Source organism: Papaver somniferum, chromosome 2 (assembly GCF_003573695.1).
Source record: "Papaver somniferum cultivar HN1 chromosome 2, ASM357369v1, whole genome shotgun sequence".
Taxonomy (NCBI): Eukaryota; Viridiplantae; Streptophyta; class Magnoliopsida; order Ranunculales; family Papaveraceae; genus Papaver; species Papaver somniferum.
In genome coordinates, this window is record NC_039359.1 from 135,343,878 (window position 1) to 135,415,966 (window position 72,089).

At 37.0% G+C, this 72,089-nt stretch overlaps 3 protein-coding genes and 1 long non-coding RNA gene across 19 annotated transcripts; 1 reads left to right on the top strand and 3 right to left on the bottom strand.

The window, feature by feature from the left end:
• Positions 1-6,349: 6,349 nt before the first annotated feature.
• Positions 6,350-15,715, top strand: LOC113349194 (probable RNA-dependent RNA polymerase 5). Its single transcript, XM_026593126.1, has 19 exons — positions 6,350-6,734; positions 6,848-7,061; positions 7,160-7,295; positions 7,909-7,983; positions 8,158-8,332; positions 9,403-9,586; positions 9,671-9,758; positions 9,903-10,046; positions 10,257-10,331; positions 10,431-10,502; positions 11,111-11,217; positions 12,581-12,729; positions 12,917-13,139; positions 13,440-13,665; positions 13,948-14,093; positions 14,362-14,524; positions 14,741-14,888; positions 14,980-15,146; positions 15,249-15,715. The coding sequence occupies exons 2-19, from the start codon at positions 6,868-6,870 to the stop codon at positions 15,480-15,482; spliced, it is 2,706 nt and encodes a 901-aa protein (XP_026448911.1). The 5' UTR covers positions 6,350-6,734; positions 6,848-6,867; the 3' UTR covers positions 15,483-15,715.
• Positions 15,716-15,775: 60 nt separating this feature from the next.
• LOC113349195 (gibberellin 2-beta-dioxygenase 3-like) lies at positions 15,776-17,608 on the bottom strand. The gene is made up of 3 exons (XM_026593127.1): positions 16,905-17,608; positions 16,373-16,754; positions 15,776-16,187 (listed from the first exon to the last, which is right to left on the bottom strand). Exons 1-3 carry the CDS (start codon positions 17,543-17,545, stop codon positions 15,867-15,869), a joined length of 1,344 nt encoding a protein of 447 aa, XP_026448912.1. The 5' UTR covers positions 17,546-17,608; the 3' UTR covers positions 15,776-15,866.
• Positions 17,609-28,260: 10,652 nt separating this feature from the next.
• Positions 28,261-33,591, bottom strand: LOC113349196. 16 transcript variants are annotated; one of them, XR_003360004.1, is made up of 14 exons: positions 33,303-33,590; positions 33,064-33,116; positions 32,821-32,921; positions 31,860-32,429; positions 31,675-31,760; positions 31,080-31,576; positions 30,737-30,902; positions 30,440-30,505; positions 30,239-30,315; positions 29,917-29,982; positions 29,746-29,822; positions 29,576-29,652; positions 29,433-29,493; positions 28,261-28,520 (listed from the first exon to the last, which is right to left on the bottom strand). It is a non-coding gene; the product is annotated as an uncharacterized LOC113349196 (long non-coding RNA). The 16 variants fall into 16 exon arrangements; XR_003360003.1 differs by having other exon boundaries at positions 28,300-28,520; positions 30,466-30,505; XR_003360000.1 differs by having other exon boundaries at positions 28,300-28,520; positions 30,440-30,509.
• Positions 33,592-33,801: 210 nt separating this feature from the next.
• Positions 33,802-34,539, bottom strand: LOC113352019. The gene has a single exon (XM_026595903.1). It carries the CDS (start codon positions 34,537-34,539, stop codon positions 33,802-33,804), a length of 738 nt encoding a protein of 245 aa, XP_026451688.1.
• Positions 34,540-72,089: the final 37,550 nt, after the last annotated feature.

The following is a 72,089-nucleotide window of genomic DNA, read 5'->3' on the forward strand; positions in this document are numbered from 1 at the left end:
TGGTGGCGGTGGCGGCGCTGAAGCGTAGAGAGAAATTTATTGTATTTTGAAAAAAAATAATACTAATATTATATGAGTGAGGATATTAAGATAATCTATATTTAAATTGAGGTTTTTAAATGATTGAGATATATTATTGTTATATAAGGATATATTTGTTGGACATCAAAATTTGGAAATGCTATTCCACGCCCCATTCTCCTCGGTCCTCCCTACTCTCCTCCCTATCCAATGTGGCAAGCTGAGGTGCACAAAATCATACCGACTTTTCTCACTTCTTACCGTAACTTCCTCCTCTTTCTTCTTTCTTTTTTCCCCTCTTGGATGGTTAATGGTGATAAAATTTCTCACCACAGCATGAAATTGTTAATCGGTCAAATATATATGTATATGTATATGTATTTAAATTGATACAATCTCCATTGTAAACTTCATGATTTTTATTATCGGCCTACTTTCATGCTATGTGATTCCTCTTTCCATCCCATTAGAGATGTAAAATTTCAGAGCCAACAAGTTAAACTTGATTGAAACAAGATCCAGCACCAAAATCAAATTATTGATCAAATTTTTAAAAACCAATATCATTATGAACTGATGACCAAATTACCATAATATGATCTTATTAAGCCTATCCATGATCTTGATTCTCAATTTTCAACATCAAATGAATTTGTATTGTACTTGTTATATTGTTACCTTGTTTACATCAACCCAAAATCCCTATATGATATTCTCTAATCATATCAGTCAAATAGAACTTGGATAATCTTAATTTCTATTGAATCCATCAAGTTTGGTTTTCAGATCTATTATTTTTTATGCTGAAATAAAGTAGAGCTATGACCTAAATTGATTAAGAATTAAAACTTGCATCAATATTTTTTTTTTTTGACTATAACCAAGTTTAGTGTATTTATAGTAGAATCAATTATTTTTTTTTGGTAAGCTCATTGTTACAGGTGGAGAGAATAGGGAGAAATGAGAAAGAGGAAAGATACAACAACATTAGTTGCAGAGGAAAAAAAGTACTAGGACGAATAGAGAGATAAATTGAGTGAAGTAGTCCTTTACCCTCTTGTCTCTTCCCTGTTTTTATTATTTTCTTTCCATCTCAGCTTCCCACGTTGGATAGGGAGAAAAGCGGTAACCGAATAGCACTGCCGATCAAAATTAGGTATATGTAATATACTTTCTTTAATCACCGATAATGTTAACATGACTACCGATAGAAAGTGATTAGTTTGTTTTGACTGACAGTGTAATGGGTAAAAATTACTGACAACAGGTTTAATGATTAGGTTATCTGTTTGATGGTTAAAAAAATTTACTGATAGGAGAGTGACCGACTCAAAAATCAAAATATTGTTTGCTAAGGGATATGAATTATTTCCCCAACCAATAGTGTTTGTTAAGGGGTGTTTTTGGGGGGCAAAAATACTAAAATACCCTTCCTTCAAAATAAAAATCAAAAAACAAAATCATATCCCCATTTCCATCTTCACCTCTTATTAATCTCTTTTAGGGTTAGGGCTTTGAAACCTAAATATTCCCCACTCCCTTTCAAATTCTAAATTTTCTCCACTTCCTTTCAAATTGTCTTCTCCTTCTCTGCCGGCTCCTCAATTTGAAATCGATTCTTTTTTTTTTACATTCGAAAGTGATGAAGACCATGCCGGAAGTGATGAAAACCATGCCGGAAGTGATGAATACCATGCCGAAAGTGATGAAGACCATGCCGGAAGTGATGAAGACCATGCCGGTAGTGATGAAGACCATGCCGGAAAATGGTGCCGGCATGCTTTGTAACTAACATTCAATGCCGTAACTAAGTGCCGGCATGCTCGATAGAAATCTATCAATGCCGGTACTTAAGTGAATTTTTTTTTCAAGTTTCTGGATACTTTGCATCATGTGTCGCCAAAGAAATTCAAGCAACATACCATGCTGGTAGCTGTACCGGCATGCTCGAGAATTAACTAACTGTGCCGGCAGTGGACTGAAAACCAGAAAAAAATTTCAAAACGGACTGAAATCCAATTTTCTCGTAGAATTTTTTTTCTACGAGACGCTGTCTCGCACTCTGCTAGGGGGCGTTGCCCCCTAGACCCCCACGACATTTATGAAAATTCTGCGTAGAGACAAACATTTATGAAAATTTCCAACATATGCCGGCATGGTATTCATACTTCTTCTATGCCGGCACCGAGCTTTTTCAGAGAAAAAAGTGGAAAATTCAAAGAAAAAACTTTTTTTTTAAGTTGAGCTAAAGATTCTTTAGCAAATTCTCTTTTCACTATCATCCACCATTTTCATCAAAAAAAACTTCCCTCTCAAATTTTTTTCCTTCCTTCAACTCTCACCTCACCCAAAACTAAATAATACACTAATCATTTATCAAATAATCTTATGATTTTCCTAAGTATAATTAAACACTAAACCTGATTAGTGAGGGGTAGATTAGGAATTAAAAAAATAATTAGAGTTTGGATCCAGTTTTTTTCCTTTTCCTCTATCCCCCAATTAGTTTCTTTTTTTTTTCTTTTGTTTTTTAATAATCAAAGACCTTCAAAAAGGAAGACAGCCAAACAGGAGAACAAGACTGGTACAGATAGGCATGCCAAAGGGAAGGAAGAACATAATAAAATATAAAAGACGACAAAGGAAAATTAAAAGAAAGATACTACTACTCCAGATGACTACTAAGCAAAAGAGAACATCATAAAAGGATAAAGGGGCTTCATCCACGACCAAACTAGTTGTCAGCACTACAAACCAACTGTAGGAGAACAAATCAAACCACGCGATAATTCTATCAAGATAGGTAAATGTCGGGCCGACTTGAGGATAACAAGAACTTGCACACCACAGAGGAAACGACGCACAACATACCGCTCCCAATCCCTCCGAAGAGTTTTGGCTTAAAGGAATAGTGTCACGCTTCTCAGCAGAAGAATGATATAAATAATGCTGTAAATCCGAAGAATTGGAGCTAAGAACATAAACATCGGCAACATAATCAGCCCCAAGAGAAATTAATGATAGAACCACAACATTGCAATTAGCACCGAACAGGTATCTAAGTAAGAAACCACGAAGATCTTCAAACACATACTCATTCCTCATCCAAGCAATCCCCTTGTGACCATCAACAGAATGAATCTACACTTATACCAGATATATGTACTTACTTCCCAAGCCTTCGCCGACAGAGTAAAATGGCTTAAAGGTCTAACGTCGAGGTATATCAAATAGAAGTGCAAACTGAAATCTTGTAAACAATCACAAGTATTTAAGATACCAGACTGATTGTAGGGGAAGAACATAGCTAAAAAATCCTCCAAATCCTGCCAAGTCACGAAAAGAATCCACATAGACATCCAACCAGGCTAACTGGACCTAATAATAGAAATCTCCTTATACCCTTGCCATATATAGGAATTTCCATTCCAAGTCCCCAAAGGTGTAGAATGACCACAGCTCCTAGAAAAACTATAATCACCCATGGAAAACAGGTCCCAACAAGCAAACTCATCTTCAAATGATGCCAAACAATCAGTTTCACGCTCGAGAAGAACAAGGGAAGTTAAACCATTCAAATCCCGAGAGAACAAATATAAATCTAGTTTGATCTGCCTTGAAGTATTAACCTTTATGATTTCTAGTTCGTGGAAAGCCCTGAAAGTACACATAATTTGATCCATGCAATAACAATCTACACCATGTTGCTCATTTACTTTATCTTTCCCACAGGGGCGCACACCATATCTATACCCAAAAGGCATAACTAGCCAGTAGTAAAGTTCGTTCAAGCATCTGAATAAGGAGTCACGAAGAGAGAACCATAAACTAACTTCACCCTCCAATGTAACAATGATGCAAATTTTATCATTCATTCTAAGAGCCAGACTGCTAAAGCACTTCCATTCTCGATAGAACTGGTAGAAATCGAGTTTAATTTGTCTATAGATAACCTCATTTTTGTCAGGAGATTGAGTGTTCAAACCCTTATCACGCGGTTCAATCAAGAAAGAAACAAGTTGAGATTGTGTAGTTTTCGAAGCAATAGACTTCCCAACAATCCAGTAATAATTATCCACCTCATAAAAATATGTTATGCACCTAGGCTTCAATAACATTATCCCCAACAATTGACAAATCCTCTCCATAGCATCAAGCACAAATAAATAGAAGTCTAGTTGAACTTGTCTCAGAGTTGTACACACAGAAGTCACGACATAACTACTATGAGTGCTACCTTTATGATAAAGTAGGGAGAGCATACAGGATATCACGAGCAAGTACCATAAGATGACAAATGCAATTATATAATTTATCTCAACAACAGACCAGATAATGACGTGAGAAAGAGAAAAATTTTGCTGGAGGAAAAAGAGATAATAATCCAATAAAATCTTCATTTGTGTAGAAGACCAAGCCACATTAAAGATCTCGTGAAGAAAACAACAAACATAAGTGACTATTTTGTCAGATGAGATTCCAAAAAACATGTGATAGTTCTGCAAAGGGTTGCTGGAATACCTTAGTTGAATACTTCCGTCAAGCTCGTAGGACAGATAGATATTCCGATCATCAGATATTAACTCACTCTCCCCAAGGACCTTTCTAGTCGGAATACCGCTCCGAGAATTGAAAAGAGTAGTGAAACCTATCCATTGGCTTTGACCAGGATAGATAATGGCTTGACCCAACCTTCGATTCTGAACAAAATTCGTGTTGACCCGTGAAGACTCGTTGCCGACTTCTCCCAAAATTAGGTGATCGAGATCATTGATACCAGTTTCCGGAAGATGATTATAACTTTCTATGTTTTAAGAAGCATATGTTGACAGACTGCTGCAATGAGTAATCGAAGCAATTTTTGGATGTTCATAGGAGATATTGCAACCCTCCAAGTTATCACAGAGAGATCCAAAGTCTTCATCAACCAAATTATCAACTCCTTGATTCAGATTACATGGGGGTATACATCGTTCAGCTTGATCACAAAAAGAAATAACAGATGGGTTTTGACGATTAGCATCCAAATCCAGGCGATTTGACATTTGACTAAACAACCCTACCTCCAAAAAACAGAAGAGGAAAAAAGCTTGGACAAATAGGTAGATTTCAAACAGAGCGTACTGGAGAGTGTTTACGCTTCCGACTATTGACTTGAACCAACCCTTCACCTTTCCAGCCCAATACTTGACTTGATTCTTCTCATCGGCACAATTAAGATTAATCGGGTATGTCTGATGTAAATTGTAAGTAGGTTTGATTTCAGTCACCGAAAAAGTGTTACAACTCTCTGAATCTTCAACAACACAGGTAAAGAGAGAAACATGACTTTCTTCGACAAGGTTATTTAATTCATGAATCGTTGTACTTGAGGTCACAAATCCTTTTGCATGATCACAAATAGCGTTGATTTTGAGAAGGTGATTGACAAAGGGTTCTCGAGAACTAAGATTTTTCTCTAGTTGATTAAGCAACTGGCACATCAACTCTTCCTCCATGAGAAATCAAAAGGGTTTTCACTGAGATAGAGATGATAAATCAAACGATCAAAAAAACAGAGACTTTTCACATGGATAAAGATGAGAAATCTTACAGAGACACAAAACTTGGAGAAAGTAGAAACGAAAGTAAAGAGATTAAAGGAAGAGAGTAGAAAAAATACGAGAAATCAAGAGAAAAAGATGATCTGATAAGAAAAAGTTGGGAGGATTAATGGTGATATTCTATGAGATTTAGTGGTTTTGACCAATAAAAGCGGTTTTGACGGATGAATTATGGGGTTGAAAGGATGTGTACGACTCAGTCTCTTTCATGATGAAAGAGAGTCTTTAATTATAAGCTTCAATCCCAATTAGTTTTGATATACCCAATCGTGCGTTCATATTTTTACTCCCAATTAGTTTTGATATCCCAATCACGCGTTCATATTTTTACCCTACGTTTTATTTTCCCTCTCTTTATTCTCTTACTCAAATGAGAACAAAGATTATATAATATTCCTAAATTACCCCTAGGCTTCTTTTATACGCTAACTAACCCGAACTGTCACTTCCTCCCGTACAATTGTACACCAATTTGGAAACCTTTCAAAAACAGTTCTTTCTGTACGTTCTGCATTAGCTCGCGCATCCCTTTTCTCGGTCACTTACAAAACACGTGGCACCACCATTTTCAAAATTTCAAAATTTGTTGCATATCACTAATTTATGCCGAAGGCGCAATATGCACCCCCTGTATTATTATCAAAGTCTAACGGTAGTAGATACAAAGAGCGGGAACATAAGTCTCTTGACTTTCAGAGTCTTCAACGAAGAAAATGGAGAATGCTGGCTCTTCTTCTTCTTCCTTCAAGCAAATTTCTTCTTCTCATCATCATAATCGTGAAAATGTAGAAGAAATTCTAAAGAAATTCTGTAAACAACATTTGGTATTTGATCAATCATTTCCAGTTGAAGAATTGATCAAAAGTTTCTGTAAAGATCAATCGTTATCATTAAATGATAATAAACAAGCTGGAAAAACTGGTCTCGCTTTGATCGAAGAAGTAGATGAAGAAGAAGAATCTTCGAAATTACTTCGGAGGAAAAATCCAACTCTTACCTCTTCTATAAATCACAAATTGCTCACTCAAAGTGATGAATCTGTGAATCAAGAGGGTGTTGATTGTAGTGAGTTGAAGAAATTTGATTGTTCAGTTTCTAATTCTCCAAGAGGTGATTGATTTATTAAACCCTAATTTTTGAGTACAGTGCTTTCTGGTTCAATTTTTCCCTAATTTTGTCTGAATGCTGAAGTTAGTTTTGGTTTGGTTTGATTTTATTGGTAGATGATGCTGTAACTCAACGTATGAGCTTGGAGGATCCAGATAAAGAGAAAAACAAGAGGATGATGAATGTTGATCAGCCGAGTAATCAAATGATTAACTCGGAATATTCAAGTACTGGGAAGATGAAGAGATTGACATGTAATGATCCACATCTATTAGCTTTGGGGGAACTGGAGTTTAAGAAGATGTTTTTGATTCTAAGTTGTTGTGGAAAGTAAGTAGATCTTTGATGGTACTGTTTCATATGAAGTTTTGTTGTTGTTGTTGTGTGTGTGTGTTTTGGTAACATTTTAGGGGTTCATTCTTCTGCAGGGAATATAAATTGGAGGATTTCATTAGTGTGGATGAAATTCGGAGGATGAAAAGCTTACATATGGGTCATTTTGAAACCAGGCTTAGGACAATTTTGGGGGATGATCAATATGTTAAGCAAACAGATAGAACAAAGGTACTTTCGTCTTTAATCATTTGTCAAATGTTTGATCTCAATAGCAGCATTTAATGAGTTTTCTTAGTCTTGCATAGTTAGTAGTTATATCTGAATCTTGCCAAAATGACTTCATTTTTCCTACTTATGAAAAAGTCTGCTAATTTCAGCTGCAAGTTGAGTTGTGATAAAGTTTGTGTGCTTAATAATTTATCTTAAGAGTTGACTTGTCAGTTATCTCTGACAGCAATTATGTTGCTTTTAAATCGATGAATCTGAGGGTTCAGAGTTATCTCTGCCCCTTCCTGAAAATCCGAAACCATGCAATTCTGGAGATCTTCTGTTTTATCTAATCACTGCCAGTTCTTGGGAATTGAAACCGGTCAATTTTAGAGATCTTTCTGTTCCATATTATAGTGTTGGACCTTCCACCCTAGAAAACTTCCTGAACCATCACCTCCTACAATTTTTGGCTTCATGTATCTTAAGCCAGCGCATGAATAGTCAAATTTATATTTGCCATAAGCAAACTTTAGTTTTTGCCTACTAAATGCAGATGTCATAGAGATAGATTCATGTTTGTTATTGTGTTATGTTTTTGAGGCGATTCTATTTGGCTTGAACTGTTTTGCAGAAACTTGATTGGGATTCTGAGAAAACTTTTGTGTACCATTGTTATGTGGAACCTGATGGGAGTTACACGTTTAAGGTTTGTAATTCTTCTCTAAGATATAAGCTTGTGTTTATTTTCCTATGTTCTCTTGTATTCCATCCTTTGTCCTTGTAAAAGTCACTAAGTTTTTTGAGCTAGCAAATGTGTTTCTTCTGTTCAATTTTGCTTCTGGGTTTGCATCTTATACATGTGATTTTTGTTAATGCTCAGGGTCCTTATCTTCAAAGAGACGCGACCCATCTACACAGGGTATTAGGGGACGATAATGTATTGCTGGTGAAGTTTTCTGGAAATGAGGGGGATCGAGATTGTAGTTCAAGTCCTGTGTATCACAGGATAGGAAAAGAGGGAATTCTTGTGGGTTTGCGCCGCTTCCAGTTTTTTGGTGAGTTAACTCTTAATGCATCTGATCTGTGGTAGAATTGGTCTTGCTTTTTCCTCTCCTCCTCTATTCTTCTTGAAAGGGATGCATCCCAAAATGGATCTATAGGTTCTATGAAGCTTTTCGAGCTCTGGAATGTGGATATATCTGACCATGTGTGAGTGTAGTCAACGTGCATTACATTATAATATAAGCTCTATTTCCACATGCCACAGTAAATGTGATGTACAACTACTGGAATCCTAATAAATAAACATAGAAGAGGATTTAAGATTTGGGGTATTACCAGTAATGTATAACAGAACCTATAAGATTGACTCTCTTTTCCTCTCTACTTGATGGCATCACTTAGATGAGTGAACTATCATCCAGTCATCGCATATGTACTATGAAAGCTTTGTAGTAGATTCCAACAACAACAGTTGGAATGAACTCATCAATAGTTAAATTGACGAATTCTAAGAAATCTATGTTTGTCAGTTCTCCAGTAATCTCTGCCTGTTCCTGAGTGCATCATCCCCAGTAACCTCTGCATGTTGTTTGACATCTCTTCTAGCCATTGTTTCAATGATCTTTGCCGTATATGGTTTTCATCTCATTTCTTTAACAATTTAAATTCTGCACTATTGATCTTTGGATGATTGAAATGGAAGGCTTTGTTTTGTTCCAACTCCTGTTAAGTAGATAGAGTTAAGATGAATGAAATGCACTAGTAACAGTTTAAAATAAACCTTAGGATCAAGATCTGAGTATTCTATTAGATCCATAGAACTTTTAGCATGTACCCATACTGATCAATGTTGGCAGCAAAAACAGAAAGAGGTAGCACAGAATGAGTCCGCTCCTTGTTATTAGACCCACGAACTCTTGCCAGACATACCCTCTCAAAAACTTCAAACTTTTAGAGGAAGTAGTCTGTTTACAACCCTGGGGGTGCCGTTTGTTCTTTTCTCATACGTTTTCCAGTAATTATGTTATAACACTTATGTTTGTGTTGCTTTGCCGCTCTTGTCTGATTTTAACAATGAAAAAATGATCTAATATTCCTTTTGCTTCATGGATTCTTGTATCAGTTTTTAAAGATGGGGGCAAAGAGCAAAAGAAGAAACAAACGCAAACAAGTTCCTTTGCTTCATCTGTCAAGTGTTACTTTGTCTGCTTGGAGTCTAGTGGCTTACACGATAAATCTGTTTCTGAAGCACGGTCTCATTTTATGCATATACACAATATTTCCAGCATGCCTAAGTATATGCCCAGGTTGGATAGTCGTTGCAATTCATCATCACAATTCGACGTAATTAACAATCTGTTTTGAAACTAACCTTAAAGTGCATAATGCAGGTTATCTCTCATTTTGTCTAAGACCACCAAGATACAACTGGATTTTGCATCTGTTAATATTGAAATAATTAAAGATCAACCTTGCTTGGTAGGTAACTTCTGCTTATTATTGTTTGAGTAGGAAACAGTCATTGTCAGTCTTGATATATTCCTACACCCACCTTAGAATGATATATTATGTTGCCCATCTCTTAAGGCCTTAACATCATACCATCTTATTTTTGAATTATAGGACCAGAATGGTAATACCGTGCGCAATCAAGATGGGGACATTTTGATCCACACGGACGGGACAGGGTTTATCTCTGAAGATTTGGCTTTACTATGTCAGAGGAATGTTAGAAAAGGGAAGTACACTAGTCTTGATGGCGATAAGGTATGTTAATCAACCTAACAATTTCAGTTGTAAAATTTCATTTTGTTATGGCTGGGGGGTTGCGTATGAAACCTCAAGGTAAAGATTACTCTCAGATATTTGTGTTTTCTGTGAGTCTGGTATCGCTAAAGCTCCATAATGCATGAATATCTTGTATTTAATCTTTCGCATGATAAAATGATGCTCATAGTTGAATGTTTTACCCTCTAGAGAGTTCTAGATCGAAATGCAGCAGAGGAAAAACCTTCAGATGACAAGTCAATAAGGTCTTACACTGGGGATCCGGTACAGTTGTTTCTGCTTTCCGCTCTCTTTTTTATTCTTACCCTTTTAGTCTCTGGTTAAAAAATTTGTTCTAATTTTATTTTTCATTTTCATGTCTAGCCTTTGCTTACCCAGTGCCGGTTATTCTATGATGGTGCTGCGGCCAAGGGAACCTTGCTCGTCAACAAGAAGGTACTTAATGTGTTTGGGTTATATTCTGTTCTTTGCTTTTTTTTTTTTTTTTTGATGAATGGGGTTATGGGTACATTTTGCTTCTTCCAGTAGGATTCAGGATCGTCTAGTCATTCCCCAATCCCAACCCTTGGGGCTTTAGTTGTCAGGGTTGGGGTTCAAACCTATAAAATGAACCATCTTTTCTCCTCTAATTGATGCATCACTTAGAGGAGTGAACTCTCATCCAGCCATCTCTGAGAAAGTACTATGAAAGCTTTGTAAGTAGACTCCAAATTGTTAAACGGAAAATTCAAAGAAATTGGTGGTTTACCACTCTTGAGTGCATTTTCTCCAGTAATCTCTGCAAGTTCTTTGACATCTCTTCTAGCCATTGTTACATTAATCTCTGCCGGTCTATGATACAGTGTAATAAGGCAGTCAAAACCAACAGAAACTCACTGATAGGTCACCCTAAAAAATTTCCTGGGTTGAATAGAACCATTCTTCTTAAAACCCTTAAATACCTCTCAAAACCTCCCAAACTTTCTTAATAAAATACCGTCAGATTTTTTTTTTGTCAGTGGAAGTCCAACAGAGTCATTAATGTTTCCTGTTCATATTTGCAGCTGCCATTCGATACAATACAAATAAGACCGTCGATGATAAAAGTTGAAAGTGACCCAAAACTTGTAAATGCTGTGAGTGCTAATTCTTTGGAGATCGTAACGACAAGGTATAACCTGGTTCTAGCTTTTTAATTAAGGTAAATGTAGTGGTTTTGTGATAATGTTTTTGTTTGCGGTAGCTATTTATAACCGAAGGTTAAGTCTGTTGACGTTTACCTGCAGTGTAGAACAGTAGAAATTAGGATATAATCGTCATTATCAGAACTGAAGTAGTTGATAGAAAATAAGAAGAAGAAAGAGTAAGTTAGTTCTTTGTACCTTATAAGTCAAAGAAAAGCAAACAAACAAAACTTCAAGGCTACTTATATGAAAAATAACATGGATAAGCTTTTGTCCTTGACCAATATTTAGTTATTACTTATTACAGTTTGTGCCCATGCCATTCTCCAATTGCCTCTGTTCGATTAAATTTATCGTATCAAAACTTCAAGGTGATTGTACTTGAACTGATCACTGATTTATCCACCGATGGCTATGGTGTATGCCGGGTTTTTTAGTGATTTTCCTCAGCCTTTATATCTGAGCTATGCCACTGCAGGAACAAATCTGTGTTTGAGAACAAATAATGAACAGTGAATTGGTTGAGGTGTATTGCGTATGCCTTGATTTCAAATAATATCTATGTGAGCTCACGTAGGTTGAAGGGAACAATGAACATGGTGCAGGTTGATCTAAGGGTGTTGACTTCTCTGGGAGGAGATGGTGTTATTGGACAAACCGACGTGGGAGGTCATTGAAAGTAGTCAATAATAGATGAGGATCTGCACCAATTTTGTTATCTAGGCTAGAGATAGTAGTTCAAGAGGTTACCTAATTACGGTCCGCAGAGAGTTTAACTGGTCTCAGATTTGGGGATGCTCTACTTAGCAGTTCAACCGTGTAGTTTACAAAAGCTGTTGTTGATGATGGGAGCTTAGACCGAGGGCCTTAATGACAAGTTCTTTTCAGTTGACTATGTACATGTATTGTGCGAAGAGAACATCTGAGCTGCATTTCTTGCTAAAAGAGGTTCCATCTTGGAAGGCTTTTCTAGTCATTTAAACTTTTCATCTGGATTGAATATCCAAGCAGGGCCTTCTTTTGGTGAGCACTGCTTGTGTTATCTCTATGACTTTGGTCAATTTGGTGATGCCTCACCCTGTATAATGGGATGGTTTACCAATAGTTTTTAAATTGCTTACTCTTTGTCTAGGCCTTTCTTTTATTTTCTGGTCTTAGGAGGCTCCAGCAGTGCCTTTTTTTTGCACTAGCATTTTGCTTTGGATAGAGCAAATAAAAGATCTACTGGTGCATTATCTCTTCTCTTAACTTATGTGATAGATAACTTAACTTGCCTGATTCGAACTCATTATGTTTGACACTCGTATTGAAAAGCTGTTCAGTTCTAATATTAACCTTTTTTTTTGCCAGCAATAAACCAAAGAATTCGTGTTTATCGAAGTACTTACTTGCACTTCTTGCTTATGGTGGAGTTCCACAAGAGTACTTTATGAACCTTTTAACAAAAGCACTGGAGGATGCTCAAAATGTTCACTACAACAAGCATGCAGCATTGACAGGTGATAGTTTACTATTGAATTTATTAAGAGTCATCAGATTGCTGTGGGGTTTTTCTCTTATCAAAATTGACTTGAAATGGATTCTGGTCAACAATCCTAGATGTGATTCACATCAATTAGCGATCTCCCACCCCACCTCACCCATTTTTAAGCTGTAGGATTTTCTTGACCCTCAGTGTAATTGCAGTTGCATTGAGGTACAGTGAAATGGACAATTTTCTAGTACCGAGGATGATTTTGTCGGGAATTCCTATTGATGAACCATATTTGCAAGATCGTTTGAGAGTCCTAATGAATGAGGAAAAAAAGAGTCTCATGGGTGGAAAGCTTCCTGTAAGTGAATGCTACTATCTTATGGGGACAGTAGATCCAACTGGGATTCTAAACAGAGATGAAGTTTGTGTGATTCTGTAAGTATTTCTGTTATTATTATGTTGTCATATAAATCCTGAGGCACTCTCACTTATTGAGTAGTAGTAAAAGCTTAAAAAACTTTATTTGCTGTAATCACTGTATGCAACCAGTTCTATTCCAGTTGATCAACCCAACCAGTTACAACATATTGTGGATTATAATGCCATTTGGCAGAACAGCAGTGTGGGAAGTCTCTTCGCATACCAAGCAGAAACCTGATTTGATATTTGAAGTGCAAACAATGCTAAAATGTCTTTCCGTATTGTAATTTATTTGATTTGCCGAATGATTTTCAGTGAAGATGGCCAACTGTCTGGGAATGTGTTAGTATACAAGAATCCTGGACTACATTTTGGGGATGTCCATGTGATGAAGGCTACATATATTGAAGAGTTGGTGAACTTTGTTGGGAATGCAAAATATGCCATATTTTTTCCTACAAAAGGGCCGCGATCCGTGGCTGATGAAATAGCAAATAGCGACTTCGACGGTGACATGTATTGGGTTTCTAGAAATCCACAGGTCGGTTTGCATACTCATAATTTACGTACATTTCATGATTAGTAGTTTCATTCGTTCAAAGGAGAGACATGAAAAGAATTTAGGGAAAAACATAACGTAAAAATAAGGAAGTATATGTCGAGCCTTGTTAAAAGGAGTGGAGATATGTTGCAGTTACTCTTGCCCAACTTTTTAAGAGTTGTGAGTCTTAGTGAAAACATAGAGAGAAGGCTGTGAACTAATTTGTAGGTTCGTCTATGTGTATTAGTCTTATCCTGTGCTAACTTATGTTAGTTTCTGCAGTTACTAGAGTCTTTCAAACCAAGCAGCCCATGGGAACAAAAATACACAGCAAAGAGTGTACGCCATCGGAAGCCAACTGATTTTTCTCCTGGGGAACTAGAAGATGAACTTTTCCAGCAGTTCTTAACAACTAGATTCAATCCAAGGTTTGCACTCTCTGGAAGTTCACTTTTGGTTTAGTTAGTTGACATCGTCTGGTGGAAATTATTGTGGTTCACATAAAGATATGCTTAATTTACTGAACAGGGACTTGGAAGGTGCTGAGCATTTAGATACGCATTACTGCTGAGCTAGATGTTACCTTTTTGAAGTTATCTTCTTTTTTTTTGGTGTATTCCCAAGTTGGTGTTTGTAATAATGTGAAAGGTATCTAAAGTGGTAACGATCAGACTACTGGTGTTTATCTTCTTGCAGTTACAGTATGGGTGTGGCAGCAGACTGTTGGCTGGCTTATATGGATAGATTATTGACCTTGAGTGACGACTGTACTGAGGAGAAGAAATGCATGAAAGAAAAGATGCTTCAGCTTACTGACATATATTACGACGCACTAGATGCTCCAAAGACGGGAAAAAAGGTTAGCTTATTTCTTCACTTTTTAATTTCCGTAGAATCATATTAACTCTTCTCCATATTTAGTGAAATCTGTTTGTGCTTTAGAATTCAATTCTATAAGGTTACTTAGAGTAACTAAATTTGACGATTGTTCTGAGGAGCAGTTAATGTTAGTTGCACCAAGTTACCTTATTCAATGTCAATTCTGTATACTTTCTACTGCTTCTCTACTTTACAGGTTGAAGTTCCGAGCAATTTAAGAGTCGGTAAATATCCACATTACTTGGAAAAGTCGAACTTGGGTTCATACCAATCAAGATCTATTCTGGGACTAATTTTTGATAAGGTGGCCTCTTTTAAAACAACTCAGAGGCTGGAGGCAAATGGTGAGAATTTTTTTTCGAAATTTCTATGTTCCACTGGTTTTAGAGTTACTGACAGGTGATATGTACTTCTTTTATGAAATGTGGTATGCAGAAGTAAGGAAATTACCAGCTTTTGATGGAGGAGAAATTCCAACATCCTGCGTGCGATTATGGGAGGAGCGATATGATCAGTATAGAAGTGAAATGACTGATGCATTGAATCAGGATGACGATGTAAAAGATGATTATGCCGAAGAAGTTAATCAAAAATATAAGCAGGTAATTCTGTCAGAGTTTGCATTTTCTACACCATCTCTGGATAATTTCGACTTTATGAATCTAGGCATTACATTACATCTATCATTATTGCTTGAAATGCAGATGTTATATGAAGCCCCGGAGCTTAATGAAAGTACAAGGATAAGAGAGGAGATATACAACGAAGCACTTGCTATATACAATATCGTTTACGATTATGCAAGGATTAAGGGTGTGGGTAGATGTGGGTTTGCTTGGAAAGTTGCTGGTCAGGCACTCTGCGAATTTTATGCCAAAAAGCTTGACGAAGATCCCATCATTTGCACTAAATCAGTGCTTTCTGAACTTTTCATCTAACTGAGCAAAAAAATGTGCTAAGAATTATAGGATTCAGGGTTCATGGTTCAGGTTCAAGGTTCATAAGTGAAAAAACAATTTGTAAAGGGACCAGTGCTCATGATATTTTGTATGTAAACATGTAATTATGCAATTTCCTTGTGCATTTTCTTTGCTCGGATACTATGTGATCAGTTAGGCAAAAATGGTCCTTTTGGAATTCCATTTTCTGTGCATAATGGCAAGTGGTGACGCTTTAAGCTTTGTGAAACTTCCTTTATGTTATTTTCCATTCCAATGTTGAAATATGATGGTGAAAAACGCTTGCATCAATTACCAAAAAAAAAAAAAAAATCTTGAGCAAATACATTTATGACGGGAACATCCAAAAGAAAAGCAGTAACGTCAGAAATTGCCGAGTATGAAATGGTAGAAAATAGTGAAGAAGATGGCCAGACTGAAATTGCTGAGTGTGAAATGGTAGAAAAGAGTGAAGAAAATACCCAATCTGAAATTGCTGGGTATGAAATGGTAGAAAAGAATGAAGAAGATAGCTAGACGACATTGTTGTCGAAGAGTGATACTATTTATTTCTGTTGATGGGAATTTTTCTGCAGCACTGATGGTTGAAGGGGAGTAATGGAAAGCCATTGATACTCTATTCTCAGCTTTTCGCTGGAAAAGCGGCCTTCCGATTACATGCTTGTACTGCCCAACACTCCATGCCTGAAAAAAGCACAAGAATAATTATCTGGTCAGTGGCTTCACCTGCAATGAAAATTTGTGCACTTTAATATCCAAAATATCTGACACTACAACAGGCATTACACTTGCAAGAATCACTTATCCTAATGAAGTGCCAAGCAAAGTAGTGCAAATTGCAACTAGAAAGAAAAGGTATTGAAATGTACCTGAATTTGATCTCCAACGGTAACAACAAGAGCATTTCTGCTGGGACAAAAAGAAACCCATCCTTTCTTGGAATATAGATTAAAGTCTGACGAAGACGCATCAAAGACATGAACAGACAGCGCATGGGAGTAATCAGATCCTTTTACCAGCATTCGTATGACGTCCGACTTCAGCGAGTTCTCACATAACCGTGCATTTCCAGTATCAAGATTAATGTTTTTGCAGTGCTTATGCATACAACAGATCAAACCATCCTTGTCTGTCAGATTAGTATTTTCCTTGGCCAACTCTCTACGAATGAGTGTATTTGATTCCGATAGTACCCTCAGAATTTTGGTTGCAATCTTCTGTATCTCTGTTGAAAGGTTTTCTAATTTTTGGCTGAAAAATAAATGAGTTTTGCTAGTTAGTAACCTAGCAGTTTATGTAATACTTCCATTGTACTGACTCCGTTTCAGAAAAAGTGATATTTTTCCTAATTTTAAAGGCATATCAGCAAAAAAATGTCAGAGAGAAAAGAAAGAAACACACCTGAAATTTAAATATCCGTCAGACCAGAATACCTCCATTAGCATATTCAATCCGGAATCTCTACACCAAACGAACTCTTCACTCGTTTCCGTCTCCTCATCGCCACCACCGGAGAACTCCTCGAACCCGTATGGTTTTCCCGAATTCCTCGACAAAATCGATTTATACTCTTTAGAAACTCCAAACACTCCCACAGAATCATTCAAAACCGATTGAATCAGATCGTTTGAAATTCCATGGTTAAGTAACTGGAAACAACCGATAACTGAAATTGACTCTAGAACCTTAGAGTCAAACTGAGTTGAAGAAGTCAATGAGTTGTAATCAATTTCTGGTGGCTTTTTTGTAGATAATATTTCTCTAGGAAAGACTCGATTAATGGGTAAAACTAGATCAGGAACTTGAAGTGAACGTTCGAGAAACTCGTTCAGTTCATTTTCGTTTACGAACGTTGATTTCCGATTTGTGTCGTTGTTTCCTATTGGAGATGGTGGTGGTGCTCTAAAATCTGTCTGGTTTTGTTGTGGCAATATGAACGTTGTTGATTTTCGGTTGTTTCCTATTGGAGATGGTGGTGGTGCTCTAAAATCTGCTTGGTTTCGCTGTTTTGGTGGCAGTATGATTTGTAACGACGGCGACATTGATATATTGCGGTCGTGTATAGCCAAGAAAATGCTTGTTGTTTTATGTTCATGATGCTCCCACTGAAATGAAAGTATAGAGAAATAAAAGGAATGTAATGATGAATTATGTTTTAAAAACATTTGGACAGGACATAATCATTCTTCATCACATTGTTTTGCTTTTCTTTTTCTGGGTGTCTTTCTTTTTCTTTTGAAAATCTTTATTCAGTCATGGCTGGCTAACTGTGGATGTTAAGATTCGTTGATCGGGGTCCATTGTCATAGTTTTTACTAGGGCTGCACAGGAACCGTCCCGTCCCATGGAACCGTATCGGAACCGTACCGGTACCGTCCCGGAACCGCAATCAGATGGGACAGGTACAAGTACCAAAAATTGGTACCGTGCCTAGAGTAGGTACAAGTAACGGTTCTAGGTTGTTCCCGTCTCGTCCCGTCCTGTAGTACCGAGGATCTGTATCCGTTAATATTAAGATTAAATCCTGGCCGTTGATAGTAGTGCAACACAAATTGAAAGGATGATATTTGCTGAGAATTGCTCCCTCTTTGGTAAATTTATATGCATTCAGCTCAGTAGAAATATTGAACTTGAAACATGAAGCTTGAAATAGCAATACTCAAGCATGAAGAACACCACGAATCAACCCTTATATAATGCACTACTATCTACGCAGTTGAAAATGTTAAGATTAGTTGAATTACTTGACCGAGCAAAAAAATTTTAGTTAAGATTAGCAACACTTGGCATCAGATGAACATTTTGTACCAACTGAAATCCAGGGTGGGATTGGTGCTTTGAAGTACTTCATCAAGTGGTCATCCACGAACCATGGTGCTTCTATCTCGTTGTATGGATTCTTGGAACATAAAAAAATAACAAATTCCTATGGATGAGCAGCAATTAATACCTGCTTCACGAGGAAGATTCTGAAGCTAACAACAAATTTAAACATCGCACGATAAACCTTGACGATGTAGGTGTTGCTATGTGCATATAAACAACAAGCGGGGAGATCTCGGTTAAAGTCAGATCTTTCAAGACTTTTTTTTTTTTTTACATATGCCAGAGGTAAAGACCCGGTCCTGTCCCGTACTGGGTTAAACGGGTACATTTTCCGTCCCATCCCGTACTTCACAGGTACAGGTACAAGTACAAAATACAGGTACCGGCCATAAGGAGGTACAGGTACTGAGCCAGGCAAAAATCCGTACCGTCCCGTCCCATGTGCAGCCCTAGTTTTTACTCATAAGTCGTAAGAATTTTCTAGGCACCATTGTGTCCACTTGGATTTTTGATGTGTTTGATGAATTTTGAGTCTTTGATCCTTTTGTGAAGCTGGCCATATGTCATGGGCCACATATCATGGGCCACATATCATGGGCCACGGCCACAACCACAAGCCCACAAACCAAGGCAGTTGAATCTCAGAAACCTTTCTCTTGGACCAACTAAATAAAAAGAACTCTTTGTGAAGCAAAAATATTAGCATGTTAGGATACCAGGAGTAGAATTCAAAGGTAAAAATCAGAAGCAAAATGTTTTTGCTTCATAAAAAGTTTTTTTTTTCTTCTAAAAGTCATTTTGAAATCGTGTATCCAAACTACCAGGGGGTTAGTCTTCGGGAGAGTTGGGGGAGTGGAGTGTAGTTCAGTTTTTACCCGTTAGTCATGGGAGAATTCGAAGGAGTCTCTCAAAATTCCCGTTAGTTGTAGGAGAGCTTAGAAGAGTCTTCCAAATTCTCTAGAAAACCCCGTTAGTCGTGAGGAAGTTTGAAAGAAACTCTTGAACTCCCTGTTAGTGGTAAAAACTAGAATGCTAGGGAGTTGGTTTGTTATGGGGAGTTCTAGGGAGTTTACAGTGTACTTTTGCCTCATTACAAATCTCTCAAAAGAGTAGAGATTTTGGGAGAGTCTCTCAAACTCCCTACACTCAAAACACCAAACTCTCTCAAACTCCCTATACTCACACTCCCTCAGAATCCCCAAGATTCAAAATACATTAAACTCACCTCAACTCACTCGTGGACTAACCCCCTGCATTTCTGATTTTTTTGTTTCCAAAAGTTAAAAAGAAACTTCTGGAGTGGTATTCAAACAGTTTTCTTCTGACTTCTGCTTCTGGAGAATCTGGAGCACTTCTACTTCTGGTAACCAAACAGACTTCTTGTAGTCTTATCTTTGTAAGTGCGACACAAATTTGTCACATGACCCAAAATCTAAACCGTAATATAAAAAAAAAAAGTCTAAAGAAATTGTAATCCAAAAGTATCTTTAATGTGAATGAGTGACTCCGAATCGGCCTATGATTTTATTGTTGCAGTGCAAACCAAAATTTACTTCATAAACTAAGTAGAAGAAAAAATTAAAAAAAAACAACTTTAAAACATATCTTCCTATTTTCTTATCTATAATACAAAGCAGAAGGTGCTTTTGAGCTTTGACTGATGGATAACATCTTGAGGGACACACATTGCATCCGACCATCCCAATCTCATCCCAGCTAAAGACATCCGACGGATATGAAAGGTGTAACCTATTTTGTTAAAGCTCTGCTGCGCATGCGTTGCTATCTCAAGCATGTTTGTAAATGTTAGTGATCAAAACTATAATTCTTGATTTCTAGCCTATTTATAGATGTCTCGGATTAGGACATAGATTGTGTACTTGAGCTTATCTTTCACGGAGTTCATCATTTGAAGACGAAGAACTACTAAGGGGAGCTTGTGGAACTTCATCGACAAAAGTATGTGGAGACTTAAACTCATTTATCACTTGGAAAGTCTATTTCTACTCTATCTCCTATAATGAGACATAAGTCGTATTACGATATAGTTTTATATATACACATTTTCGAGTTGAGTTTATCTCTCTTACATATTTCTCGAAATATGTGTTGGCAAGCTTTCGCTTCGACCAAGTTCATCTTATATCATGTGAAAATTTCCGCGTAACATCTTACATGGTTTGTGTGATACAATCAATTGGTGTTGCCTTGGAATGTTTCGTAATCATTATTTCAATAACTTGAAAATTTCTTTGATGCTAATAATGTGTGAAAATGGCTATTGTCATCCTCTAAGAAAGTTTCAATGATTGAAATAAGAGTTTAGAACACTTAACCATTATTGGATATGTCATGTTAAGCACTCTTGCACATGTGTAATCCATGTCTGGGAACCATAGTATGCGCACCCGTTTGCGTACCTGTTGGTTTGAGAAATACGTGAATCTGAGTATGCGTACCCGTTTGCGTACTGGCGTACAGTTCATATCCTAGAATTTCTGCTGGGATTTAAAGTTCGCGTAGCAGAACTCAATTTTAGTCCGGGTATTTCAAGTATGCGTACCCGTTTGCATACTTAAAGGTTAAAGTTCTAAAATCGGTTTTAAACATGAACATAAACATTTATACAATAAGGAATGAATCTTTGCAAACCGTGGCTATAATGTTCATGATTGATTCGAGTGAATCAAACCGATTTTGCTTCAATTGCGTTCTTGTAATTCTATGAGAATATAGCAATTGTACAACTCTTTAACTAGTTTTATTTGAGTCATTTGAACTTGTTATGGTTAAGATGAATAAGGTTGATATGAGAGTAATCCTATGGCTAACCTCGATTAAATATTTGTGAACCAACATGGTGTACACGTTTGGGTACGGTTACATAAACCTAAATGAGGGTACATTTCATTTGTGTGTAACAAACTAAGTTCGATCTAAAGGTTGAAAGATATTAGCTTGGTTGAATCAGGTTTTTCATCTAACGGTGAATATTGAATGCTTTGTTACCAAGGTAACTTGGATTGCAAACCCTGATTTGAAAACCATATAAAGGAGAACTCTAGAAACTGGGAAACCTCATCCCCATACTTCCTGTGTGTTATTACTTACATAACTAGAGTCGATTCTCCTTTAACCTTAGGTTTCTATCGAGACCCTGTGGGTTAACGACTTCAAAGACTTCATTGGGATTGTGAAGCCAAACCCAACTATTTTCTTTGTAGTTGCGTGTTCTGATCTTTTCTGATTCTATCGTATTAAGTACAATTGAAGTAATTGACTCTAGATTAATTTCTCCGATAGGCAAGACAAAAGTAATCACAAACATCTTCATCTCACGTTTGTGATTCCACAATATCTTGTTTCGCTAGTCGATTAAGATTAGTGTGAGGTGATTCATAATACTAGGCTATTCTTCGGGAATATAAGATCAGTTTATCAATTGGTTCCTGTTCACCTTGATTTATCAAAAGACGAAACAAAAACTCTTGGGTATTTCTGTGGGAGATAGATTTATTAAATCTATAGACTTTTCTGTGTGAGACAAATTTGTTTATCAAGTTTTCGACTTTGGGTCGTAACAACTCTTGGTTGTGGGTGAGATCAACTAAGGGAATCAAGTGCGTAGTATCCTGCAGGGATCAAAGACGTAAGGAACACAACTGTATTTTGAATCAGTGTAAGATTGATTAGGGTTCAACTACAGTCCAGTCCAAAGTTAATTGGTAGTAGGCTAGAGTCTGTAGCGGCTTAATACAGTGTGGTGTTCAATCTGGACTAGGTCCCTGGGTTTTTCTGCATTTGCAGTTTCCTTGTTAACAAAATTCTGATGTCTGTGTTATTTGTTTTCCGCATTATATTTTGTTATATAATTGAAATACCACAGGTTGTGCGTTAAGATCAATCAATTAGAATATCCAACCTTTGGTTGTTGATTTACATTGATTGACACTTGAACATTGGTCTTTGGTACCGTTCAAGTAACTCCCTTATATTCAATCGGTCTCGCAGATTTCTATTTGCTGATTGCGGATTGAATTAAGAGTTAGAGATATTAAACTATTTGATATACTTTACTCTAGATTGAGTCTGACTGTCTAGTTGATTCTCTAGAAAGTGTATTGGAGTAATTCCTCTCAGATTGCCAAACGAATTGTTGGGTGTGGTTGTTAGATCCCCACATTTTCATATTTTATTTTGAATTTTAATTGATTGGTTGCCTCATAACTAGGGTAATAAAATTCATATTATGAATGTACATTGATTATATTTCTTCATTATTTGTGGGTGAAAACGGTTTCTGCTGTTTTCGGTAATTTCATGTGTGTGGATGAGAAACGAGTCTAAACCCAAAACAATGTACTGCACTGGAGTAATTTTGATTCGAGAGATCAATCTGTATAATCCTGGCCTAAACCAAGAAATGGCCGTTCTAAGCTTGCTTCGGTCACAAAGTGAAGGAGAAGGGTTGGTCTTAGGGAGGGAAACGAAGAAAGTGTTGAGACCAGAATAGTTGATTCTGGAAGCGTAGGTGTTTTGTGACTTGTATCAGAAAGTTGAACTGGCTAGCTGAGTGAGAAATCTATCAGATGATTTCTGGATGTGGTATTGTTCTCCTGACCAAAACTTTTTGTTTGGTGGAAATAGGTGGGACCTATTTATACAAGTCGTAACAAAACGTACCCTGGTCTCGTAGGAAGTGGAAACATTTGAGTGGTGGAAGAAAAGAGTAACGTGTAACCGTAAGGCATTAGGCTTCCATGATGAGGGAAGTGAATTCGTGTAACCGTCAGTCATTATGCTTCCATGATGAAGGAAATGAATTGGTTACACCATTACTTTTACCAGCACTAATTGCCCTACTTCATGACACTTTCTTGTAACGGGCACATTGCACGCCGCATGTTGTAAACCGCCAGACCAATACCCTGATGAGTATCCCCCAGTTTGTGACATGTTTTGATGTCTCGAGTGTTTTTGTGGAAAACGTGTAGCAGGTTACTTTGTGTGGCATGGTGGCATGCTGGTGGTCGTGGCATAGCGACGTGCTAGTAGCTGTGGCATGGTGGCATGCCAATAGCCGTGGCATAGCGACGTGCTAGTAGCTGTGGTATGGTGGCATGCCAGTAGCCGTGGCATAGCGACATGCTAGTAGTTATGGCATGGTGGCATGCCAGTAGCCGTGGCATAGCGACGTGCTAGTGGATGTGGCATGGTGGCGTTCCAGTAGCCGTGGCATAGCGACCTGCTAGTGGTTGTGGAATGGTGGCATGCCAGTAGCCGTGGCATGGTGGTATGCCAGTAGCCGTGGCATAACGACGTGCTAGTTTAGGGTTTGGCGTCATGGTCGCTCAAAATTTGCCACAAGCCATGTTAGTTTGGTGGCGAACTTGGATGGCTGAGATTACATCTCTGGAGGAAAGGTAGCCGTCGATCATGACTATCTTTAATTGGCAGTGGCGTGTGTGGCGTGCGTGTCTGGCATGCGTGTGTGGCATGCATGTTTGGCATGCGCGTGTGGCATGCACGTATGGCATATGAGGGATGCGCGTCTGGCATATGCTGCATGCGCGTGCGGCATGTTGGCGCGTTTTGGGAAGTTGGCGCTTTTGGGAAGCCGACTTAGTATGGCGACCTCTTTTGAGGCTGCGGCAGGTTTGGAGCAACCTAATTGGTCAATGAAAGTAGGGGGTCGGCAAGCTAGGGCGCGACCACTCTTCTAGTGCGCTTGGCGATTTTAAAGCGACCTGATTAGTCGATGGAAAGAGGGCCGGCATGCTAGGGCGAAGCCACACTTTTAGTACGTTGTGGCGAATTTGGTTTCCTAGTTTGACTAAGCATAGTTTCGACCAACGGGGTCTAGTATATTGCGCGGGGCGCGAAACCCTAATTTTGTAAATTAGTCGGGTTTATGAGTTCTTTGTGAGTTATCACAATAATTGGCTGGATGTTGCATGCTGCCACACAAAAATCCTTATCTACAGAATGCAATGTGCTTTCCGTCTGAGCATTTTGTGCGATGGCCTTAACTTTGGTACTTGGAGGTTCATGCTACTCCGCTGCGAGTGAACATAAATCCGTCATGTTATACCGATTTAAGGGTTCTGCTGGGGAACATAGCACAGGAAAGTACTCAGTGGGTCTTGTATTGGCGAGGTGCCGAAATTTACAGAGTGTTATGGATAAAGGTATATTGAGTGGCTCAATAAATATGTCGGTGGAGAGGTTAGTACTCGCAGCACCGCTTCCTTGCAGGGTGACGTCACATCAGATGCAAGGTTTTACGATTTTAACCCTAAGCTAAAAACCACATTAAGTCCCCTGCTTAGCACGTAACAGTGGCATTTTTGCGGGGTAAGCATGAGATGGTGACAAACAATAGTAAAATCTAGAGAGCAAGACGTGAAGAGATCGCCAAGGAAATTCAACTAACCTTTAGTGGAAGGCATGAGAAATCTGTGATCCTTGTGCTGGCGGATTTTGCATAGATTCATCTTGGCCATGGGTCGTTGGCACCAGTGCGACATCTTTGGCTACTGGTTAAGGAATGGCTCGTGGCTCTGCTGGCTAGGATGCGGTTGGAGTTGACTTGGGTTGCGGATGGCACTGCTAGCTTGAAGTAGCGGATGGGCGGCTATCCGAAGTAGCGGATGGCGCGGATAGCTTGGCATGGCAGATGGCGCGGCTAGCTTGTAATGGTCGTGGAGCGTTGGCGTAGTGCTAGATTGGATTGGACGCGAAATTGCTTAGGCGCGGAGATTGCGCTGTCTTAAACGGCGGAGATGGCGCCACTTTGGTGATATCCGTGGAACGATGGAAACAAAACTTTGAACTTCGGCTACCAAACAGTGAAGGTGGATCTGGATAGGTGGCATAAGGGCAGAGATAACGCTTTGGCTTGGAAAGGCGAAAAAGACGCTATTTGTCTGGTGGAGCGTGCGGAGATTGCACTGATTTGAGCGGTAAAGGTGGCGCTCATTTGTCCATATGACCGTTTTTTCCCGTTCCGCATTAGGGTTTTGATGAAAGACTTCGTACGGTTGTGGTTGATTTTTGGCTGTCGTGCGAACTCAGTGCGTTTGCTCAGCATCCGTTTCTCCTTAGGGTTTCTGCCGTATATATGCTGGTGTCGTTAGTTTATTCTTCATAGTTCAAAACAAATACTTTCTCTGTCGAACCACACATTTCCTTCATCATGTCGAGCAGAAGTGAATCATCTTCGAGTCAGCTAGATTCTTCAGTCAGACGCAGGCAGCCTGGTTCTGGCGAAAATTCCCCCGTACGGATCATCCGAGTCAAGAAGATCATACCGGTATGTTTTATTTGACCTATAGATATTTGCTTGTTACCATCAGCGAGTGAGAAAATATTTTCTTTGTTGTAGAGATATCCATATGGAACATGTATGACCGTTGTTGATGATGATGATCTAACCACCCCTTTTTCTTCGAATTTGAGCACACCAACCACTGCAGATTTGGAAATGCTGATTTGGGTATTTCTTTCCATGAATATCCCAACGCAGGCTCGTTATTCAAAATCCGCATGAGGTGTTTATCTTCTATCTACCGAAACGTTGGTAGATTCCTGGTGCGAAAGGATTTCGTAACTCTGTACACGAAAATATGGAGAAGATATGGCCATATTGCTACCAGGAACGTGGTGCGACACTGCTCGTCTGCCCTGTGAATCCCTCGATTATAATGTAAGTTGGCTGCGGCATCGCCTTGACATCGTGAAGGTTGATAGAGCGGACATCCTTGCCAACGTTGTTCCTGCCACAAAGGCCATTTTGGAGGAGTAGAAGGCTCTGCTCGTGGAATCCCAAGGGGTGGAAAAGTCAATACAAGACTTGAAGAGTAGGACTGAAAGATATCAAAGAAGGATGAAGATGATGCTTTCAAGGAACTACAATCAATTAGATGGGCTTTTCTGAGTCATGCAATTGTGAGACACCTGATTTTCCTTATTGGTTTCGAACCTTTTTTTTTTTTTTTTTTGTATTTGGTTTTGGGAAAATAAGAGAATTTTCATTAATATGCTCCGGTTAAATGAAATTTGATAACTAGGATGTGAAGGAAACAGAATAAATGCCCGGTTAGCCGTTCTATGAGACGGCGAGGGGTGAGGTAATAGTTTGGCGTAGTATGCCTTGAGCCATTTTCCATTGATGATTGTTTCCAATTTGCCTCCATCTTCCTTGATGACCTTATAGTATCCAGTTTTGTACGCTTTGGTGACCACATAAGGCCCTTCCCATTTTAGGGAGAATTTTGGTGCTGACATGTCTTGTTGAATGTGTTTGGTAGTCTTCAACACCAGATCTCCTACTTGAAAAACTCGAGGTTTCACCGCTTTCTCATATGCTCGGGAAATTCTATTTTTGTATGCTTGCGCGTGATCTTCTGCTTTAGCCCTTCTAAAATCCAAAGTGTCTAGCTCCACTACCCTGGCATTCGATATTTCAGCTTCATTCCATTGGACTCCACTTGCCTCGGCAATCCTGGCTGACGGGACTTTAATTTCTACTGGGAGAATGGCATCCGCGCCGTAGACGAAAGAGTAAGGAGAGGCGCCAATAGAACTCCTTGGTGATGTCCGACATGCCCAAAGTGCCATAGGTAACTGTTCATGCCATGTTCGAGGGTTATCGTGCACTTTCCGGCTGAGGATTCGAATCAGAGTCTTGTTGGTGCTTTCGACCTGCCCATTCCCTTGGGGGTAGTAAATGGTGGAGAAAACTTGTTTAATTCCATATTCTTCAAGTAACTCCCGCACTTGCTTGTTGGCGAAAGGAGTGTCGTTGTCGGTGATGATGTGTTTAGGCACACCAAAACGACAAATGATATATTCCTTGATGAACGCTGCAATTGTGGTTCCAGTAGTCCCTCGTAAAGGAATGGCTTCGACCCATTTGGTGAAATACTCCGTTGCGGTTATTATATACTCATATTGTTTTAATGATGACGGGTTGATCTTCCCGATGATGTCGAGTCCCCAGCTATAAAACGGCCACGGACTACTTATCGAATGCAGCGGATTAGGTGGTGCGTGAATAAGATTTCCATGAATTTGACATTTCTGGCATCTTTGAACAAAAGCAGCCGCATCGTCTTCCATGGTCGGCCAGTAGTACCGCTCGTGTATCTGGAGAAACAAATTCCTTTTCCCTTGGTGTTCGCCTTCGTGCATTTCTTTCAGCATGATTGAGATTTCGGCCTCGCCCAGGCATCGTAATAAGTCTCCCCCAAAGCTTTTACGATACAAGGTTCCTTCGTGGAGTATGAATCTTTTGAATCTTTGCTTTACCCTGGTTGCATCTCTTTTGCTGGCAGGAAGTACGTCGTCGCGAAGATAACTGATGTACGGCTTCTGCCAGTCCCCAGCGTGGTTAATATTGAGAACTTCCAGTTGATGTGGTGGTGCTTGGCAATTGGAACAAGATCCTTGGAGAAAACGAGATTAGTCTCCATTTCTGGCCAGTAGTATCCAAGGCGTTGCAGACGACGGTAAAGTGTTACCACCAACGTTTGCCCGCAAACTTCGTTATGAATATGGTTAAGCTGCTCCTGCGCCTCTTCATCTTCGATACATCTTGACAGGGAACCATCTGGCACTAGTGGAAATCAGCAGTTTCGCGACTGACAAAGCAAGTCATTTAACTCGTATCTATGACTTGCTTTGTCGGTAAAGAAAGGGTCGTTGTTTGAGCGTCTTTTCCAACTATGACGTGTCTTTGGGGGTCGTTGAAAATCTTATATCAACGACGGATTTTAACGGTAATAACTTTATGACTGTCTCTAATCATAGATTATATATAAAAAAATAGATTCAGATTGGTTGTCTGGCCTGACTGAATCTGACCAAAACTGAAATCAAACAGAAATGAAACTCAAATGAGAATCAAATGAAAACCAAATTCAAATGAGAATAAAATGAAACTCAAATTAGAATTCAAATGAGAATCAAATGAAACTCAAATGAGAATTCAAATGAGAATCAAATTAAACTTGCACACAAATAATCATTCAATTTAACATCCATTGATTCATTGTTTCAAATTACACGAAGGATTAGAATCTGTAGTTCTAGGATTCGATTATAAAACGATGAACTAAAAAACTATTGATTAAACCGCAAAATTATAGACTCCGATGATGATGAACTTATTCCTACTTCATAATGGTGTACCTGCACAGAAAAATCCATCAGTTGATTAATGTGGGGAGGTCACAATACTCAAGAAAATGCTTATAAAAACAATAACCACTACCATGCACATGAGAGGATAGTGATCTATAAAGGTGGGTATCTTAACCAATATGATGTCAATCTCTTTACCTTCCTCTGTCCAACATCGACACAACAGCACAAACGTAACTAGTTCATTAATTCACGACCTTGACATATCCCGAGCACAAGATACAAAATGGGTTATACATGGAATCTTAATGTAAGAACGGTAACAGGTATTGCAGGTAAGATTGCAGAGAGGCCCCAAGATGAATAACCAAAAGAACTCAACAGTTTTGTTCTTCCTACTGATAAACCAGTTGCTATTAGCGCAGTGATTGAGAAAAGCATGAGGAAACAAAGAAACCTATTTGTTGAATCAATGGATTTAAATGGGAAAAACCCTATTACAATCCCAACCAGAAGACAAAATAAAGCATGAGCTACAACAAAGTTCATCCATGGAAACCACTGAATCATTATAGAACAGATACTAGAAACGCAAGCAACAATCAGAGAAAAACTCAAGGAGGATAAAAAGTGCAAAGTTGTGAAGATTAGTACAAATTCCTCATAGATCATTTAAGCATATATTGTTAGCATGTTTGGTTTCATCTTCTAAATAAATACGACAGATGAATAAACTAATATATGAGAGAATGCAAAACAAACATGTGCCATATTAAATTAAGATACAACTGTCATTATTGCATCCTTAAATATGACATGAAAGATAGAAAAACAAAATGACATTGTATATGCAACCCTCAGGAGAAAACATATTGTGGCGATCTAGTTCTGGACGAAAGTCAACAGTAAGGAAATAAAACTTGGAGACAACTCATTTTGGATGGAATATTCAATACTTACTTTGTACCCCCATTGATCATAGATGTTGGATTATTTTACTTCTGACCTGCTTATTTGCTCTCTGCAAAAAAACAAAGAGGAAGCTAAGTATTGCAACAACATACAGGCCCCGACAACAGACTAGTTGAGTGAAGCGTTGTTACCTTTTCAAATTATACATCAACAATTACAACTTAAGTAGTCCAATCTCCAACTTTTCGATCTTGAAGCTCATCTAACTCTACAAGTACATGTAAGAAAAACAAAGAGGAAGCTAAGTATCGCAACAACATACATGCCCGGACAACAGACTAGTTGAGTGAAGCATTTTTACCTTGTCAAATTATGCATCAACAATTACAACATAAGTAGTCCAATCTCCAACTTCTCGATCTTGAAGCTCATCCAACTCTACAAATACATGTAGGTCAGTCAAAGGAGAGAGTGCCAAGATAGAAAGCAGAAACAAACCCAAAATATAAAGAACCAAATGTATGCATCTTACCTTCGAACTTCAAACATCTTTAGTTCGTAGCACCATCATTGTCGTCGATACCATTGACAAGGATACCTACAAGTTCAGCATGATATTGTTCAGTTATTTCTGCAAACAACTTCTGGATTTTCTCTAAAATATAGCAGTATCAAACTACTTTTTGAACAAGCTGATAAACAAAAATTTACGAAACCAGCAAAGTAATAGATGCACAAAAACTTTTAACGTTATGGCCCCAAACGTTTAGCATGAACATGCAATCTTTAAGATAATGGTTAACATAGACAAGGTAAGAGCATAGTAAGCAAACCATAAAGACAGTTAGACAAACCTTGAGTCTTTGTTTTCTATCCTTGTCGCAAAATTGAAGGCACCATCTGATCCAGTTGTTGTAAATGTGTGATGAACCTGCAGTGACCACATAAAGTTATCAGGCAAACTGTGAAAGCTGAAATCCAACATACTATTACTAGCCTAGTAGCTATCTGTATCTAACAAACAATAATAAACAAGGAAACTTAAGAAACATGACATAATATATATATTGATAGCTATCACCCAAATGATTTACACCACATATGCCCTCAATTGAGCCAGCCTATCTACAGAAAAAAAATGTTTTAGTTAGTTAGGAAATGTAATAGAATTTCATCAAAAACGAAATGACTAGAGGATAATCTAAGTGGAAAATCTTCAACAAGGGAAAAACATCTATGCAACTGCTCAACAAATCCCATGCCAAAAAGAGAATCAGCTTCAGCAAACACCATATATTCTAAAGTGCGTAAGGACATGTCGTCAATCTCTGACAAATGATGCAACGTCCTACCAGGAGTTGCAATGATAGTATATCAGGATTTTGTGCTAATTCTTCGAACTGGATTTCCATACTATCACCACCATGTTCAGGAATTTAAGGTATTCTTGGTATAAACCAGAATTTCCTAGCATCTCCTTGACTTTTTCACAGAAAAAAAACTCTTGGGTGTAAGCACCTGCGATATTTTAAATAGAAAGCAATATGAGTATCTCAGTATGTGCATCTGTATTATATGTCAAACTGAAGTAGGATAATATATATATTTCATCCTCCACCACGATTAAATAAATAGTAGCTAAAACAAGCGAACTATGTATCTACAAAATACCATAGTGCATATCCAATGTCTCACTCTTTAAGGCAGTTTAGCCATCATATGGACCTTCCCCATCTTGGAGAAAAGGTCATTGGTGTCTTCACCCCTCCTAGACTTTCGTTTGTGCTCAAGATCCTTATCAACATGATCACGATCTCCTTTTCTCTTCTTCTCCTTGTTGGGACATTTCCGACGCTCCTTGTCCATTACTTTTTCATGGTCAGGATCAGGTCGGTCCACACTGAGAACACGCTCAACATGATATGTTGTGGTTCTTTCCCTCTGCTGGTAGTGCAAGTAAACAAAACACTAGCTTGAGGATTCAGAAAGCATAAATAATTTAGATTAAAGAGTCAGAAAGTTATCTTGTCCCCATGCAATTGCCTTGAAGCAGTAACAACAGAGCTTCTCTCATGAGGTCGAGGATAAGATTAATTTTTGCCCGATAGAGCGTGCTGCGTAGAGTCTGTGTCTGGTAGGAAATGTTTGAATTCCTTGAGCAAGTCTTGATGATGGTGGAAAAGATCAGCTACCTGCAAGAATAAAACTTCAGTTTCTAGTAAATTTCCAGGAGTTCACTTCAGCACAACTAAGTCTTATTTTAAGACCAAGTGTGAAAAGAAATATTTACCTAGACATAAACCTTAGCGATGGACTTGTTTTCTTTCCGGTACAGATTCAGTATATCTAGGAAAGATTTGTAAACCTGGTCACCATCTTTGAATTTTGTCAGGAAATAAAAAAAACAGTTAGATGAAAAACCCCTGATCAAAACTAAAACGATCTACAAAAATCAACTAACTTCAAATTTGTTACCTTTATTTTGTTAACGAAGTTAATGGCTTCATCGAATTCTACAAGTTTATTAGGTTGTTGCTCGTCCTCAAGTGGGAGGGTTATCTCATAACTTTCAGGTAAAAAAGGTACTGAAACCCAAAATAAGGTTTCTATGCTCTTTAAAAAACTCCTCCCCATAGCTATAACCCCGGTTGTGTCAATTCTGAAAGCAATAAACAATAATGACCTTTGATCTATCGATGGATTCTGAAACTTATTTTGTTTCTACACGGGGTCGGGCATCATTAACGATGTGAGTCCTTCTTCCCCGGTCAGCAATCTCCTACACCAGAACGTTCTCAGGAAAATAGTAAATTTTCGCCCTTAAAACACCCCAAGAATGAATTTTGTGGAATTTAAAACAAGTATACGGAAAGACAATCAGACCTTTGAGCCTTAAAATCTTACATAACTTCCAAGAACTCATCATATTTGTCTTTCCTATCGTGAAACATGTCATTTACATCTTTGAGATAGGCTAGGGAATCGTTGGTTGTTAGTGTCTGCGTCCCTACTCCTCCTCCTCTAGGTCCCTGAGCTTGTCCAGAGCTGTTGTTAACCATCATAAAAATTGAAAAATCATATTTTAGTACAACTTTACAAATCAAAATATAGACTACCAATTTGAGTACATATAACCCTGTAGCTATAACTCCAGGGAAATCCACCACCTTTACTACCCACTCCATACTACAACAAATCACAAGCAGGGGAGCCTTCCATAGCTTGTTGATAAGTGTAAAAACATGAAAGAAGTAAGACTACTATGTGATTAAAAGAAACAATCATATTGTATCATATCCAATCATATTCTATATGCTATAAACACAACAATAGCAACAACTTACAAAGAAACTAGTAGCATAAACATTAATGTGAAACCTCCTTCAATTCAAGAAAACCCCTAAATAAAAAGGAGCAGAAAAGTTGAAAACCAAACCTCAGATTTCTTCAACAGAGTTAGTAGACTTGCATCTTATATGAACCCTTTTGTTTATCACACCTTAGTGAACTGGTACAAAATTTTCAGGGGATTTGTACCTCCATAACACGAAGGGAAAAAATTCAGTAAACATTTGAAATATGAGCCTTGGGTACATCCATAATAACATATCAACACCAGATGAATAACTTTGACAATAAAGAAAAATCAAATCAGATAAAGATGGTGTAGTAGTTATACCTGAAAATGTTGAGAAGTCCAAGTGAGGATGATAATAGGTCTTATAATAAATCCTACGAAAAAAATTATAAGAAATTTAAAACCCTACAAACCAAACCACAAAGAATAAAAAGAGAAAGGGGGGAAATTAGGTTTTCAAAGAAAATGGTTGAGGTGAGTTTAGATTGAGGAAAATAGCATTCAATCAAACATAATACAGACGGATCTGGAGAAATAGAGAAGAAAATGGTTGTTCTTACCTGTTCATATTGAATCTTCAAACCCAGACAGCATACTAGAGCTGAAGAAAAAATTTGGGTTTTACGAAATTTAGTTTTAATTGAATTTTCTTTTTCAAGTGATCTGATTGAAACAATTCAGAGTCGGTCGAGAGAACAATTATGTAAACTTGCAGAGAGAAAAAGAAGGAGGTGAGGTATTACTGCGAAGTAGAAAAAAAACAGACGATCCGAGGTGAGAGAGTGAGAGAGAAATAAAATATGGATGTGAAGATGAAGGGATAAGGATAATGGGCGCCTAGGGAATTGAACCATAGCAAAAGCTAGGTTCACTGGTAACAGTGTGGGTCGGTAAGTGAGGAATTAAATAATAATAAAAAAATTCATAAAACGACCAACTTAGGCACTGTGGAATGTACTCCGGATATTTTTTTTAAATCAGTGACTGCTTTGACTGGTCCATGGTCTACTGATTGCCATTGAGGGTCGGGGACGTGAGTCATAAAAAAACCCCTTTCCACTAGTGTGGGTTCCGGTGGTATAACATCCCGTGAAGTGTGAAGAAGTTTTGTAAAGTTTTGAGACTGATCTTCCCTTGAGAAAGCGAGCTGTTAAGTTCTTGAATAATCAGTGTTCTCCAGTCGTTGGTTTCAGTCTCCTGGGATCGCGAAAGCCATGTTGATGCCATGGTTCGTCTTTTCACTGTCAAGGTTTCTTCCAAACCCTCGAACTGCAGCTTTGACGCTAATGTGGCTAGGCAGTCAACATGTTTATTGTTGCTACGACCAACATGTGTTATGGTTGCGTCAGCGAAGTAATTTAGAAGCTTTTGCGCTTCGGATCTATATGGGGACAGTGTCACCTCTTTCAGCGCATATACTCCATTCACCTGGTTAGCCAACAATTTAAAATCACCCCTTATTTCCAGACGCGTAGCTCCAGCTTGCTTGGATAATGATAACCCTATGAGAAAAGCTTCATATTCTGCTGAATTGTTGGTGCAGTGAAAGTCTAACTTGAAGGAATGCGAGAAAACTTCACCGGTTGGGGATACCAGAACCACGCCTTCCCCTCCGATATTATTTCTAGGGGTGACGGAGCCATCGAATAATAGTATCCACGCCTCTTCCTTGACAAAAGAGATTTCCGGAAACTCTCCAGGAAGGTCTTCGCGCAGTGTTGTGGTACCTTCTCCCGGCAAAGATGCGAGTAAATCTGCGACCGCTTGTCCTTTAATAGCCTTTGGGGAAGCACACATTATATCAAACTCTGACATTTGGAGGAGCCATTTGGCTGGCCTTCTTATCAGGGTCGATTTTGAAAGCAAGAACTTCACAGGATCGGACCTGGATATCAGCACCACTTTGTTTGAAAGCAAATAATGCCTAAACTTCTGAATGGAAAGAATCAGAGCTAGGCACGCTTTTTATGCTTTAGGGTATCTGAGTTCATCATCTCTCAAAGTCCGACTGAAGTTGTATATAGGGTGCTCAATTCCTTCATCATCTTCTTGGGCGAGAAGGGCTCCGACAGCAAATAAGTGTAGAGACACAACGGTCTTCCTTGTACAGGATATTTCATGACGGCTGGAGATGACAATATCTGTTGAATCTTCCGAAAAGCCTCTTGTTGCAGCGACGTCCAAACAAAACTTGCCACTTTCTTCAGCAAGGGGGTGAACGAGGCAACAAGCTGAGCTAAACCTGGTATGAAACGCCGGATGTAGTTTACCCTACCCATGAAGCTCTGGAGTTCTTTCACAGTCCGTGGAGGTGGCATCGTGAGGATGGCTTGGGTTTTGGATGGGTCGACTTTGATTCCCTCGGCGGTCACTTGGAAACCTAGAAATTTTCCCGAGGAGACGCCAAAGGCACATTTCAAAGGATTCATCTTTAGCTTGTACTCACGACACCTTTCAAACACCTGTCGTAGCACTTCTGTATTGGCCGTCCGGGTTTTGGATTTAACCACTATGTCGTCCACGTAGTATTCAACTTGTTTATACATCATATCATGGAAAATTTCTGTCATGGCGCATTGGTAGGTGGCGCCAGCATTTTTCAAACCGAAAGGCATCACGGTATAGTAAAAGTTTCCAAGCGGAGTACGAAAAGCTGTCTTACTTGCGTCGTGCTCGTACATCTTTATTTGATTGTAGCCACTGTATCCATCCATGAAACAGAACATTTCGTGTCCACTGGTGGCGTCTACCAACATATCGATGTTAGGGGAGGAAAATCGTCCTTGGGGCAGCATTTGTTCAGATCCCTAAAATCGACACAGCACCCGATTTGGCCGCTCTTCTTCTTTACTGGAACCACATTGTCCAACCATGTGGGGTGGTGAATGGGCTTGATGAAACCAGCAACTAGTAATTTTTGAACTTCAGTCTTGATCTGTTCTTCCACATCATGTCTGAACTATCTTGGGATTGTTTGACCGGTTTGGATCCGGGTATTACATGTATATGGTGTGTGACCAGTTTCTCGTCCAGGCCAGTCATTTCCTCCACACAAATACATATTGATATTCCTTAAGAAGGTTCACAAGTTTTTCACGGTCGTCAGCGCATAGAGTTGAGCTGATGGAGATAGGCAGTGGAGATTCCTCGCTTCCGATGTTGACGACTTCGAGTTCTTCTGTGGTGGAGTTGGTTCCGTCCTGCAGTTGTTGTGGTGCATCTGGCACTCCCTCTTGTGGATCACTACTGTGATTGCATTCCAATGGGCGGAGAGACTGGGCGGTAGTCTCCCCTGCTAATTGCTAACAACGACACCGATATATGGTTTTCCCTTTTTCGTCACGACTTGCAATAAAATCCCGCTCCCGCTTGGTATGAGTGCGAGTTATGTTTTCGTTTGATGAGGGAAATTGGCGTGTTTTTCTTTTGGAGGGAGAGCATGAGGTCGGGTCTCTTGGTGCAGCGATGTGAGCCTGTCCTCTTCTTCGATTGATGTCCACATCGGGAGCGGAGTGTAGTGAAATTAGCCCGATGAGTCCCGCGAATCTTCCTTTGGTTCGAACATCTCCATACCACAGATTGGAGCATAAGGAGATAACGACGCGGGAATACGAATAACTTCTTCATTCAACATGGTCTTCAGTCACTGGTGATATGTTTAAGGAATGATCCTGTTATCGTGGAGCCACGGTCTCCCTAGTATCATGTGGTAGTCTGGCTCCTTTTCGATTACCTCGAACTTTACGTTCGACTGGATTGGTCCTACCGACAGATTCAGGTTGATGTATCCATACGTGCTAGTTAGGTTTCCTTCGAAGTCCGTCATCATGGTAGACTGACGTACGATTTTTATTGGCCGCACCTTGGACATCTTGAGAGTTATGAGAGTAATAACATTGGAGGATGCCCCTATGTCGACGAGGGCCCTTTTGAACTCCGAATCTTTTATGCAAGCAGTGACGTGTAGGCCCCAGTTATGCCCTTCTTCAACCATCATGTCGTCCTCAATAAATGTAATATTGTTGACGGACATCTTTGATATTCTTGGAGTCTCCGATCGTAAGGGAACTAGACATGCGTCTAGGGCTATTTGATTGATAGCAACAAATGTTTCTGCTCGCTGATCCTTTGAAAGGTGTAAAAGTTCGCATAAACTTTCCACTAACGCGGATGCCTCCTGCTCTACCGGTTTCTGATTGGTGGTGAAGCTGTAAATTTGAAAGTGATCATCCAAGACGTCAGTCCCCAGTATTGGAGTTTCCGGGGTGGGCGAACCATTCAGATCCGACGTCAAGCTGATAAGAAAGTTGAGTATGATGTTGATTGCATCCTTCATCAGGTCCATGTTCCTTGCGTGGATCTCCTGGATTCGTACCAATTCGGCCAACTTTGGAATTTCTCCATTGGTTGCGCCACTAGGTGTCGTGTTGGGAGAGGGAGTGTTGCCATTCCCCAGAGACTGAGCAGAATTTGAGATCGTGGACTCAGCTCTAAGACCGACCATCTTCTGAAAATTGGGTCGAAAAGTGAAATTGGGAATTGAAAACTGATATTGTAACCGAGAGATTAATCTCCCACGGTGGTCGCCAATTGTTTGTGGGTGAAAACGGTTTCTGCTGTTTTCGGTAATTTCGTGTGTGTGGATGAGAAACGAGTCTAAACCCAAAACAATGTACTGCATGGGAGTACTTTTGATTCGAGAGATCAATCTGTACAATCCTGGCCTAAACCAAGAAATGGTCGTTCCAGGCTTGCTTCGGTCATAAAGTGAATGAGAAGGGTTGGTCTTAGGGAGGGAAGCGAAGAAAGTGTTGAGACCAGAATATTTGATTCTGGAAGCGTAGGTGTTTTGTGAATTGTATCAGAAAGTTGAACTGGTTATCTGAGTGAGAAAGCTATCAGATGATTTCAGGATGTGGTATTGTTCTCCTGACCAAAACTTGTTTTTTGGTGGAAATAGGTAAGACCTATTTATACAAGTCGTAACAAAACGTACCCTGGTCTCGTAGGAAGTGGAAACATTTGAGTGGTGGAAGAAAAGAGTAACGTGTAACCGTAAGGCGTTATGCTTCCATGATGAGGGAAGTGAATTCGTGTAACCGTAAGGCGTTATGCTTCCATGATGAGGGAAGTGAATTCGTGTACACCGTTACTTTTACCAGCACTAATTGCCCTACTTCATGACACTTTCTTGTAACGGGCGCATTTCACGCCGCATGCTGTAAACCGCCAGACCAATACCCTGATGAGTATCCCCCAGTTTGTGACATGTTTTGATGTCTCGAATGTTTTTGTGGAAAACGTGTAGCAGGTTGCTATGTGTGGCATGGTGGCATGCCAGTGGCCGTGGCATAGCGAAGTTCTAGTATTTGTGGCATGGTGGCATGCCAGTAGCCGTGACATAGCGACGTGCTAGTAAATGTGGCATGGTGGCCTGCTAGTAGCCGTGGCATAACGACGTGCTAGTATCTATGGCATGGTGGCGTGCCAGTAGCCGTGGCATAGCGACGTTCTAGTGGCTTTGGCATAGTGGCACGCCAGTAGCCGTGGCATAGCGACGTACTAGTAGATTTGGCATGGTGGCATGCCAGTAGCCGTGGCATAGCGACGTGCTAGTAGTTTTGGCATGGTGGCATGCCAGTAGCCGTGGCATAGAGACGTGCTAGTTTATGTTTTGGTGTCATGGTCGCTCAAAAGTTGCCATAAGATATGTTAGTTTGGTGGCGAACTTGGATGGCTGAGATTGCATCTCAGGAGGAAAGGTAGTCGTCGATCATGACTATCTTTAATTGGAAGTGATGCGTCTGGCGTGCGTGTCTGGCATGCGCGTCTGGCATGTGCATGCATCATGCGCGTTTGGCATGCACGTCTGGCATGTGCGGCATGTTGGCGCATTTTGGGAAGTTGGCGCGTTTTTGGAAGTTGGCACTTTTGGGAAGCCGACTTAGTATGGCGACCTCTTTTGAGGTTGCGGCAGGTTTGGAGCAACCTAATTGGTCAATGAAAGTAGGGGGCCGTCAATCTAGGGCGCGGCCACTCTTCTAGTGCGCGTGGCGAGTTTAAAGCGACTTGATTGGTCGATGGAAAGAGGGACGGCATGCTAGGGCGCGACCACACTTTTAGTGCGCTATGGCGGATTTGGTTGCCTAGTTTGGCTAAGCATAGTTTCGACCAACGGGGTCTAGTATACTGCGCGGGGCGCGAAACCCTAATTTTGTAAATTAGTCGGGTTTATGAGTTCTTTGTGAGTTATCACAATAATTGGCTGGATTTGGTATTGTGCCACACAAAAATCCTTATCTACAGAATGCAGAGTGCTTTCCGTCTGAGCATTTTGTGCGATGGCCTTAACTTTGGTACTTGGAGGTTCATGCTACTCCGCTGCGAATGAACATAAATCCCTCATGCTATACCGATTTAAGGGTTCTGCTGGGGAACATAGCATAGGAAAGTACTCAGTGGGTCTTGTATTGGCGAGGTGCCGAAATTTACAGAGTGTTATGGATAAAAGTATATTGAGCGGCTCAATAAATATGTCGGTGGAGAGGTTAGTACTCGCAGCACCGCTTCCTTGCAGAGTGACGTCACATCAGATGCAAGGTTTTACGATTTTAACCCTAAGCTAAAAACCACCATCAACATTCATATAAATAAAATTAATGCAATACGAATTTCTTTTAAGAGTATTTTTTACTACGATTATAAACACAATAAAATTTATTATTATTTTTTTACATAAATCAGGTAAGCTTTGTCAATCAAGTAGAATTGAAAAAATAAAATGCTTTTGGTAGGAATTTTTCTACTGATCATGTCTCCCTCATTTTGTATGCTTATAGGAAGAAACCAGAGTTGGATCAAAATTTTATTTTCCAAGATAAAATTAATAACACTAAAATTTCTTTTATTAAATAAACTAGATAACAATTACTTACATTTTTTTATTTAGTAAAATGAAAACCAATTAAACTAGATAATCTGCATTGTACTTCTACTCAAAATGGGTCTTCTTAACTTGTATACCCATATACATGTTAAGGAGTCATTACTCCCTCCCTCATTGGTCACAACTTTTTTCAGGATACAAAATTTACCGTGAGATTCAAAACTCGGTTGATCCAAATGTGGTAATCATTGATTATTAATTACAATGGGCGATCAATAGAATTAACCTTTTATAAAAACCATGTAAATCTTATTCCAGGATAATTAAAACTCCAATAAACTTTATCAAATTCCAAGACAAAAGATGAGTTATTAATGACTCTTTAACATGTATATCAGTATATGGGTATACAAGTTAAGAAGACCCTGCAACATATGTGACCCAAAACTCTCACATAAAGGTGTAATTACTTATTGGGACTCTATAACCTCTAACCCCAAATATGAAAGCAAGACAAGAGATAAGACTTACCAATGATTCCCTCGCAATTGGAGAAGTATTAGTCCCCAAAGCGACAAGTTGAAGACCTTCACTAACTTCTATATCATCAATTCGAGAATTGGCACCGCTTTGAAGATGAATCGAGCGACTCACCTAAAGAAAAGGAAAACGTTATCACTCTCCAACATCCATATGCCATAACTCTAATTCAGAAATCAAGAATAAAATAGAACAACCCAAGTATTAAAGGTTAAAACACAATTTCCTTTTGTCAATCAAATTGGAATATCAATCCTACTTCAAATAGGAAAGGGATTCGATTCGAACAAGAAAGAGGAATCTAATCGGATAAGAAAAGTTAGTCCACAAATTTTCCAAGTTGAGATAAGGGCGTGATCAAGCCCTATGAAAATACTGGAAGCTAAGAACTTGTTTGACGTGAAATATGTGCATAATGTTGAGGTCGTATTGGTAGTGTGCAATCCCCATTATGAGAGTCAAGTCTCAAGCCCTATTTTCTGACTTGAGCTTGATCTAACACTTTTACATGAACAACACAAATCTCAAAGAACTGAAGCTTCGTCACAAGTTGGTACTAATGATCAAAACCTTGTCTTAAATATGTCAAAATTTAAGCCTAGGGTTTACCCTTCCTAATTTTGTTTCTGGTTTGCGCCATAGGTTTCTGACTGGGCGGGAGAGAGGGAGGAGTGGATGGTACCCTGAACATGTATGAGGTTGATTGCATGCATAAATCATGAATCTGGTTGTTATTTTGGATTTATACAGATGGGGGAAGTTATTTGGATAACTATTAAACCCTAAAGCTACATCTACTTTCTGCCTATATATAGAGGCTAAATCTCAAATCAAAAGGTACATAATTTTATTCTTTTCACCACAACACACTTGCATAGAATATCCTCTGACTTTAGCATCAGAGTGTTTTTGCAGGTACCCCACCTCTTTGCAACAATTCTTTGGAGATTTATCATCAACAAGCTACCTGTCCCTAGTTGTATCAAAACTATCACCGATATTTTTCCACTTACCCACTGCAGTTATTCAGCAGTATAGAATTTTTAGCGACACTGCTGAGAGGTCACCTATCCCGTGACTACCCCTGACCGAGCATGCTTAGCTGATAACTGAGAAGTTTTTCCACAACTCAGTCAAGTGTACCCATCAGGCCTCGGTATGATATAAACATTCTTTGCCTTATGTGAACCAGTATCTGGCGTAACCGCCCAGCATAATCTCCCACACGAGCACAAGCAATATTATATCCCACTTACCCACTACGGTAATCCAGCAGCGTGAGATTTTTTAATAACAGTGCTTTTGTCATCCAGCAACAGCTTCCCAATAGGTCACCCATCTCGTGACTACTCCTGGTCGAGCACGCTTAACTTAGAAGTTTTTCTCACAACTAAATAAAGTATATACTCTTCAGCCTCGGTGTAAGGAAAAAACAAACCATTACCTACATTTTATTTAGCCATTGCAGCTATCCGGAAGTGTGGGGTTTTCAACGGGCACCACTGCGGTTATTCAACAACAGCTTCCTTGGAGATCACTCATCTATGGATTACTCCCACCCGAGCACACTTAGTTGAAGAGATTTTTGCTAAAGATGGAGATAATTGTGTTGAAAATACCTCGGTGTTAGGAAAGGACAAACCATTACCTATATCCCATTCGGTGAACCCTACCTTCCGAATTGGGGTATTACATTTCCATAGTCTCATATAAACTAGGAACACTCTCAAGCACATATACATGCCTCACTTTTAGTCTCATGAGCATCTCCAAGCTGACTCTGTGATACTTGATCTCCTTAAGCTTATCTTAACATTGTATAGGCACGGGAGTCAAGCATACGAAGCCTCTGTCACAAGCCTCGTCGTCAAGTATAGGCTTCGATTATCTCGTCTTCACCAAGACGCGACTCAGCCTCATTTCCTCTCGTTTCTCACACACTATATTCATGCTATATTGTGCTCTCCACATAAATTATCCTATCCATAACTCACAGATTAGAAAATATTTCTATATCTCAGCCAATATTGCAACAGAGAGCATTGTTACCCTACCAACACATCATCACGAAAGCTGACTCAGTCACATAAATATGAGGATAAGTATCTTTAGGGTTTTGATATGGCGGTCTGTGACATGTGTGGGAAATATCTAAGTGTATTTATAACCGCTAAAGAGGACACTTGGGTAATAAGCTTACGGGAATCAAAGGATAGCTCATCTTATCCTTAGTTATTCCTTCCACTACAGAAGGGGTGCTTCTCACGTCGCTCCATTCTTATCCCATCGACTTAAGATCATGGTTTTGGAGCTATAAATAGACCAATTATCGGTTACATTCTAATTGAAATGACGAGGATACCAAGTACACCACAATCTTTTCGATAGCAACCTATTACAGGCACCCCTTGTATAATCTTATAAATATAATAAATGTCAAAAGACTATTTCAACAAGACTTATGTACTTGGTATACTTTGTAAGTTCGAGACCGAACAAATCTATGGGATTGTACCAAGTGTTTCATTAATGTACAACATTATTACTTTAACTTCGTATAGTTGAGACCAAGTAAACTACTCCTAGTTACTCAGTTTCTTCAATATCCCTCCGCCTACAACCAATCTAGTTTACGCACGTGATCTCAATATAAAGTCCATTATCTCAAGTCGCTTCACCTGTTGTGAAGACTTCTTCTTCTCAACTCCTTTGGATTGTAATTCAAAACAGTAAATGACTATCATGTTTCAGTAACCAGTCACTTATCAATCTCCTAGATCAAAAGGTTTTAATTAGAGATAAATCAAAGGATATTATGTATAATCAATATATACTCATTTATGGTCAAAAATCAACTAAAAGGAAGATTACTGAAACTAGATGGATTGTCAATCTTTACAATAAGTTTGATATCTATCGAAATAAACTTCTTGTTTGGATCCGAGTCAATCAAGTGGGAAGAAGTATCGCAAAGATTATAATACCAAAAAAAAATTCTTGTAGTCTGCAATCTTCAAAGTACCTACAAAAACAACTTGATTCCCACCCTTAGGTCGTGTTTGGCATCTTAGATATCCCAACCTAGGTTGAGTTTTCCCTTAAATAACTGTATATTGTGTTTGTGTGGGTGCTTATTATGTCAAGATAAGAATAGTATATCCTACCTAAATTTTAGGAGGCTAAAAAGGTGTGGTTTTGGAATTCTATGTAAAACCTGGAATATACCTTAAACCTTTCCTGGGTTTGACGGTTAATTTTCCTGAATTTGATAACTAATTTATTTATTTTAATTTTTCTTATGCTCAAAGCCATAAAATTATATGGTGTTGTTTATTATTATATTTTTTTTATATAATTAACTTACTTTGTATACAAATCTTGTGACAAACGACATACTACATTAACCCACACTGGAAAATAAACACCATTTTAAATAACCATTTCCATGATAATATTGGATAAACCAAGGAATATCCTAACATGGACAACATATTCCATATTCCAGCTGCCACACAGACCCTTAATGATCAATCTCATATAGAACGAAGTCTGTTAACTTTGGATGATCACTAGTCATATCTTCATATTTTGAATCAATAAATAGATCCATAATAGTCAATCCTCGAACAAACTCGGAGCGCCTTATATAAGAAGAGAAAAAACACAAAATAAACGAGTTAGATTCATGAACGATAACTATACCATTAGTCTATCAAACAATAATTAAAAACTAAAATAAAAATAAGATTTAGTTTCCTGCCAACGGTGCTACTAAAAGCTTCTTGATCCCAAAGAAGACTTTAAACGAAGGCCACACAAGAGATTTCACCTAATTAGATTACTCTCCTCTACCAGAGAGTATGTTAAATGCTAAGAGTGGGCTTCCCACACAAACAATTAGGCTGTTGTAATGGGATAATACAAGCTTCACTATTTATAGTTTAAAGACCAAGGCTTGTTTGGACAACAAGGAATTACCAAATTCGATAATCCTAAAGATATGCAATAATAATATATTTTCGGTTTTGAAGAATTCCAACTGTAATCCAAATGTTGTACCGAAATATCTCAGGGATGATAACTTATATTAGCTAGCATAGTGTTAGAGCATTGCTCTGCTGATCCCACAAAGCGTTGATATGTCAAGTTTGATTGTCATATGTTAGTTCCAAAACTCGAAGCTGCTTGATTTGATTACTAGAGCCAACTTCTTCAGGTTAGACTAGAAACATAAAAATATGAGACTTTGTCTTGTTACTTTGAAGAAACTAAAGATGTATCGGTATCAACGAACACACCATCCTTCCATTTGAGGTTAGTAATACTGACTTGAGTTGTTCCATTTTTATCTACGTTTCTTTCAAGCCAGTTTATATTGAAAACATGTCATACAAAGTTTGTTTACTTGTCTGTAGTATCGGTGACTTGATCATTTTGTGATGATCTACGTGTCTAGGAATGATATACTAGTTCTTTCATACAACTTTGGTATATGGAGTTTCAAAGTATAGTTTATCTATTTGGACTTCGTAGAATTGACATAACACTATATGGTAATTCTTTATTATTTAGTGTGTTAAACTTTCAGATTGATTTGATACCTCGTAAACTATATATGTTTAATTAAATGGTTTAAGGAAGAAGACTTGAGAAACTTGTTTCGTAGTTGTAAACGAGTCAAAGGATCTATTCTAGGACCGATCCCTTAAACAAAGTTTTTTGCTAGGAATGATCCTAAGGATATCTAGTAGTACCGATACCTTACCAAGGATCTCTACTAAGAACAATCCTATGGATCTCTAGTAGGACTGCGCCTTAATTAACCAAAATAATAATTTCGGTTTGTATATTACTTTAGGGTTTATGTAGCTATTGAAACTATAGTTTGGTTGAAAAGGAAAGTCACAAGGTATCAACATAGTATCTTGAATTGTGGTAAACACTTATTATCTAATGTTCAAGTATTTTCCTTGATACTCAAGGCGAGATCCCAAAACTGAAATATTCTGGTATCTTTAAGATATTCAAATTTATATGCTTTCCATATCACGTAGGATAGCATATCTCTTGTTGCTATATTAGTAAAGTATATGTTGTATGCTAACTAATATTAGTTGTCATCCATGTGAGATTTCAGTATGTAACTTGTATAACAATTGGAATTTTTCCACGACACACTGATAAAGGAGAGTATCCTAATTAGGTGATATCTCTTGCGTGGCCTTTGTTTAAATTCTTCTTTGGGATCAAGAAGATTTTAGTAGTACCTTGGATGGAAAATTAAGTGGTATTATTATTTTAGTTTTCGATTATTGATTTGATGAACTAACAATAAATTTGAACCTTGATAGATCTAGCTTGTTTATTTGTGGTCCTTGTCTTCTGATATAAAGACACTCGAATTAGTTCAAGGATTGACGATTTCATGTTTATTTTATTGATTCAAGATCTGAAGATAGGACTAGTGATCATCCGCAGTTAACAGACTCCATTCCGTGTAAGATCGATCATTAGTGGGAATCAAATTTTTTGTGAAGGTACTTTGAACATTGAAGATGACTAGAAGACTTTCTTTTTGGTATTCAGATTTTTGTGATACTTTTTGAACACTTGATTGACTAGGATCTAACAAGATGTTTATTTCAGCAGACATCAGACAAATCGACAATTTATCAAGTTGTCTCTATTTTGAGAACTGTTTTGATAGTTTGTTAACTAAGATTGGTTATTTTAGTAATCTTTGTCTTAGTTGATTACCATCCCGGCCTGATAGAACTGGGCCCAACAGCTGCCCCGTTGTACACCCGGAATTTGACTGAATGCCAAATAGGAAATAAACACTTGAAAATACGCAAGGTCGAAAACAACAAACAAGTTATTTTACGTTTTTGTTTAATATAGGTTATGTATATTTTAAAATTTTGATGTTTATTTAAATGAGCTTGGATGAGAGTCCATGTCACTATTTTTAAGGAATTCAACTTTTACAAGTGTTATTAAAAATTTTATGGGTCATGCTAATGATTTTTTTTTTTTAGTTTTATCCCCATATGAGATAAATTATCCAAACATTGTTGAAGATGATCTTATAACTTAAGAAATCTTTGTGCACTATGCTAACTATTTTTTTTTTATTTTTATCTCTACCTAAATTACAATACAAACACTATTAGAAACGCTCTAAGTAAAGGCGTAAAATGTGCCAGCACAACACATCACGACAAGTGAAGGAGCGTGCATACCTGTTGTGTATCGAGTTGTGATGTGTGAGCTATTAAGGTGCATTATAACGTGTTGCACTTTTTTAGTTGAAATCTTAGCACAACTAAATACAGAACACAATACATGAATTACCATGTTGTGATGTTCCCGCAAACCTAAATTACAGTATATTTGTCCATAATAATATCATCACCAGAAATACTGAAAACATAATGAAAGATTTATATATTAAAAAATAACATATACAAGCCAGCGTATTTGTGATTATTCAGTCAAAAACTTGGCGCCACAGACCACGTGATACAATACGAAAATAGTCGTGTTGTGTTCGCGTCAGTAAACCTAAATTATAAAATTTGTATTCAAAAAATATTATTACCCATGACAAAAAACTTGATTCTTTTGAGCAGGAAAAGGCTATGCCCAAACTCGCAACTCAATAAATGATCAAAAACGAATGATATAACAAGTGTCAAAATTGTGCAAATGAAATTCATTACTTTGATCTGGGTTTAAACCTCCTAGTTGGTATGACTGAGTATACTGCACTTTTAGGTGATTTTCGATTAATGCTATAGTGAACTCAAAAAGTCGTGCCCGTACATATTTCCAAATAATAGTATATGTGCAATTTATACTTTTAAGAATGGAATTTTGATAAAGTACCCATGTTTTGAAATACGCTAGATTAAAGTATCCTCGTTTTTTTGAACTTTTCAAAAGTTCCCCTTTTTTTACCGTTTTTTCTTCCGAATAAAGGTTTTCATCCGGTTGAGTGCTAGGTAGCAGTTATCTCACCCATTAAAAGTCATATTTACCCCTGAACCACATCTCATTGGTGAGGAGGGTAAATGATTCGACGATCCTGAAACTAATGTAATGATCCATTGCAGCCTCGACGAACCTGAAATAGGTGTAACGATTATGAACTAGGCTCGACGAACCTTTAAAGTGCTGTAGAAGGTCGATTCTCCACCAACCAAAAACCCCAAGACACTTGCAAATGATGAACTTTTTTTAAGTAATGATTTAACGAATCTGAAAACAGTGAAACGATCCTGAACCGATCTCGACAAAACCTTAAAAATAAGGTCAAAGGTAAACGAGGAAACATGTGAAGGGTAAGTAGAGTTTAGAAAAGTAAAATAGTGTTGATTGACTTAGACGAAAAATTAATTGTGAGGGTTCTTTTGAGAATGTTTAAAAAACGGGGATAATTTATTAAGTCGGACTTTCAAACTGGGGTACTTTATCAAAATTTCCAAATAAAATACTCCCTCCGTCCCACTATTAATCGATCTATTTATTTTTAGATTTTGTCCCATTAATAGTTGATTTTATATTATTTGATACTCATGTTTATATTCATTACGTAGGTGTTTTAAAATGCTTTTCAATGATATAAAATTTACGAATATCCGTGGTATAATTTGAGAGACAAATCATTTTTAAATTGTACTACTAGGTCAATTAATAATGCAAGGGAGGGAGTAAATATGAATTGATAGATTAACCTCCCCCACCTACAGCAGGGAACGCAACTGACATCCCAACCTATCATCAAATGGCATGTGATGCAAGGGACACTTGCGAAATATAAATCGTTAATAGTTTCTATTTTTAATTTTTCTCTTCAGATAGAAGTATTTGTTTTTAATTTTTAACATTCTATAACATTTTACATGTTACCTTTCATTTTTCTATCTTATTTTTGAGTTTTTTTAACTGAGTTGTGATTATGTTCCCAAAAGGACCTGTTCATTATGAAAAAAAAGTTGATCCCCAAGATTATCTCTCTCTGTAACTTTTTCCTTTGGCAGTGCAAATGCTAGTACAACTTAGTGCTACTGTACTTCAGTTTTCATTACTGGAACTCCTGCTGAGATGTTGGATAATTCTTTCAAAACCTATGTGGGTACAATTGAGCTATGTGTTGGTTTATTTTCTTTTTGTGTGTGTTAGACCTTTTTTTATTTTATGTTCAATTAACATCATATAAGATAACTGAATATACGTTTTTTTTTCTTGCTTTTTTTTTTATTTTTTTTCTATGGCACTTAAATATTGCATCAAACCATTAAACAGATCCAAATAATATGTTATTAAATTCTTTATCATGTATTAGATTTAGACATTTATTTTATTTATAATTTGGTTTTTTAATTATATAACAGGCCTGATATACTATAAAGGCGTTTATCGTCTTTTTTACCAGTACAACCCTAAAATCGTTGTTTGAGGGAATATTATATGGGTACACTCAGTATCCACTGATTTGATAAATTGGTTTCCCTTTGAACATGCATTGGCTCCTTCCAGACAATTTGATATAAATGGATATTGGTCAGGTTCTGCTACTATACTTCTTGGAAACAAACCTATTATACTCCACACTGACATCGATCCAGACGAGAGACAAGTACTAATGTTGCAGTGCCAAAACATTTGTTTGATCCATTATTAAGAAAATGGGTGAAGCTCGAATACAACCCAACAATTATACCAACCATTGGTGTAAATGCGAGTGCATTTCGAGATCCCACGACCGCATGGTGGAGTAATGATGGGTACTGCAGATTAGTAGTTGGTAACAAGAGAGATAAGAGTGGAACCGTTGTGTTCTATAAAATTAAGGATTTTATCCATTGGACTAAAGCTAAACAATTGTTACATTCTTCTGCTACTACAGGTATGTGATAAAAAATATTTTTTTTAATCTTGTATCACCAAATGGGAAACAAGGATTAGACACATAATTTGTCGGTGATGGTATTAAACATGTGTTGAAAGTGAGCCTTGATGTTACAATGTTTGGATATTACACTCTTGGTCAACATTTTACTGGCGAAGAACGATATGTACCAGACAACACTTCAGTTGATGATAGTCGTACAAGTTTAAGGTATGATTATAGAAATTTCTATGCATCTAACTCATTTTCCGATCCGTCGAAAAATAGAAGAATTTTTTGGGGATGGGATAACGAATACGGTCGAACTCCAGATGATCAAATTGCTAAAGGCTAGGCTGGGGTTCAGGTAATTATCCTTTTCATAACGTCAAATATGTGGTTTGGAGATTTCAGTTTCCATTTATCTTTTTAAGTAATTTTTGTTCTCATCTTTAGACAATTATGGGGACTGGGTGACTTGTTAAAAATGAAAAATAATTCTTACAGTCGCCTATTGATGAAGTTAATCATTTACGAAGCGGTCAAGTGGAGATGACCAAAATACCTCTTAAACAGGGAAGCCGCATTGAGATTGAAGGAATTATGCCTGCTAAAGTATGTTGTTTATAAAATTAAAATATGATATCATAAACATTTTGCCCAGATTTAAATTATGATGTATTCAATTATTTGAGTTAATGTGCATTTACAGGCTGATGTTGAAGTTACATTTAATATACCGAGTTTGGAACATGTTTAATGCTGGAAGACTTTGCGGTGAAAATGATATTAGCGTCTTGGATGGCAGTGGACTTTTTGCTAACACTAGCGTCAAGTGACTTACAAGAATGCAATTTTCTTAGGAAAAAAAAAGAAAAGAAAATAGTAAACGGTGATAAACATAAACACACATACTACAGAACCCTCAAAATCAAATTTAGGGGTTTACCTTGGCTTTAACCAAATGCTTAGTCTCTTTCCGACTACCACAACTTTTGGGGGAAAAAAGGAGTATAAGATCTCTAGCTTTCTCCATTCTTTCTATAATCCAATTGTTCATGTTTCTAGAAAGCAGAATCTTTATCTCCTTTAAAAACGACTCAGAAATCAATGAAAATCTCAGATGTCAAAACCCATTTTAGAAAATTGATTTTTTTCCTCTGCTAAATATTCTGAGTAAAATTGGGTAACAGAAGGAAATAAATTAATGAAGAAGGGAGAATATATCAAAACCCATTTTACATCAAGTTATTGCTGGTATTTTTTAACACACGATAAGATGTAGAAACCCTCTTATGAATGCTTCATAGATGATAATATGTAGAAACCCTCTTATTTGGTATGACTTTTATTCATTATATATTTTAGTTGTTAACTATATTTGTGTTTCAAATAATAATATATTTTAGTTATACACTTTTTTTCCTAACGCATATGATGTTCGGTAGCAGATCGATAATTCACTTATAGAGAGATTTGGTGTTGGCGGAAAAACATGCATCTTATCAAGGGTTTATCCAACATTGGTTATTTGGAATAATGCTCTTTTATATGTTTTCAACAACGAGACTGAAGCAACAAATATTGGGAAGTTGAAAGCATGGACAATGAATAGTCTGATAATCAATTAAAAAATTAGTCCTCTAATTTTGTAGTTTAGTTATTTTCACTGAGTAATGATAGAATCTCTTTTTAGGAGAATATATCAATCATGTTAAATGATGATTCCTTGTCAAAATTGTCCATGTGAGTAGTACATACAGATGTTATATGTAAAGTCGATTTGAATGAACTGGAATATTTTATTCTATATTAATCTGTTATTCGTTAAGGTGTATTGCACTGTGTTGTAATTTTTCAGGTAAAAACTAGCGCAACTAAACATACGACACAATACATGAATTACTGTGTTGTGCTAATCCGGCAAACCTAAATTACAAAATGCGTATTCACAACAATATCATATTCGGCAATAATGAAAAACTTATATATTAAAAAAAAACATATGCAAGCAAGCTGATTAGTGTTTTTTCAGTCAAAAACTTGGAAAAATATAACATACGACAAAATACAAGAATAATCATCTTATATCATGCCGATAAACCTAAATTATACAATTTGTACTCGCAGCGATATCATTACCCACAACAATAAAAACATAACAAGAGACTTGATGCAAACATGAAATTTAAATCAGTGTAGCTTACCAATTAGAAAAATTAAATAACATGCCCAATAATATAACATAACAAAAGGAACAATAAGAGAGAAAATATGCAACAAATAAAACGTTATATACATTCGAAATATACCCATTACACAAAACTAAATAAAACCTAGAAAGCAAGAGATAATATTTGATAGATAACACACTTTGCACATTAAAAACATAACTTTACAAACTGCACATTCCAAGTATATATAGATAATCAACATCACAAAAAATATGTAACCTATCATAGCTCAGCCAGATCCATGTCAAAAAAGTGGAATCACTTGTAATACGAACATCTACAATCAATTAAATATAGCTTAATAAATTAGTTACGACAACGAAACAAAACAAGAAATTATTATCTTTATATACCTTCCACTAACAATTTAATCATCATAGAGAAGACCTCCTTATACTTATCATTAGAATCTTATGTTCTCCTTCTAGAATACATTTAATCCTCCCTGCATAACATAACATTTAATATACAATTCGTCTTATCTTCTTGCTAAATTCTCCCATTATACTAAAGATATAATCTGAAGCTACCGTTTACGCATCTGAAGTGAGAAAATCACAAGCCATCAAGTAATGCAAAATTGATAACTATTTCTGTAAAAGCATTGCTCGGTTCAGCCTACCAAGCGTTGGTGTGTCAAGTTTGGTTGTCACATTTTAGTTCAAAAACTTAAGTCGCTTGATTAGATTACTAGAGTCAACTTTATTAGGTTAGAATAGGAAGTCTAGAAGTGTTGAGACAAACTCATGTTACTCTGAAGAACCTGAAGACATATCGACATCAACAAACACATCATCCTTATGTTTGAGGTTAGTAATACAAGACTTGACTTGTTTCCTTTTCTATAAACGTTATTTACAAGTAGTTTAAATTCAAAACATAACATGCGAAGTTATATACATGAATCTATAGTATTGATGACTTGATCATTACACTATGATCAAAGTGTCAAGGAAGAATATACAAGTTGTGATTACAACTTTGGTATATGAGAATATGAAGTATAACGTTTATCTTTTGAACTTCGTATATGTGATGTAACATTATCTCTGCAATTCGTTACAAGATTGGTTGACTCCATGCCTAGAAAACTATGTTTAACTACATGAGTTCAAGGAAGTAGACTTGCGAAACTTATTTCGTAGTTAAAATGCATCAAATGGATTTGGTGGTCTCATTCCTATTAGGGATCACTCTTAGGACCGATCCCTACCTTGGGGATATCTAGCACGAACGATCCCTACTTGGGTATGGGATAACTTGCAGGACCGAATTCTGCTAACAATTATATTTCCAGTTTTTGCATACGTATTTTAGGGTTTACATGGATTTTGGAATATCAGTTGCTATTTAGAAAAGTTCACAATGTCGACATTATGAGTATTTGAACATGTGCTAAAATCTTATTTCTTTATTGTTCAAAGATATTTCTTACTTAAGATGATATCCCAAATCGAAATATTTGAGAATCTTTTATTAGGGTTGTCGAACTTATATGCCTTTACTTTCCCATTAAGTAAAGCATATCTCTGAAAAATATAATAATAGTCTATTCTTGCATGGTAACTAATATTGAGTTGTCATCCATGACAGATTTTAGTATATTAGTTGGAATAAAACAAAACCAAAACTTAGTATTTTATTGTATATCTTTTGATATTTTCGGTTATGGAAATTAGGAGTGATCCTGGAATGAACCCAAGGGTACTAAGGTATTCAAGTTCTTTTTCGCACTGGGTAAAATTTAACAATACTCACCACCTATAATTACACAAGCTAATGGAGTTGCAGAAAGAAATAACATGAATATCCAAGAATGGGCCAGGGTAATGCTTCATATCAAAAACTCATCTTTAAAGTTTGGGAGAAGCTATCTTCACAACGTGTTACCTAATCAACAGAGTGTACTTGAGGTCACGTACCCTGAATGCTCCTTATAATTATGGTATGGTAAGAAACCTAATTTGAGTTATCTTTATATGTTTGGAAGCAAGTGTTACATCCTGAAGGATCGAGAAAAAAAAAGGGAAATTTGATTCTAAAAGCGACTAAGGAATATTCCTAGGTTATGCCTCAGATAGTCGTGGGGTTTAGACTTTAGAGTATACAATTTCCGAACTAATGTCATGATGAAATTAACAAATATTATTATTGATGACTTGAGAAACTTTCATCATGATGGCACTCCTACTCATGGGGACAATTGATAAAGTCAAAGAAGCACCAACAACGGTAAAAGTTGTACCAACTGTTGCGATACTGATGTGACTAGTGATGATGGGTGTTCCTATTGAACGAAATATTGTTCAACCAAAGTGGGTTTAAAAGTATCATGACACCAACAATATCATGGGGATCGGGGAACACACCCTACTGCTAAAATGCGAGGTTAGTTTCGAAATTTATGCAACTTTGCATGCTACCTTTCACAAGTGGAGACCAAAGATGAAGTTGTGAATGACCCTGCTTGGGTTAATGTTATGCTTGATGATTTAAAACAATTCAAGAGACAAGATGTACATCATGTTCTTTTCCCTACCAATTTAAATATTGTAGGCACCAAGTGGATATTTAAGAACAACTCAGATGAATTCACAACGATGGTGAGGAATAAAACAAGACTTGCCACTCAAGGATATTCTCAGATCAAATGAATTTATTTTGATAAGACCTTGGCCCCAGTTGCATGTCTTGAGTCCATACAGTTGTTATTAGCTCATGCTTGTTTTCTCAATATTAAGCTATATCAAATGGACGTGAAATCACATTCTTAAATGGATGCTTTAAGGAAGAGGTTCATGCTGCTCAACCTAAAGGTTTTGAAAGTCCAGAAAATCCCGATCATGTCTTTAAACTCAATAAGTCATTATATGGGTTAAAACAAACACCTCGAGCTTGGTACGAAAAGCTGATAACTTTTCTTCTTTAAAAGGGTTTATCAAGAGGTGGAGCTGATAAAACGATGTTTACCAAATGGAGTGTCAAGGATGTCCTGATTGCTCATATCTATGTAGATGATATCATTTATGGATCAACGTCCAATAAACTTGCTGAAGAATTTCAAACCTCTTTAGGTGAAGAGTTTGAAATGAGCAATGTCAATGATATCATCTGTAGATTAACGTCCATTTGCATTAATTTGCTTGGATAAATCTTGTTCATTAGGATGAATTATTTCTTACTTTGCTTTATCATTGATCTAAAGATTGATTTGAGTGATCCATAAGTGATTGGTTAGTGGAACATATTTAATTGTTTGATGTTTCGGGTTAAATCCAAAAGAGTTGAGAATAGAAGTCTTCACACCAGTGAAGCAACTCAAGATACTGGACTCTGTCTTGGAATTCATGTGTGTTAGTCAATTGGTTATACGCACAAGGATACAAAAGGAACTAAGTAATGAAGGAGTATTTACTTGGTATCAACTATATGAAGAGATAAATTTGTATAATGGCTTAATTATGTGAATATTCAAAACTGGACTAGGTCCCATGATTTTTTGCTAGGCAGTTTTCCTCGTCAACAAAGTCTTGTGTGTACGTGTTATTTACTTTATTTCCGCATTATATTGTTTAGCTTTATAATTAAAGTAAATAAAATTGTATATCTTGGTAATGATCCCATATTTCGTTTGAATGGAACTTTGGCTAACACCAGGATCACTTGACTGTTGTGTCACTACGATCTCGTCAAAGATAACATTATATATATATCTGCAAAGGTTGATATTGAAAATATTGTGGTGTGCTTGGTACCCTCACCATTTTAGTGGGTTTTAAATAATTACGATTTTAATAATGTTTTACTAACAAAAATTACTTGGTGGATGATTACAGAAACAAACTCTCTTTGGTGTATATAATCCTAAAAGCAAAGTAATCTAATAACGAAGATCCATTGTGCGATAATATGAACACTCAAGTTTCTTAGATATCGAAAAATATTATGAAGGTCATGCAAATTGTCAAGAAATATCATACCTAGAATGGATGTGATAAATCACGTACCGAAATTTGAGAACACAACTGGATTGCTTACTTAACCTGAAATCAATAATCAAATTCGGAGAACTACAAACAGTATAACACCATAGTATAAATTCTAATGAAGCTGAAAGTCTCTCGATGAGACCATCAAAAGTTACAACTTTGCTTCTTTTATTCTGAAATCTCTGTTAATCAAGATACAAGGATTCCTTCCTAAGCTCAAAATTTCCTACAATGAAGTTTAGGTAGAAGCGAGCTTTTCTCAGTCACATGCACTAAAACTAATGCTCATACTGCAAGGGGATCTGACTAAACCAATTTGGTTTTCTCGTCTCGTTGTAGCTACGCACTCCCATCAGAAAAATATTCTTTGCAACGATGGATATCAATATGAGAGTATAATGTCATTCAATAATAATTCTAATATCCTTTTAGTTATTATTATAATGTGGGAAATATGGTAGCATATATATGTCTTATAAGTATTTGAAGAAAAAACCATGCATCATAGTATCATCCAAAAACTTTTGCAAAAACATAACATCGATGTCATAAATATTAAAATTCATTGCAGGTCAAGAACATGAAAACTGGACTTCTAGCTCCACCAATTAATCAGAAAGAAGCTTAAATTTGATGATTCTTTTGATTTAAACACTAAAATAGGTGGAATCGATATAATTGTGAGAAATTCTACGGGGAGGATTTTGGAGGCAATGATGAATTTCAAAAAAGCTAGATGTGGAGCAAATAGAAGCTCATGCTCTTCTAAATACAACATAATGGATTAAGAAAAATGAGTTCAGTTTTATAATAGTTGATCGATATTTTAAGTCTTTTATAAAGGCAGTTACCTCTAATTTTCTAATGTCAAAATGGAAAAATCATAATCTTCAATCGAGTATGAATGCTAGTGTTTATTAAGAGTCTTAAGTGTGTTCATGTCTGAAGGTCTTATAATGAAGATTTTGAATCTTGCTAAGAGCAAGCACTATAGTGAGCCAAGGATTCGCCACGATAAGGGTTTCTGGCCAAGCTTTACCTATATAAAAAATCAACCACTTGGGTTTTTATGGTTATATGAGTATCCGTCTTATATTTAATGTGTGGCTGAAGCTAATAATCTAGTACATCATAAATACATGTGAGTGAATGATTACCACCAAATTATAGAGAACATAAGCGTCATAGTGATTATTCTTGTTTACATTGTGGTCACCATGGTACTTGCTTTAAGTATGCTAGAGAGCTTGTGGGAACATGTCATGGGAAGTTAATCTCCTAAGTTTTATCTTTTCCATCATGGAGAAATATAATTCTACTTTGTTAGATTTTTCAGGCAATGAATTTGCCTTTATGATAAAATAAATAAATTAAATAAACAAAAAATAATAAATAAATAAATAACGTTGTTCAGTATTTACCCCTCATATGAGATAAATTTTTTTTTATTATACTTTACCTACCTACACTAACATCAATGAAATCAATAAAGAAAGAAGAGAGTGCTAATTTGAAAACAAGATTTTTTAACATACCATCTAAAAAACTAAACAAAAACTGCATACTTACATATCTTCACATGGTGGGGCCCAAAACTACCCCTGCTAATTCCAAGAAGAGCGGGCCTCACATCCCTATGAGGGTTTTTAGGTGGTATGTGTAGAATGATCAATTTGAAAATTAACTTTTGAGGCTTTATGAGCAGTTGTAAGCTATCTTGGTCTTGTTGAAGCTATATCATGAAATGACAATTAGATAAAGGGATTCAAGTATTCAACCATCACGTTACATGCATCAAACTTATGTAAAACCAAACTGGATGTTGGATATCCATTTTTATGAATTTTTATTAGAAGCTGTAGCTATGCAATGTCATAGGTTCAAGTTTTTAAGGCCAATATTATTACATTATAATAAAAAAATATTCCCTTATCAATTTGATCAACAAAAATAGATACGAGGATGCAGAGATGCATTCACGACTTTAGATATAGATTCATCCAGGTGCTAATATATTACACCTAGTAAAAAAAAGTTGTTATAACAAAAAGAAGCGAAAACCATGAACTTCTAAGCAGAAGTGTGGCTGCAGTACAATTCACCGATTATATCATTTCTCGTATTGAGATGAATAATCAAATTGTTTAGTTGACTGTAGGATCAGAATCTCGCAGCAATAATGCCTCAGCGAAATTATTAACAACACAACATAACAGCGTCGCAGAACAACTTCAGAAATGACATCATAAACGACGTCAGCTAAATCATGAGAAAAATGTGATGGTCCTGTGAAAATTAGGGAGTTTGGAGAGATTAACATTTGTAAGGTTGCGAGAATGTCGCAAGCCATATCCTAAAATAAAGGACACATTAGCTGTCATCCATTATGTAATTCCCTATAAATAGTCATTCAATTGTAAGGAAAGAGAGAGAGATCTTTTCTGAGTGAGAAGCAAGTAAATAGGAGAGAGAAAATCTGGAGCAGTGGTTATTCTTGGTTCCTTTATCTTTCCTTGTAAGATTGTTCAAAGATTCATCAATAAAATTAAGATTGTTAATCCAAAAATGAGTTGAATGTTAATGAAATCTTGTGAGGGGTGTAGTGTAGGATTTCCTGCAACTACATTGACCATCTTTCCATCTACTCATAGTGATAGACTTGTTGCGAATGACGGATATGTTTGTCATAAGAGCATTTAAATGTTTATGAACTATAATAAAAGACATTGCTTTGAAATTAAAGAGTTTTTTGTTTGCATCTCATAAATAATCACTATGATTTGAATTTTTCTTCCTTGGCCTTTGCGTACATTCGAATAAAAATCAGCAAAATAGGTTCAAAAGCGCATTGGAACTCTATGTTATGTCCAGTCAGCTCTGTATCCCATTTGAAAGATTCTTCCACACTATAGCTCTAGCAATTCTTTGGACTTCCATCCTGAGGACTCCCCTCTAGCTTCTATGCAGTTTCTTGCATCATCAATGAGTGTTAGTTTATTGTATAATCACTTGTATCAGGTAGCGTGGATATATTCTGCAGTTAATAAGCTCTGGATAATGCCAAATGTTAGGCTTTGAGATGACAAGGTTTTGGTCCTAAAAGGGTTATAGTACAAGTTTTGAATGAGACAGTAATTACTGTTGTTTGCATTACTTATAACATTTATATATTTGACTATGTCTGCACTGTATTTAGGCTGTTTTGGTCTTTCTCGCTAAGTACTTTGTTACACCTTGCCTTCCAGATTTTTCAGGTAAATTACATGGTATTGCATAGGTCATCCCAACTCATTTATGTACCATGCTTTTCAGTTGTCATGAACCAATTGTTGATCTATTCATGGCAGTTGGTGGCATTCCCTTTGACGTAGTTCATGCCAAATTTTAAATGATTTCGTACATGGGATGTACAATTACAGTCAAGGAACATATGGGTTAGAGTTTCTTTGTGTTTGTTACTTAGCATGCAGGTAGTGTTGATATTTAGCATAATTGCTGCCACTCTTATGCTATTTGGAAGTGTGGAGTGAGACACCTTCCACATAAATATTTTTATAGTGGGATAGACTTTCATGTACCATATTTTGCTCCATTCTTTGTTTTCAGGTTGATGGCTATTAAGTTTATTTTATAAGGACTTTATGCTAAGTTTACCATTGCTGTTTAAACTAAAAATTGTTCTATCTTCCCTATGAGATATGTAGTCCAAGGGTTTCATTTTATGTGTTGGTGTCAAAACCTATGCTAAGTTTATGATTATTCCAAGTGTTATTTTGGTTAATTAAATCACAAACTATATTTGTATTATTTGCTCCCTGATTCAGTTTCGTAATTGGTGGTCTTACTCATGGAATCCAAAAGTCTGTCCAAATATTTATTTTACCTCCTTTCCTAATTTTCCAAAAGCATTTATTTTTTGTTCGGTAAATTTCATATTTTATTTCTTTCCAAATTTAGCTTTCCGATTATTCGGGTTTTGTATCGATATGCATCACACGCTTTTATCAGGGAAGTAACAGGCTTTGTAAACAGTTGTCTGAAAGGAGTTTGGGCTTTCTTTAAGCCTCCACCAAATTCTTGTAATCAGTATTGAAAAGTTGCATATTTCTATGGCCAAGATCATTTTGTATATTTAAACGTATCCCAAGCAAGGGCGGAACTATGTATAGACTTGGGCTGACTTAAGAGAAACTTATATTTTACAAGGGTTTGTTAAGTTTGGTTAAAAATTGAACGGTTTTTTGGGGACTACTCAAAAATGGTGGGGGACTACTCTCCATTTTTTTGGGTGGATATTATAAGTAATAATGAGTCACCCCTTATCTAACTTTTCTTCTAATACCAAACTTGCCCTTGATAATTAAACTAGTGTAGTGATTAGTGAGTTAATTAATGATGAGTGAGATTAAATTAATAATTTGATTTCTTTTCAAAAAAAGAATTATAGAGAGGGAGAAGAAGAAGATGAAGATGATAATGAAGATGAGGGTTTTGCAAGAAAAAAATTTAGATCTTTTTCTTTAAGAGGCACAACAAGAGTATGATGTTTTGGGTACTCACGGATACTTCAAATTTAGTTAATGGTGCTTGAATTGGCCAAAACATTCCTAAAAATGAACAATTTACAAATTGATTTCGGTTTCGTTAACAAAGTTCGGTTACAACATTTGAAGAACAGGTAGCCGAACTCATTCTGCAAGTGTAGTTCGGTTAATGTTTCTAAAAACACAGGTAACCGAACTCAGCTTTAATGGAGTTTTTTCTTTCAGAGAAAAGTTCGGTTAGGAGAAAAAAATTGCGACGTAACCGAACTCAATATATAGGTTTTCAGAGAAAAGTTCGGTTAGGAGAAAAAAATTGCACCGTGTTAGGAAAAAAAAATTGCGACGTAACCGAACTTTTCTCTGAAAGAAAAAACCTCCATTAAAGTTGAATTCGGCTAGTTCGACAAAGTTTTTCAGATAATTCCTAGCCGAACTTTTATCTGCAACTTCCATTTTCAACTCATTTTGATGATAACTTCTCATTTTTTCAAAGGAAAACGAATGAAAAGTAATGGGTTTGTTATAATTTTGATTTTGATTTTGTTAATGATTTAAATTAAGCTATATATAGAGGTGGCGGTGGTGGTGATCTGAGGTGGTTGGTGGTGGTGAGCGGCGGTGGTGATGGATATAGGTGGTTATATATATAGATGGTGGTGGTGGTGTTGGGAGGAGGTGATTATATATAGGTGAAGGGTAGGTTAGTCATTTCCATACTTTAGGACTCCTCTTCTAAGTATAGGGTAGACATTCCTATCACAAAGTAGCCCCCCACCATTTTTGAGTAGTCCCAAAAAATGGTTCTAAAAATTCAAGTCTAAAAAATAGGCTTACGCCAGCCCAAAGTACCAGCCAATTAATTTTCAAGCCACCCACATTCATTTTCTAGTTCCGCCACGGATCCCGAGTCTTAAGATATGTTCCTTTAGAGCGTCCACAGTGGTGCGAGCATAACTAAAGACCAAAGACTAAAAAAAAAGATCAAATTTGGGTTTAGTCCGTCCTGTGGCGTAGCGGGTGACGAGTAAATTTGGTCGCGCGTTGATATAAAGTCCGCTTCATTGTCCAGCGTAGATAAAGATTACGCCTGGCATGGGGCGTTGATAAAGATAACGCCTGGTATGGGGCGTTGATAAAGATAACGCCTGTATGGGGCGTGAACTATAGCAACGCCTGGTGTGTGGGACGGAGATTATACGTTCGCCCGGGTTCAAAAAAAAAAATGGGGCGTTGATAAAGACAACGCCCCAAGCAAAGTTTTCAAAACTTTGTGAAGGTGGGATCATGACTATATCAACGCCTGGGTGTCCGGCGTTAACTTTACGTACGCCCCATCCAGGCGGACATTATACCAACGCCCCATCCAGGCGGACATTATACCAACGCCCCATTCAGGCGGACATTATACCAACGCCCCATCCAGGCGGACATTATACCAACGCCCTGCATCAGGCGTTAACTTTACGAACGCGCGGCTACAGGCGGACATTATACCAACGCCCGTCGGGTAGGCGGACATTATATAAACGCCCGACTATATTTGGATTTGGTCTTAATCGCCGACCAAATTTGGTCCGAGTTTTACTCTTTGATCAAATTTTGATCGATGGTCCGTCCCACTACGCCAGCCCACTCGACACCAAATTTGGGTTTAGTCGTCCACTTCAGTTGCTCTTAGGTGCCTCAACGTCCTTTCTCCACGAAAAAATCTGGTTGAAGCATATTTATATACTTACAAAAACGGATGTAAGACCACAGGATTCATATGAAATCTGATTGAAATGTGTTCTCCTGAACTACTGAACTCTTTAATGTGAAATCAAAGTAGAAATGTCTGAAATTACTGTATGAAACCAACCAATCGTGTTCGTCTCCAACGAGTCTCTCCCTTCTAGCAACACTAACTTATAACTCCAAAAAACTGCTTTCCCCCTATAAAATATACTCCAAAATCTTGGTAGATTGCAGTACTTGTCAACAATCTTTTGACAATTAAGATCAAAGTTTCAGTAACTTTTCAACAGTATCATCTAATTCGTCTTACTCGCACCTACTTATTTCAGTGCCCAATACGTATGAGCCTAGTGTATTGTTGTGTTTCGATAATGTATGAAAGAGGAATGAACTGCGACCTAAAGAATTCTATTTCGTCAATCTTAAGGCCCCCCATGCATAAAAAAAGATCTAGTTAAAGAAGGTTCTACTAGTACAGATGTACAAAGAACTCAATGGGGACAAGTGGTACACAAACTTTACTGTTTGGTGAACACAAAAGGTTAACTGAATCACGAAAGAGAGAAATAGAAAAAAACAAGCTAGCCAAGAAAACCAACAACGCGACAAAGAGTTTAGCGTTCTGTTCTGCTAACAAATTTTGAATTCAGAATATCACCATTTAAAGATTTTACTATAAAATGACAAAGCAAAAATAATTCCACAAATTCACATGTGAACATAGACATTTATATATGTGTTTGAAGTTAGTAAAATTTTGTACTTTTCTCTGATAGTTGGGCGTGAGAGTTAAATAGGAAGTGCTAGACCTACCGAGTAACACGTGGCACGAAGAATCCCGATAGGGAAACCAACGGTTGAGATGAAACTTCTAAACATTTGGATTGGCAATGGTGTTATGGGGTCCCGTTTGTATTACACGTGGGATATGAATCGGGATGTTTTACCTGGCGAGATTGGAGTATACCCAGATTAATTGGGATACATTCATTTTGTTCCCATCCAAACTTGTAGGTTAAGGGGTGTCTAAAAGGTGTTAAAAGACCAAATCGCCCCAAAAAAAAACCATGCCGACCAAAAACTCATTCAAAAGAATTTCAAAACTTTTCCCAAGACTCCAACTATGAAACCAAATCAGAAGAAGAAGAAAAAAAAAACAAAATGGATTATACGGGTTTTGAGATTGGGTATGATTCTGTACCCAATCTCAAATCATGTATGATTCAACATTTTTATCAACAGTCGGCACAATATCGTTTTGTCGACCTTGCCGACTTGTATTAGTCCGCAGCTTCCTAGGTTGAATATCCTGCCGACTTTTCATCTCTGAAATTAGCGTTTTACAGGGCCGGCACGATGTTCATCCTTGTACCTTGCCGACTATATTTTAGTCGGCAGGTTATGAAATTAATACCTTGCCGGCTAATCATGCATTTGTAACACCTTTCTCTGTCTTCAAACAATCCTACAGTCGGCATGGTATTTTTTGTCGACCTTGCCGACTATAAGGTTGTCGGCAAGGTAAAAAATCAACAAGATGTCGACTAGTGAAACATTTACAACAGTCTCCTGTGTGTCAAAAATATTAAAGTCGGCATCTTCTTCATTCACCGACCTTGCCGGCGGGATATAATCGGCATGTTATTCATCCGTAGACCTTGCCGGTCAGATAAAGTCGGCATGTTCTTCATTCGTCGATCCTGCTGACTTTTCATAGTTTCAAAACTGGAAGTTTTGATTTCTTCTTTAATTTTGAGTATGATTTCATACATTAGCTTTGGAATCCCCTTTTTAGAAGTGTTTGGGTAGTATGTTTTCATTTCCGTTGCAAAAAAAAATTCTCAAAACAAATTTTTTTTCATCAAAAATCTTTCCACATGAGTTCAATCAAAAACAAAATTTCATAACTTAAATTCATAAGTTTTAATCTTCTTCATTAATTATTTTAAACTCAATTGATTAACCTAATCAGATTTTTTTAGTGTTAATTAAACAAGGATATATTAGTCATTTAGAAAATACATGGTTAAGGGGTGGCTTGGTTTTACTTCATAATGATCAGATTTTGTCTCATTAGATATACCCCAATTAATTTGGATACCCCAGTCATGCCAGGATGTTTTACTCGGTCAACTTATCATTTCCAGAGTTAAATGGCATTTGTGATTTTTTTCCAAGTACTAGGTGACGTAGGCTCAAAGACGAGACCAACCAAAAACTCATAAGTTTGATGAATCCAATGATGAGGTGGTCTTTATTAAGTCTTACTGTTTGGAAGTCTGATTTTGCAAAATGAGGTCAAAGAGAAGTAGCAGCAACAGCAAGAGCCAAGGGAGACAAGGTCGGGGTAGGCGACCGAAGCCTAAAAAGTCTTCACCTACTCCTTCCCACGTAATACGTCCATCTTTTAATACTGTTTTATCTGCGACTTCCTAACCGTTTCGTGCCCGTTAATATCTTGTCGTCAACTATCTGGTGATTCTGGTCCTTCTTTTAAATGTACAAATGTGGTGGTGGATTTCTACCTTATTTACAACAAGTGTGCTGGTGAAATAGTACCCATCGTATCATGACCTCATCCGGTGAAAGCATAACACTGAAATCTCTAAATCTACCAAAAACTAAAAATTTTAATCAATGGGGATTAGTCCAGTTGACCAGAGGTTGAGCTCCCGAATTATAAGTTAGAGGTTCAGTTTCCCAGTTGAAACTGAAAATACCGTAATGTAATAAATCTAATAGCGTGCTCGAATACATATCTAGAAGTAGCTTTTTGAATTTTAGAAATTAAAAAAAAAAACAGTTTGGATATGAAATCCAGAATGACTTATAAAAGCAGAAAAATAGACTTTTTGTAAAACAAAATATCTGGACTTCTGACTTCTGCTTCTGGGCCAGAAGCATAATTATATCTAAATGCGCTATAAATATAATTATGACTCTTTATAAGCTTCTTTTGATTTATTGCATCTAAAACACAGTAATTAAATAAATCAAAAACAATAATTATTGTTCTCCATGTAAGAAAAATTAACATCACCACTTACATTTACATTAGCTACTATGTGCATCTGATACTGTCATTTGAGACTCTGGACCAGTTAGCTACTATGTGTCTTTCAAAATGTATTATGGGGGTATGCCGCCAAGCAAATGGTCCCACCTGAATAAGGTAACATCACTGTTACCCTGACTAGGAAATAATAGTCCATGATTGCATCATGGGTCGGCTGCCAACATAAAGTTGGTGTGCCAGAGAAAAAACATCTTTGTTTTTGAGAGAACGCTTCTCCTTCTAGAGAAGATTTGTCCCGCATGGCTTTCTTTCTATCAGGATCCACAGTGTTTGTGATCCCAAATCTCTGCCGCGCCTTTGGCCCGTTAATTAGTCATTTGAAAGCCGCCTAAAATCTTATTTTATGCCTACTTTCTGGAAAGTTCTGCCACTAGGTGCAGTCGCCACTGTTGCGTTTACCAATGACAACGGGCCAGTTTTGGGGCAGTGCTGCATAAAAAGGGAAAAGAAGGTGCAGTGCTTCTTGGGATATTACCTTTGTGATTCCAGAGTCCAGACGGCCCTTTTTGAGAATTGGGGTTTAGAATATTACACATTAATGTGGAAATTTAGCAGCTATTGTCCTTTTTTTTTAAAAAAAAATCCTTTATTTATTTGACAAAATTTTATTTGACTAAAATGTATATGCTAAAATTTAGCATCTCACAAGGTTTGCCATTATCTTAACTTTGAAAAATGGTAATTTCGGTTATCAAAATGTGTTTCGTACGACTAAAGTACAACATGCAATTAGGTAATTTACAACTTTCACCTAAAACAATAGTAGTATACATAAATGTAAGTGGATTTAGGCTAAGTCTTATGGGGTAGATTTGGTTTTTACATTAGATAAAAAGCGTTGCAAATTCTTCTCAAAGCATTGTCTATTCTTCAACACTACTTCTCTTTCCAGATATATCTCGAATGTCAACTAGTAGCGAGATAGTTTCGATGTTCCATTCAGCGCAAACAAAATTCAACCTTTTGCGGAATGGTTCAACGAGATTGTTTTATTTATTTTTTTTGGTCTGATGGCTGCGTTGGTTGCATTGTTCCGTTCAGTGCGACTAAATTCTAGTTTTCGCGGAATGGTACAACACATCTAGATGCTAGATTGGAATGACCATATGACTTGGGTGGGTATTCTAGCTGACGTGAACTTCCAATCTAGATGCTAGATTGGAAGGCCATAAGACTAAGCCTTAGAAGCAAGATTAAGGGATGTCAAAAATAGATAAAATTACGAAATTATCCTTGTAGATTCTAATTAAAATGAACCCAATTTATTTTCTAATATCAGTTTTATTCTCTTCTTCTGCTTCGTACTCTACCCTAACAACGAATTGGTCCTCTCTCCATCCATCTCCATCAATCAAACGAAAAATACTCGTCGTAATCGTCGATTCGAAAATTTCATTGTGATTAATCTTCAAACATGTAGAAACGTATAAAACACACTAAGAGAAAACCTAATTGTGATGACCCTAATATTGGAAAGACTATGCATGCGCAACAATACAAGCGGGAAAAAAAATCAGTGGGTGAAGAAAAAATCTATGAAAGCGAAGAAACTGAAGAAATGACGAGATTGAGAAAGTAAGTGATTACACAGACTCAATCCAATACCTTAATTTGTTGTTTGAATGTCAAATTAGGTCTGAAAAATCGAAATTGTTGAATTGCAGTTATGCGTCGTCAAGGTATCTCTTCGTCTACCTTGACAACTTTTGATGTTTAGTTTTAGTCGTCATCTTCTTGGGATGAATATCGTGACTATTTTTCATCTCTGAAAGTCACATTCACAGGGTCGTCATGATGTTCATTCCAAAACCTTGACGACTAGTAGATGACTATGATTAGTCGTCAGGTTATGCAAATCTAAATCATGCCGACAGAAACTTGTTTTCTTGTGTTCCATTTTGTAATTAGGCGTCAAGGTTTTGAAAACCTAACTTGCTGACTAGGTTATGGTCGTCAGTATGATATATTTTCGACCTTGACGACCAACAACTACCAAAATTCAATGTTTTATGTGTCTATTTTTTCTATTGGTCGTCATGTTTGTAAAACTATAACCTTGACGACTAAGTCCATAAGATAGTTAGTCGTCATTATGCTTGACTATCGACCTTGACGACTAATTGCAATGTAATGTAACTGTTTTTGAGTTTGTAGTTTGTATATGCAATTTTAATTGACTCCTTGTATATTATGTTGTTCTTTAGGCTCCAAAACGTAAAGCAGGGAAAGAAACATGATACTCCTCATTCAAAACCTCCTCGCAAAGGCGACAAACTCTTGACATCAACACTTATAGGGGAATTTTTGGAGACGGGAACACTTAAAATACGTGAACAAAACGACACTCAGCTATCATCACCTGAAGAACAAAGTGATTCTGATAAAACTGACGGAGACCAATCAATTCCACCTGGTAGAGGAGGTAAGGATAATGATGATCAAGGAATATCGACTGCTAGAGGAGGTAAGGATGATGATGATCAAGGAATTCCAGCCGTTAAGGAGGTAATGATGATCAGGAGGATGACGACGAGGATGACTATGGGATTCATGATGATAAAGGTGATAGAGAAGGTGAAGGTCTTTAAAAAAATAACGAAGAAGACGAAGTTCTTGAAGAAGGTAATGGTCTAGAAAAAGGGGTTCATGTTTAACTAGTAGCATAAACTTCAACTGCAAAGAAGGATAAGAAACCAAATAAACCTTTGATTTCTACATGCCGCTCCCGCACATGAAGATGATTGAATAACCATGTGATCCACTCCTTGGGTTACCCGAAGATGGTTGACTTGTGCTCTTCAAATACAAAGACTTGTGGGTATATCAAATCTATTGTACGATTGTAAGTTATCTCGATCTCACTTTTTGTTATTTAGTTATTCTCTATAATTTGCTAGCGATGTTGTGTTTGTACTTTTTTTGTTATTGTGTTGTGTGTTTATGGAACTAAAAATAGGATCATAAGAATGTTTTTTAGTTATACTCTTATGAAGACTTGGCCAATAAAGAAGGAATATCAGGCTGTGAAAGATATTGTCAAAAACACTGGGCTGTGGCCCGCGGTGAAGACTTTAGCTGTTGGGTATGACAAATTTTCCATATTTGCATTCTATGAGAGCTTTTATGGGGACACAAGTATAACTCTCTTCCCATTCGGAGAGATGACGGTCACTCCGGAAGATTGTCAGCAAATTTTAGGCCTCGAGGTTGATGGGAAATCCACCCAATACGGGTTAGATAATGGTATTCCCTGGGAGGATCTTCACAAATTGATCAAAAACTTGTTTGGTTTGGAAATAAAGAACTCGGAGTATATGTTTATTGTTAACGAAGATTATAAAAGCAAGAAGTTTAAGCGGAAGATGTTGAGGAACACATACAGTAAGATCGCTGACATATCTGAAATGAAGGAAATTAATGGGAACCTAAGTCTATTCTAGGAAATTCAACTGACTTTGTCATTTATGTTCGCCGAATTGTGTAGTTAGTATTCTGTATGATTGATTTTACCATACTTTTTGCTGGCATAGATTTTGATATATGAGAATTTCGATTCCTTAGTGAAATCCAATTCCAACATCGAAATCAAGGCTTATTTGCCGAACGACAAATGAAAAGGACGTAAGTAAAAATTCACCATCTGCTAGGAGAAGGATATGCCTCAAAGCTGATCACATGCGAGTTTCTTTGGACAACATGACTGCGAAAAGGATGTATAACAGATTTGTAAGTTGATTTTATACTTATCCAGCAAAGAATAATTTTTAACCACACCCATTTAAACTTGTCGATCCATAATGTGTACGTAAGTATTTTTTAGAGTTTCTTTTAAATAAGTCGAGTTGTATGACCTTTCATTATAACAACACTAATAAAGTAAGTTTCTGTTTTTGATTTTGTAGGAGAAAGTCGTAAAAGGCACTACTTGGAGGAAAAGAGAGAAGCACTCACATATGATAAAAGTTATCATTTCATGAATTCTAAAATTTCATAGTTTTACCTAGACTATATATCTGGTTTCTCTAAGGAGGACGCAGATTCCTCCAATGAAAATTGAGACTTTCATAGGTTTTTGATTAGATTTAATGGGTATATATCTATGTAAGCCTTCACGAGACTATAACTCGTCCACTATATGGTCGCATAAGAGTTAAAAGGCTTGATGCACATGCTAAGTGGATCCGCAATATCTACGGAAGTGAGTTATACTTTAGAATGTGTAAGAGAATTCTCGGTTCAACCCGCTAAGCGTTGGTATGTCAAGGTTGGTTGTCATATTTTAGTATCAAAACTCAAAAGTCGCATGATTAGAATCACTGGAGTCAACTCCGTTAGGTTAGACTAAAAAATCTAGAAATATTGAGACATACAAGTATTACTTTGAAGACCTAGAAATTATGAAGACGTATCGGCACCAGTGAACGCATCGTCCCTCTACTTGAAGTTAGTAATACAAGACTTGACTTGTTTCCATTTCTATATCGTTTCTTTCAAGTCATTTTGATTTAAAACATAACATGCGAAATTATACATGAAATTCTAGTATTAGAAACTTGATCATCTTATTATGATCAAAGTGTCAAGAGAAGAGTATACAAGTTGTTTTACAACTCAGGTATATTGAATCACGAAGTATAATGCTTATCTTTTGAACTTCGTAATTGCGACATAGACACAATCTTTGTAACTTGTTTACCAGATAACGTAATAACCTTAGGATTGATTTCATGCCTACAAAATTATGTTTGATTAAATGAGTTTAGGAAGGTAGATTTACGAACTTGTTTCGTGGTTGAAAGAAATCAATATGATTGGTGGTCCAATTTTCATCGAAGATATAAGGAAGGACCGATCCCTACTTATGTTAGGAACCATGATAGTACCGATCCTTACCAATGTTGGGAGTCAAGGTAGTACCGATCCTTACCATAAACAAACCAGTAAAAATTCAAACACAATCCCAAAAAACTCGGTGAAACTCGGTTTTCCTTGGTAAAATACGGTTTTCCTTGGAGAAGTACACGCCAATACTCTTTCCTCGATGAGGACTTCATAATCGACTCGACCAAGCAGGGACCGGAAAGTACTCACGAGTAATTCGAACGAGTTTGTTGAGTCTGACTATGTACGTAGTTCAAGATTCATGAGTACCAAATTCTTGCAAAGAACTCATATTTTAATATATGAAGTTGTCTTAGTTATCTTCACCTCATTAATAAGTTATGGGTTTACATGTTTCTAATGTTGAATTCATAGTTGTTTTCGATATATTTCTTATACACTACTTATTATTACTCTTATTTTATTTTATTTGTTTTAATTAAGTGAATCATCCCAATAAGTGTGAAATGGTTATAAAAGAGCTAAGAAGTGAAATATTGAAATTCCTAGCTATGCAAGACCAAGAGAAGTGGAATAAATGTGATCAAAACGAGCAACAAACGTCAAAAAATAAAAGAATAACCAAAAAGAAAGAATTTGAACCGTAAAATCAACATGTCTCCACCTTTATCTTTTAGAGAATATAATTTCAACAGAGGAAAAAAATGAGGTCATTCCCGCTGGGGATGAAGAAATTATGGACAAAATAGCCGAGAAAAGAGACATGTTTCCATAACGTTTTGGTCGGGACGATTTGAGAAATTTGACTATGCCAACATGGTCATAGAAACCGTGCTGACTGTATCAACTTTTCAGGCAGAGATTTTGAGTTTGTATAATCGGTGGAGTCGTAAGAATTGACCACGCTAACTATAGCAAACTTGCTGGGTCTGTTTGGACATATTTTTGACTTCTAAATTGAAGAAAATTGGCCCCAATAGGATTACAAGTCCTAGAAGTGAATGCTAGATTCTAAAAGAGAATATTTTTACAATACAAGAAGAAAGAAGCTAAGACTTGGATATTGTACTTCATCTTCTAGATTCTAGGATTTTCTTACTTGCTTTCTTATATATATATATATATATATATATATATATATATTGTTCATGAATTTTGGGAAATCCGTAATGAACTAATTCTTCCTAATTGGTTAGAGATGTATTTCGAAGTCTGAAAACATCGAAACATTATTATGAATGTTCATAATCTCTTTAATGTCGTTTATGATAACATCATGTATCTGATTGAATGCTTGTTTATTTAAGTGATGAATTAGATTAACATGTGTTCATATCTGTAACTAAACTAGGGTTTGAGATCCGTAAATATCGAAAAATCTTTGTTACCAGTAGCATAACATAGTTTTTAATAGCGATATGTTGCCATGCAATTATGTGTAAAAGCTTAATTATATCCAAGTGGCTTTTGCACTAGATTGCTTGAAACAACCTCAAGTCACAAAAATTATTGCTCCTATTGGGTTAATCATGATTATCTCTTGTGCCAAGTTATTTAGTGAAAATGATTCTTTTTGTGGCTCTTGCACCTTTTATAATGTAAGGAGATTTGATGGAGTAATTCTACAGTACAATGCTATAGAGTTACTGGTATTCAAAGAGGATAAATGTTGAGCATGATCGGTTGATAACATGTTGGATGACGGAAGATGACTTCTCTAACCGCTAGTCAGGCTGCATATGGTGTGGTTCAGTTTGCTTTCCAACTCAACCAAAATCGAAACCGATGAATTCGGTTTTAATGATTTGTTAACCGATGTTACCATTTGGCACATTTGATTCGGTTCTAAATTGAGTCGAATCAATTCTGTTTATTACCATTGGTAAATCGATAAGAATTTGAACTTTCAAGTTTGTTAGAGAAGAAGAATACACGTAGTGACCAGAAAGATGAAACTCATAGTGAATATTTTTAGCAAATTTGAATGTAATGAGTATGAGATTATTTTGAGAAAAATTTAAAAGAAAATAAATTGTTTCGACTGATTTGATATTAGATGGAAAAAATGGTAAGTATCAGGGTTATAATTTTAACATCCATGGTAGCAATCTACTAAGATCTAACGATCCTTATTAATCGGTTTAAACCGATGGTTTCGGTTTGGTTTTTGGATAAATCAAAACCGAACAGAATATGCCGCTTTTCTATAATCTAAAAATCGATCGATTACCATTAAGTTCATGGTTCAATTCGGTTTTAGTCATAAATAATTTCGTTCAAGATTCTCAGTTTTATCCATTTGCAATATTCACCACTTTTTAACAGTTCATAATAAAAATTTCCTTGCTTAAATAAATCACGAACAAAAATCCCATGTCTAGATAATTATCCGAAAATAATTAACATATCTCAAGTCTTCCACATATGACCATTTTTTAACTTAAATTTCCCCTTTTTTTCCCATAATTTTTCTTAAAGAATAACTGTGCAATTGGATTTTAGGGTGTCGTCACTTGAGCACTAATGCACTATGGTCTATATTGCTAGAAGCACACAATACACTGCCTTAGGTAACCCTTCAATAAACTAACGCGATTCTGTGACTTCTG

Excerpts from the sequence above, each read along its gene's own strand:
- LOC113349194 (XM_026593126.1), top strand. The coding sequence starts at position 6,868 with ATGAGCTTGGAGGATCCAGATAAAGAGAAAAACAAGAGGATGATGAAT. Across the intron at positions 9,759-9,902 it reads TTAAAGATCAACCTTGCTTG|GACCAGAATGGTAATACCGT; the intron begins GTAGGTAACTTC and ends TTTGAATTATAG. Across the intron at positions 13,140-13,439 it reads GATGAAGTTTGTGTGATTCT|TGAAGATGGCCAACTGTCTG; the intron begins GTAAGTATTTCT and ends AATGATTTTCAG.
- LOC113349195 (XM_026593127.1), bottom strand. The coding sequence starts at position 17,545 with ATGTCGCCGTCGTTACAAATCATACTGCCACCAAAACAGCGAAACCAA. Across the intron at positions 16,755-16,904 it reads GACGGATATTTAAATTTCAG|CCAAAAATTAGAAAACCTTT; the intron begins GTGTGTTTCTTT and ends TTTATTTTTCAG. Across the intron at positions 16,188-16,372 it reads CCGTTGGAGATCAAATTCAG|GCATGGAGTGTTGGGCAGTA; the intron begins GTACATTTCAAT and ends TGCTTTTTTCAG.
- LOC113352019 (XM_026595903.1), bottom strand. The coding sequence starts at position 34,539 with ATGTGTGCTTCCCCAAAGGCTATTAAAGGACAAGCGGTCGCAGATTTA.